The 55,405-nt window shown below is 47.3% G+C and overlaps 1 protein-coding gene and 1 long non-coding RNA gene across 5 annotated transcripts; both read left to right on the forward strand.

Moving 5' to 3' along the window:
- The first annotated feature begins 3,006 nt into the window (after positions 1-3,006).
- LOC112672845 (uncharacterized) lies at positions 3,007-13,401 on the forward strand. 2 transcript variants are annotated; one of them, XR_003144544.3, is made up of 4 exons: positions 3,007-3,240; positions 8,290-8,455; positions 9,050-10,420; positions 12,390-13,401. It is a non-coding gene; the product is annotated as an uncharacterized LOC112672845 (long non-coding RNA). The 2 variants fall into 2 exon arrangements; XR_004818691.2 differs by having other exon boundaries at positions 9,050-9,527.
- Positions 13,402-18,004: 4,603 nt separating this feature from the next.
- ST6GALNAC1 (ST6 N-acetylgalactosaminide alpha-2,6-sialyltransferase 1) lies at positions 18,005-43,578 on the forward strand. Of its 3 annotated transcripts, none has more exons than XM_025468109.3 (11): positions 18,005-18,160; positions 20,123-20,297; positions 39,268-39,940; positions 40,652-40,820; positions 40,968-41,139; positions 41,362-41,500; positions 41,751-41,854; positions 42,041-42,130; positions 42,222-42,321; positions 42,594-42,735; positions 42,873-43,578. In XM_025468109.3, the coding sequence occupies exons 2-11, from the start codon at positions 20,167-20,169 to the stop codon at positions 43,055-43,057; spliced, it is 1,905 nt and encodes a 634-aa protein (XP_025323894.3). In that variant the 5' UTR covers positions 18,005-18,160; positions 20,123-20,166; the 3' UTR covers positions 43,058-43,578. The 3 variants fall into 3 exon arrangements, with proteins under 3 accessions (XP_025323894.3, XP_035576621.2, XP_025323893.3); XM_035720728.2 differs by having other exon boundaries at positions 18,012-18,160; positions 19,874-20,297; XM_025468108.3 differs by having other exon boundaries at positions 18,013-18,160; positions 19,874-20,297; positions 42,594-43,009.
- Positions 43,579-55,405: the final 11,827 nt, after the last annotated feature.

Consider the following 55,405-nt stretch of genomic DNA (forward strand, 5'->3'; position numbering starts at 1 on the left):
AGCTGGGTGCCTGTAGCTGAACTGCCTCTGCCCTGAGAAGCCTTGGGTGGCTGGGATGAAGAAAGAACCACACAGTGCAGGGTACTGTACTGCAGAGAACTGCTCTGTCCAGCGGTGCCGCACAACCTGGCATGGTCACTGGAGCATGGACCCCTCTGGAGCCAACCAGGTGACCCATTTGAGAACCTCCTCTATACCCTACAGTCTTTTGGAGCAGCCCAAAAAGATATACAATAGAGCCACCTAGTGCTTCTGACTCCCCCTGCAATGGCCCTGGCAACCCTGCAGCCCTTAAGGTAAATGTGGAGGAGGACTCTCACGGGGGCAGTGAGCACACCAATATAGATATCAGACACTAAAGATGGGGTCAAACAGAGGAAATCATTTCTATAAATGCTGGAATTACTGTTTTTCACTTACACACTGTATGGGTCAGAGTTCATGCTGGTAATAGAAACTAGCTCTGGCAAATTTAAGAGGAAGGGGAATATGCTAAAAGGAAATTGGGAGCTCAAGTCCCACAAGGGCTAGAGGACCTGAACTGGGCCTGGGGCACAGTGATGCTTCCGGTACCCAAACTTTACAGTTAGCCTAACTCTTGGGCCAAGACCTCCTGGCTGGCTGCCCCAGGACCTCTGTTGTCTTCAGACACCTCTTCAAGCACCTTCCACGTTCTCTTTTCTCTTTGGGCTCAGCCCTCAGGGCAACTTGGAAATGCAAGGTAAATGGAAGTCTTAGGTAACTGCCCTGGTCTGCTATCCTTGCAGCCTGCCCTACAAGGTTGCCTACAGAGCAACCAGCCAACAGCACTCTTTCACCAGCTCTTTCTCTTGCCCTGTGTCAGTGTCTCATTCTATTTCCTCATGCCTGCTTCCTAGGGACACTTCCCAAATAAACCGCCTGCACCCAAGTCTCTCCTCAGGCTCTGCTTTCTGGGGAGCACAAACTGAGACACACACCCGGATACTAAAGGTACATAAACAGGGGCTGGACATAACCCCATTCTTGATAAGGTAGTGCTTCTCAGAGGAAGGGAGAGGATTGGAATTAGGAAGGTGAACAAAGAGAATTTCTACTTAAACTGTAAGGTTTGTACCTATAAAATACATGGAAGCGGCTCAGAAGAGTCTCCCCAAAGTGTTCCACTTTGGCATGTGGAATATTTTGAGCTAAAGGCAGTCAATCAAGACCTGCAAACTCAAGAGAAACTTTTTTTATTTATTTTTTTTTAATTTTTATTTATTTTTTATTTACGATAGTCACAGAGAGAGAGAGAGAGAGAGGCAGAGACACAGGCAGAGGGAGAAGCAGGCTCCATGCACCGGGAGCCCGACGTGGGATTCGATCCCGGGTCTCCAGGATCGCGCCCTGGGCCACAGGCAGGCGCCAAACCGCTGCGCCACCCAGGGATCCCGAGAAACTTTTTTTTTAAAAAAAGATTTTATTTATTTATTTGACTGAGAGAGCACAAGTAGGCAGTGCGGCAGGCAGAGAGAGGGGGAAGAGGGCTCCCCCATGGAGCAGAGAGCTGGATGTGAGATTTGATCCCAGGACCCTGAGATCATGACCTGAGCCTGACTGAGCCACCTAGGCATCCCAAGAAACCTTTGATCGTATCTTTACTACCTAGAAGAATTTAAACCAGAGATCTATCTCAGCATGAGAGTTTTTACAAAAATAAGTTTGATCTGAGTGACCCATCTATATGGCAGGGCAAGTATGTAATTACCAATTACCTGCTCTTCTTATTTCCTGTGAATCATCCTCCCCATCCTCCTTGAAGCCCAGGCTTTCATCCCATTCCATAGCTCAGGATTGCACGTGTACCTCATTTTATGCTTCTGTCTTTGAAACTCTCATGTATGTGGGATTCTCATACATATGAAATTAAATTTGATTTCCTCCTTTAAAAAAAAAAACTTACTTAAATTTAATTAATTAATATATAATGTATTATTGGTTTCAGAAGTAGAGTTCAGTGATTCATTAGTCTTTTATAATACCAGTGCTCATTAAATCATGTTCACCACTCAGTTATCCCATCCCCCCACCTCCCTCCCCTCCAGCGACCCTCAGTTTGTTTCCTACACTTAAGAGTCTTTTATGGGGATCCCTGGGTGGCTCAGCAGTTTGGCACCTGTCTTCAGCCCAGGGCGTGATCCTGGAGTCCCGGGATTGAGTCCCACATCGGGCTCCCTGCATGGAGCCTGCTTCTCCCTCTGGCTGTGTCTCTGCCTCTCTCTGTGTATCTCTGATGAATAAATAAATAAAATCTTTAAAAAAAGAGTCTTTTATAGTTTGTCTCCCTCTCTGATTTCGTCTTGCTTTATTTTCTCCTCTAATTTTCTCCTATTAACCTGTGTCATGTCAATTTCATCCTAGACCAACCAGAAGAACCTATAAAGGGTAAAGGAAAAGTTTTCTTCCCCAATAATATGTAGCTGAAGCAAAAAATGACAAAATAGGAACATTTTAATTTAAAAAAATTTTTAAGAGATACATAAAAAGATTTTATGTATTGGGGCACTGGGATGGCTCAGTGGTTGAGCATCTGCCTTTGGCTCAGGTCATGATCCCAGAGTTCTAGGCACAGGGAGCCTGCTTCCCCCTCTGCCTATGTCTTTGCCTCTCTCTGTGTGTCTCTCATGAATAAGTAAAGAAAATCCTTTTAAAAATTAAGATTTTATGTATTTATTTGAGAAAGAACAGAGCCAGAGAGAGCATGAGTGGAGGGGAAAGGCAGAGGGAGAAGCAGACTCCCTACTGAGCAGGGAGCTCAGATGCAGGCCTTGATCCCTGCCTTGATCCGGATCTTGATCCCAGGATCCTGAAATCCTGACCTGAGCTGAAGGAAGATGCTTAACTGTCTAAGCCATCCAGGTGACTCATATAGGGACTTTTTAAAATGCTGGGTGTTACCACCTTATTCTCATTAAGATAGCTATTATACAAAAACAAACAAACAAACAGGAAACAACTCCTATTATGCAGCAGGTTTATTGGGAGCACTTAGGAACACCACTGCTTAAAGAAGAAGCAAAGGAAGCAGAAACTGGCAGGAAGAGAAGCTGAGCTTCCACATCGTTGCAGGGAGGCCTCAGCCCATCCCATAGGAAGTTCCAAAGCTGGACTGGCCTTCAGAGTGGTCCGGAGTGCAGGAGAAAGAACCAGCTCTTTGAAATTCCTCTTGGACCAGTCACTGAATACAAGTTGCTCCTGGGGAAGTAGCTGTAACCTTTGGTAAGGTAGTCCCTTTGGTGGGAGGAAATGTCCAGAAAATGATTTAGCAGCTAAACCCACAGCAGCTGTGGGGGGGAATGGCCCAGTCCTGAAAGGGAATCTGAGGAGCACCACAGCAATGCACTACGCTCTTACCAGGTTTCACAGGGTGCAGTTTGGGGGAGGCCTAGCTGGGCTCTACACCTGCCTGGTTCCCCAGGGCAAAACATGTCTAGAACAAATGCATCTTCCTGTGGCTTTTTGTCTGTCTCTTATGATCTGTCTTTCTTCCCTTATCAAAGATTCCCACTCAGGAGGGGGAGTGGGGAGAAAGGATAGTGAGAAGAAGAAAAACCCATCCTGCTACAGGCAAATAGTAAAAATCCATTCTATGGCAAAAAGATGATCAAAATTGAAGAATCCAGTTTCACTGTGCAAACATGAGTAGAATTTAAATGCTTCTACTTATGTCCAAACGATTACTTGAGACTTGAGTATAACACTTAAAGCTTCTGTCCGGGTGCATGTGATTTTTCACATGTTCTTTGTATCATACTTGTTAGCAAGAAGTTAATCTGCTTCTAACGTTGTTCAAGATTTCTTCTGCTTTTTTTTGTTTCATCTTGGTTTCTGAAAAAGTGGATAGCAAAAGATTATATAGTCTAGGGAGGAGCAAACTGTGTAGCTTAAGAGAAGAATATCCTGAGGGTCTACTTCTTAAGAACAACTTATGAACCTCAGTCCCAACTTTGAATTGAGACTTCACCATTTTCACTTTTCCAGAGTTTTCGTTGGTGAATTACTTAGATAAGGATGCCACAGGCATGTCAACCTCACTACTCAATGGGGGCACAGGTGGCAAAGTTAGTCTGTGTATTATAAAAATTATATAATTTTCTTTAGGGATGCGTGGGTGGCTCAGTGGTCCCACTTCATGGCCCCACGGGGAGCCTGCCTCTCCCCCTGCCTATGTCTATACCTCTCTGTGTATCTCTCATGAATGAATGAATGAATGAATGAATGAATGAATGAATCTTTTAAAAATAATAATAATTTTCTTTAAACAATTGAGTTTTTCATTCTACTTTTGTGTTTAACTAGTTTCTTTGTAGAAAATTCAGGCACATGATCAAGTGAGACCAGGGATGTGAATTGAAGGAGAGACAGGTAGATGACATCATGAGTTGAATGGCTTCAAATTAATTTTATATGACTGCAATCTGGATTTGAAGTCCAGTCAAATTAGATTTCTTTCCAATCAGCAGGGAAGTGCAGGCCACTCACCAGCAGGATCAAAATAGACACCAGACCACCAGGCGAGGACCAGAGAGAGACTCTGAACTGTGTTTCCTAAAGCCTTGACTGGTCGGAGAAAAGGGATAGTCATCTGAAGTAATGGAATCTAAATTGCAGTCTTTGGGCATAATTGATTTAAAGATTTTTATACGGAAAATTTCAAATATGCACAAACGTAGAGGAAATCAGGAAATAAAACCCTATGTGCCCCTCACTCAGCTTCAACGATTACCCACCCACCCTTTGCCAATCTTATTTCATCTCCACCCCTCACCCCTGGCCAGCCTTCTAAAGACAAGCGCAGACACTGTGTCGTTTCTTGCATAAATACATTAATATGCATCTTTAATAAAAACTATGAAAAAACCATCTTTATGTGCCATTGTCACCCTTAATAAAGTTAATAATTCCTTAATATTATCTAATCTCTGATTACCTGGTTTGTTCAAATCAGAATGGAAACAAGTGCCACACATTGCAATTTTATTTATGTACTTATTTTTATGGCATTGATTTGATAGAGAAACCAGGGTTTCAGGCTCTGTCATCTGCTGGCTCAGGCCCCCTTCACTCCCACCTCAGGGTTTTAAAGCTCATGGATGAGCACTAAAATGTCGGGTTGCCAGTTCTCCTGTTCTGCCAGCACTTACTAACTTGAGGTCTATAAAGAACTTCCCGTTATTGGTTTTAGGGTTTCCTTAAAACACAGTTTGGATAGGAAAGGGAATCTTTCATGTTGACTCCTGAGACCTTGATTTTTCCTTGTTTTTTTTTTTTTTTTTTTTTTTTTTTTTTAATCATGTTAGATTGGGCAGCCCAGGTGGCTCAGCGTCCCAGGATCGAGTCCCACGTTGAGCTCCCTGCATGGAGCCTGCTTCTCCCTCTGCCTGTGTCTCTGCCTATCTCTCTCTCTCTTTCTCTCCGTGTCTCTTATGAATAAATAATTTTTTTAAAAAAATCATGTTAGATGTACGGGATAGTTACCAGACTTGTGCAAACAGCTCTCACAGACCGTTCCTCCAGGTTTCCCAATTGCTAGCACATGATCACATTTACCCAATCGTTTCCTCTTTCAAAATGTTTTAACCATGTGAGAGTGAATTGCCACACGATGCTCCTCTTCCCCCAAACACCAGAGTGTCTGTTCCCTAAGAACAAGGATGTATCCTTGCATGGCCATGAACAATGATCAATATCAGAAAATCAGCAGATACAGGTCTATTGTTTATGACTTATTCATACTTTGCCAGTTGTCCCAACAAAGTGTTTTATTAAAAAAAAAAAAAAAATCCTATTCCAGGATCCAACCCAGGATTAAGCATTGCATTTGGTTCTCTTGCCTCCCCTGAGCTGGAATGGCTCCCCAGTGTCTTTGTTGGTGGTAGCACTTGACATTCTGAAGAGTACAGGCCAGTTCATTAGGAGATTCTGTGATTCATCTTTGATAGCTTCCTTGCTTTTTGCCATAACAAGATGTTCCAAATCCATCTATACATTTCCTGGTCTGGAGCCTCATTGGTTTCTTTCAATGGAAAATGGGATTTAGAGATAAGGACTGAACCCCAGTGACAGCTGGTGGTGGAGGTCAGATCGCAGCTGGGGCTGTGGGCGGGCAGGCAGGTGGGCAGCACCCTGGGCCCAAGGCTGGCTGTCCAGCCGTCCCCCCACCCCCGACCGGGGACCCCAAATCTGGGGGGATAGTGGTTTCAGGCTGGCTTTCATGAACCAGTTTTTCTGACTCAGAGAATCAGGAGGACATGTGGCCCTCGTCCATTGGAGTGGCTTTGGGTGTAATTCCTGAATTGTTTACCTACTCATTTTTTATGACATCCTTTCTTATCTTCTGGTTTGGAAGACTCACTTGATTTTTATTATCTAACATTATTGACTTACTGTAGTCATTAGAAATGCAAACACAGAAGCCTGGGCACCAGGAGGCCGTCAAGGAAGTGTCCGACTACTGGATGAACAAAAGGGAGCTGAGCAAAACTGAACTCTGGTTATAATCAAACAATAAACACACAATGTCACTGAGGACCTGCTTTGTCCTGGTCATGCAGCCTGCAGCCTGTCTGCTTATCCCCGGAAGCAGTTGTCCTTGGCACGGTCCTTCCCTCTATGGTCAGGAGGCTCATGACTCACAGAGAATAACTACTTTACTATCCGCAATCCTCCCTCTTGTTCCTGTGAATTCCCTAAGAGAGCAAACTCCTTAAGTGCTATGCAAACCCTTGTCTTGGATTCCTCAGAAGCTGCTGTCCCCAGGGTCACGGAGATCAGGATGTCTGGAGTAAAAGGCCTCCCCTCCGGGTTCTAGGGAACCTGCACATTTGGTTTCTCAGTTTTCCAAATGAAAGGGTAGCAGGAAGCGTTCTAGGCTGAGAAAAGGGCCTCAAGACAGAATTGCTAGTATCAGAGGGAAGATCACCAGAGGATGGGGAGACTCTGGTCCTGACAACCATCTAAGTGCGGTTTCATGGAGTCTCAGCTGGCCGGGGAAGCAATGGGAAGCAATTCTCTCATCTGCACCTGCAGCTCAGGCTTCCGGAGGCAGCTCCCTCTCTGTGCCTCAGCAGGCCCAGAGAAGGCCCAGGCACCGAGGCTGGAACTCAGGCCGGCTCTGCTGCAAGCTCCACTCGCTTATCTGGCTCAGAGCTTGGTCGCCTCTCCCCAGTCCATACTGGGTCCACACTGGGCTGCTGGGAGGATGAGAAGACCCACAGTGGGGGCGGCTCCTCTTTTTGTTTTGGCAATGCTTGGCCTCCAAGCTCCTCCCCTGGTGTGGAGAACAAGAAGCAGAAGTGGAAATAGTTGGGGTGGGAGGGAGGGGGAGAGATATTTTCATTGAGCTGGCTGTGTGCACCGCGCCCCCCAGGCTTGGCTTAGTTCTATCTACTACTACTGGTGGTGGCATAGAGCGGTCTCCGCATAGATGGCAGGGTTCCCCGTCCCCTCCATCACTGAGGCGCCCTCAGAAGGGACAGCTTAGTCTTCTCTGACCCCACAGCAGCCCACGTCCTCATTGCTAGAGCCCACTATTTGGCCTGGAGGCCACCTGGACAGCCCATGGGTTCCACCCTTTCTCTGACCTCTGGCCGTCTTCTTATAGAAACTCAGGAGGGGCACCTGGGTGTCTCAGGGCTTGAGCCTCTGCCTTTGGCTCTGACAGGTCATGATCCCGGGGTCCTGGGATCGAGATCTGCATGGGGCTCCCTGCAGGGAGCCTGCTTCTCCCTCTGCCTGTGTCTCTGCCTCTCTCTCTCTCTCTCTTTCTGTGTCTCATGAATAAATAAATAAAATATTTTTAAAAATTAATCTTTTTAAAGATTTTTATTTATTTATTCATGAGAGAGAGAGAGAGAGAGAGAGAAAGAGAGAGAGAGAAACAGGTTCCATGCAGGGAGCCTGATGTGGGACTCGATCCCTGGACTCCAGGGTCACACCCTGGGCTGAAGACGGCTAAACTGCTGAGCCACCCGGGCTGCCCTAAAAAATTAATCTTTTTTTTTAATTGTATTTATTTATGATAGTCACAGAGAGAGAGAGAGAGAGAGGCAGAGACACAGGCAGAGGGAGAAGCAGGCTCCATGCACCGGGAGCCCCACGTGGGATTCGATCCCGGGTCTCCAGGATTGCACCCTGGGCCAAAGGCAGGCGCCAAACCGCTGCGCCACCCAGGGATCCCAAAAAATTAGTCTTTATGCCAAAGTGGTCCACCTTGGGGCAGCCTGCCCTAGGCCCCTACATAACTAATGTGAAATTCCCATTTTGCAGGAAATTTTGGACGTGCAACATCAGAACAGGCCCAGAGATCTTTAGTTCAATCTCTTCCCAAGCACTTTTCCTGGACAAGGCTGAGGACTTCTTTGATCACACCTACTCCTGACATCTGAGCGGGAAAACAAGTGTCTTATATTGTTTTGTGCCAGTCCCAAGCCAGGTGAGCTTCCCTCAGACATCTCCCCCTTCCAAACCAGTGTTACAAGTAGACGGGCCCTGGTGGTTCTTACTATGATTACAAGGTGCCCTTTAGGAACAACCTTCAGGAAATTTTGAAAAATAGAGGTTGATGAGTTAACAGTACCTGGAAATTATACCACACACCTGGTGGCACACAGCGAGGTCGCAGGGAGAGAGAGCATGGGTGCGAGCCGTCCTGGGGTTCTTCTTTGATTAGAGTGGAGAGTGGGGACCTGGGGCTTGGGGGGCTTAGGCCTTATTAGTATTTAAAACATAACAGCAGGAATTTAAAGTGTGGGAAGAGAACAGGCAAGCAGCCCAAATGGTCAGTTATTGGAATCGATCGCCATCCTCAGCGCAGGGGAGACAGCTGGCTCTTTATCAAGGGGTGTCGCTGGCAATGTGTTATTTGAGATAGCTTCCTTAGAAGTGGATGCCTCTTTGAAGTGGATGCCTTGGCAAATAGAGCTTAAATAAAGCACTTGGATTACAAAAAAGAGAGAGGGAAAAAAAGCCTGCCGGGGCTTACACTACATATGTTATCTTCTATTTGTTTTGTTTTGTTTTGATTCAGCTCATTTGCCACACATTTACTAAATGCCAACTACGCAATAGCAATTGCACCAGGAGAAGCACATGCAAACGCGTTGGTCCTGGGATCGAGTCCTGAATGGGGCTCCCCGCATGGAGCCTGCTTCTCCCTCTGCCTGTGTCTCTGCCTCTCTCTGCGTGTCTCTCATGAGTGGAATAAAATAAAATCCTAAAAAAAACAAAAAACAAAACAAAAAAACAAGAAAACAACCCAAGAACCAATTGTTTCTGGACGCTTTGGAGGCTCTATCTGACGCAAGAGTTTCATCTAGTATGTGGATGATGACATAGGGCGAGACACTGACCGTCAGACACAGCAGAGCTCCATGAACAACGCGTCCATGAGGATGAGCCCTATTTGGTTTCTCCTGCCTGCAGTGGTTTCTGAACTTGTCTGCTGGGGTACGTTCTGGGGAATGAACAGAGCTGATATGGAACATTCCCCTTCTGCGCTTAAACTGGTGAGCCACTGAATGTCACCGGCACTTGCAGGGCTTGTTGGGAGCTTCGAGAACATCTAGCCAACTAGCTCATGGAACAGATGATGACCCCAAGGCTTAACAAGGCCCTGGGCCACACTGCATAGTGGGGCAGGTGCCTTGATCCTGGCTGCTTCCGAGCTGAGGGACCTCGGGCAAGTTACTGAGTGCTTCACTTTATCTGTAAAATGGGGATTGTAACTGCCAACTTTATTGGATTGTTATGAGGAATAAGATAATATTCTCAATTGCTTAGAACTGTTTGTGCCTTTGTGAACTGTTATTATAACTATTAATGTGTGATTGCTCAAGGTTTTACAGCTAAATAGAGGCTGGGCATATCAAGAGAGACAGGGAAGGCATGAAACACATTCCACGTTGCTGCCAGGAGGATCCTGCTTGCGTGGAACTCACCAACGCCCAGTTATGGCAGAGAGCTGTTGAAAAACAGCTGTCCAGCCCCGAGAAGGGAGAGGAATGCCCCAGGATTAAAGGCCTTGCATTCCCAAAGTTACCCAACATCCTTCTCATTCTCTGATTCAGCAAACTGTTGCCTTTATTGGTGGCAGCTGTGCAATTAGGTGACAAAGGTCTCCATGGCAAAGCATCCGGGTACCACATGAAATTAAACACACATTTTCTGTGCCAGCCAAGACCTTGCAAAAATATAAAAACAAAACAAATTTTCCAGCAGATGTAGAGAACAGATCCAATTAGCTTCTTGTTTCTGAACAGCCAGCTGTCCAGAAATAGGGTGAGTGTTCCAAAGCAGACAAACCAACCACCACCCCCAACAACAAATAGCCAAGAAGCAGTAAGAGCAACGAGAAACCCAGGTGGCGCAAGAAGTCAGATGAGGACGTGGATCTCGACAGGTAAAAATCAGCTCCCAGCCTGCAAGGCAGACAGGCAACTTGCACAGTGAGTCAATGTGCGATTCTATTCATGATTCTATGCCACAGGCATAATAGAAACGATGTAATCACTTTGCTTCTTTTCAGAGACCTGTGTGCTTAGATGTAAAACTCTACTGACAGGCAGTTACATAAGGGATGATGGGAAAGGATCCAGGTGGAAAACCTGAAAAAAACTCTTGTTTTGGTCTGATTTGGGTAATGCCCTCTCTCTTGGCTTGCTTTCTCAGGAGCTGGGCACCTTCACAGCCTTGCCCTACGTCGCAGACTGTTACTTGCACCTTAGGTGACTTCGCTATGCCATTGCCTTCCTTAGCATTTCTTTACTCTCCTCCTAAACAGCTCCCCGGAATTTGTTTCCCAAAGCTCTACTTTACTTCCACCTTGTAGGGAGAAATTTGAAACATCCAAGAGACACTGTCCTAGAGAAAAGACCAGAGAAGTGGAAGGACAACGGGTATATTCCATAATGACGCCCGTTATACAGGAATTCAGGCCTCCTTCAGAACAACACAAAGAAACACCTCTGCTAAATGCCTCGAGTGCTGTGGTCAGCAGACCTGCTTGGCTACTTGGCACAAGCCATCAGAGGAAATCAGTGCCACTCTCAACCTTCTGGGGCTTCCAAAGTCCCCTCCGTGCTTAGAGACAACAGGCCAACCCTGGGGCCCAGGTCTCTCTATTCAGCATCCAGACTGAGCCTTCAGGACGCTGTCCAGCTCCTCCCCGGCCTCCTCCTCGGCCTTCCCATCAAGCTCAGAATAGACGGAAACTCCTCTCCGAGGCTTGCAAGGCCCACATGCTCTGCTTTTCCCGGGGAAGGGCAGATACAAGCAGAAAGATAAGATGCTTAATTCCCCTGGTGAGAATAAGGGTAGCGATTTCTCTCCTCCTCCCCTTTTCTTAGAGCAGTTGCTTTAGAAAACTTGTAAGTTCTTCCTCTGTCCATTTGAAGTGTGTGTGTCTCTTGTGTGTGTGTGTGTGTGTGTGTGTGTGTGTGTGAGTCTCTTTAAAGCTAAAGAACCTCTTGCCAGACCCAGGAATGTCTTTCTCAAAGACTCCCTGGAAGCATCTCTTTGAGACGTGTGGCACCCCCGTCGTCGCCCAGTTTCTGCAGGAGGCCAGGAGCCTCATTTATTTTGCTTTGTTTAAAGCCACTTAGCGAACTCACAAGGTTCCCCCCAACCACCAAGGGAAGTCAGGAGGAACTCCGTGTGACAAATGTGCTGTCTGGCCCTCTTACTAGAGGACTAGCCATAATTTATCTTGTGAACCTGTTTGTAAGGACCTGTACCCGCTTGGCTGGATCAAAAGGCAAGGTTTCTTTCTGTCTTTGTGATCTCTTAGTAGATGGCCTACGAGGCCCACTGAATTCTGACTTAAGGTTATTCCACAGCTTAAGTGTTTTCTTTCTTATCCACCTTTGTGGAGAGGGCTTGAGGTCGGGAGATTTGTGGGGTTTTGTTTTTAATTCATGAGAGAGGCAGAGACACAGGCAGAGGGAGAAGCAGGCTCCCTGCAGGGAGCCCGATGCAGGACTCCATCCTAGGACCCCAGGATCATGACCTGAGCCAAAGGCAGACACTCAACCACTGAACTACCCAGGCGCCCCTGGAGATTTGATTTTCATTTTGTTTTTCCAACATCGCTGCCCCTCCACCCTATGTCCTCCGTTGGCTCAGCTCCAGCCACACAGGCTTTTGTCTTTGTCTGAAAAAGTGCCAAACATCTCCTGACCCTGGCCCTGTGCTCCTGTTCCTGTGGGTCAGCCTGGTGTCTGCCCACACCTGTCCAGTGGCTTGCCTCCTTCCTTCACCGGCTCACTCCCCAGACAGCCTGGCCCTGACCATGGCTCTCAAGCCCCTCATTTCCCTTCCCAGAACCGATCACTGTCTGTTTAATTGATTCTCATCCGTCTCTGCCCTGGCAGGTAGCCTCCGTGAGGCCAGGACTCCATCTGTGTGTCTGCAGCACCGATAGGGCCTGGTGTTGGGGAAGTATCATCAAAACTCAATCTCCTGCTGACCCAGAAAACCTCTCCACCAAGTTGCCTTCTACACAGCAATGATTACCGCTGCAGGTGGCTTCCAGGACGATTTGGCCATTCATTCTCAGCTCTTCCTGTCTAGGTGCTGATGGCCCTCAGGGCTGGATCTGGGCAGGGTAGAGTTTTCCTCTTAAACCGTGTCCTCAGCCTTCTTGCTGCTGCCTTTTATGCGTCCACAGCCAGCATTATTCTGTGCGCCTCACTGGCCGTGTTGGGTGCACTGCCCGGGGAACCTTTCTGTACTCCTGCTGGTCAGCAACCCCCCTCCGCCCCGAGCCTGCAGTGACCCTGTATGTCTTCCATCATGCAGTCACCCAGGAGCCCAGAATACAGTCATCTATCAATAAGTGTGAAATGAACAAATTCACCAGGAAAAACTTTTATCTCGTGTCATGTTTCTTTTCGATAGCACTTGTCACCATGACACTGGTCTACGGTGATACAACCACCTTTCCACTGGCTGAATTTCTCCACAAGGAGAGGACATGGGAAGGGTAGATGCTTTCCCATGTGCTGAGAAGGGTAGGCTACGATCTTAGAAAATGAGGTAGGATTCTTCTCTGATATTAGAGTCTTAAGAGAACAGGAAATACTGTTGTTGCATCCAGAGATTGAAGCGATGTCGTCAAGGAAGTCCATCAGGGTCCGCCTGGCCTTTCTAGCCGCCTCCACAAACACCGACGCAGCCCAGAGGGCTCTTCACAGGCTGCCCGATCCGGATTCAGTGTTCCAAGACAAGCACACCTCTGACCATGACCACCCGAGAGATAGGACATTCTGTATGGAAGAGAGGCTATCTAGCATAATATTCGCTTGCCTAGGGCACCCTTAATCATCGACTCCCTCATCAGACAACAAAGACTCATGAATTAAAAATCTATTTTTTTTAACCAAATGACATTATTTTTGCCTTTCTGTCTCTGTGAGAAACTTCTAAGAAATGAATATGGCAGTTGAGCCTGTTATAAAGGCAAATACTATAGCTTTGTGAACCAGGGCATTCTAGCTGAGAAAGAAAGAAAAGAAAAGGAAAGAAAGAAAGAGAGAAAGATAGGAAGAGAGGAAGAAAGGAAGGAAGGAAGGAAGGAAGGAAGGAAGGAAGGAAGGAAGGAAGGAAGGAAGAAAGGAAGAAAGGAAGAAAGGAAGAAGAAAGAAAAGGGAAGGGAAGGGAAGGATGCAAAGGAGTGTAGAATAATGTCATGTTAAGACTCAGACAAGAGGAGCCCCTGGCCTGGACCCCACATTTTAGAAGCCCTCATGTCATATACATACAAGCACAGACTTGTCAAAGAGCAGGGTACCCTTATGTCACTTGAAGCTGGTGCTCAATGTTGGGACATCATGACCCCAAACTGTCAACATATGCTTTTACAACTTAACATTCATTGCTCAGGCCCCAGACAAAGGCTTTTTCACATCCTTTGCCCTAAATTTTCAAAGTCAAAGGCAACAGTGTCCTGGTGCCATGAAGGGTTCCTGGGTTCTTCAGAGATAAGCACATTTTGGGTAAACAATTAAAAGGGATGGTAGTTCCATGATCCTAGTAGAGACAAGCAAAATAGCAGATGAGCCGGAAGAGAAAACTGGGGAAAGAGACAGCTAAGAAGAGTCACGGGATCCCACTCATTCCTGGGGGTCCAGAAAGCATGCATGCCCACGCAGGAGCAGTCAGAGCAGGAGAGAATTTTCCACACCACAAAGATCCTTCAGCGAAGGGCAGGAGCCTGACTGGCTCAAGGGACTGAAACACATCTGACTAGACACTGGCTGAACAATAAGCCACTCGGACCCAAGAATTCAGACTTAAAAATAAAATCACACTGGCTGTGAGCATGATCTGGTTGCAAAGCAACAAGTGACAAGTCAGAGGCTGCAGGGGTGGCAAGTTTATTATTCTACCCTTCTAGGTTCTTTGGCTGGTTTAATAATTAAATTGACAAGAGACAGATTAACAGGAGGAGAGAGGTTAAATAACATGCCTCCCTCCTGTATACATAGGAAAGACCCAGGAAAACAGTAGCTCCCCTAAATGGCCAAAACCATCACTTTAAATACTGTCAAGTTCTTTCTAGCTGGCCTAAGAATCAAGATGACGTCAGACAGATTCACAGAAGAAAATCCGATTTAATAGCATCTGTGCAGGGAACCCACACAGACATAGAAATTCCAAAAACAGTCAGGTGCATCGAGGTCTCTATGTCATCCTGAACTAAGGATGGAGGCAGTAAGGGCCTGGGACTCCAAAAGGGAAGGAATACACTTCACAGGAAGATGAAAACCAGGAAAAGTTTGCTGGGCCGCTGGGAAACAATGGGACAGAGAGGACTTGGCTCCAGCAGGCCCTGCTAGCTTCCTTCGTGCCTCCCTATTCATATCCAAAAGAGGTTATCCACGGTGACAGCTCTGTTCCTGGAGCAGGTCCTCTGCCTAAGTTCTTTTTAGGCAGTTGGAAGGAGGAGAGTAAAAAGCTTTTCCTGAATCTGATTGCCTTTTGTTTGGTTTTTGTTTTGTTTTTTTGCCTTTTTTTTTTTTTTTTTCAAGTAGGCTACATGTTGACCATGGAGCTCAAGGCAGGGCTTGAACTCACAACGCTGAGATCAAGACTTGAGCTGACATCAAGAGTTGGACATGCAACTGGTGGAGCCACATAGGTCTCCATTTTTTATTGTTTTTAATTCAGAATAGTCTTCATGCCCAAGTAGCCTGTCTTGGGATCCCTGGCCCTACGCTAGCTAAAGAGGAAGGGCATTGCTGTGCTCCGTTGTGGGAGGTGATCAGGAAAAGCACCAGAACAAGGATGAGATTGTCCTGCAGATTTAAGTCCATGCCATCTTCCTTGACAAGAGTATCTAGAGCATTCAGTATCCTCCTCTTCCTGGTACAGGGAGGGAGACACCCCTGCAAATGGAGATTTCCCTTATAACGGGAATGTGTCTTACAAAAGGGAAACTTATACTTGGTCTTCAGAGCTTCTTTCTCTAGCGCTTGCAGTTTCTTAAAAATAACCAGCTTAAAATAATCAATGGGGCCAGCCCGGGGGGCTCAGCGGTTTAGCGCCGCCTTCAACCCAAGGCGTGATCCTGGAGACTCCGGATCGAGTCCCATGTCGGGCTCCCTGCATGGAGCCTGCTTCTCCCTCTGCCTGTGTCTCTGCCTCTCTCTCTTTCTCTCTTTCTCTCTGTGTCTCTCATGAACAAATGAAAATCTTAAAAAATAATAATAATCAATGTGCCAAAGAGGCATATTTTGGGGTGGTATATTTTGCTCCCCTTTAATGGAATAAGTTTTTTTGTTTGTTTGTTTTGACTGTAATGAAAATGTTTTAAAATCAGATCACTGGGACACCTGGGGGCTCAGCGGTTGAGCGTCTGCCTTTGGCCCAGGTTGTGATTCTGGGGTCCCAGGATCAAGTCCCACATCGGGCTCCCTGCAGGGAGCTTGCTTCTCCCTCTGCTTATGTCTCTTCCTCTCCCTGTCTCTCTCTGTGTCTCATGAATAAATAAATAAAATATTTTTTAAAATAGAATAAAATCAGATCACTAAGGGGGGCCTGACTGGCTCAATCAGTGGAGTGTGTGACTTGATCTTGGGGTTGTGAGTTCGAGCCCCACATTGGGTGTATTTTTAAAAATAAAAATAAAATAAAATATTTTTAAAAATTTTTAAAAAGGGGATGCCTGGGTGGCTCAGCAGTTAAGCATCTGCCTTCAGCTCAGGGTGTGATCCTGGAGTCCCAGGATCGAGTCCCACATTGGGCTCCCTGCATGGAGCCTGCTTCTCCCTCTGTCTGTGTCTCTGCCTCTCTCTCTCTCTCTCTCTTTCTGTGTGTGTCTCTCATGAATAAATAAATACAATATTTTTTAAAAATTAAAAAATAAAACTAAAAAATAAAATTAGATGATTGTGATGGTTGCACCATTCTGTAAATAGGCTCAAATCCATTGAATTGTACACTTAAATGGATGAACTAAACAGTATAATATAAATTATATCTCAATCAGGCTGTTTTTAAAAAAGTTAGGGGTGGGCCTGGTACAGAAAGTAGAGAAGGCAGGACCTATAACAGGGTATTGAATGCTGCTACCCACCATCCCTAACAAGCTGACCTCTTTCCATTTAATCCAGTATTCCCCTAAATCACCCAGAGTCTCTTCCAGTGGAGGGGATCCAACGGCTGGCAGTTTTCAACAATTGCAATCCTGAAATGATTCCAAGGTACACTCACTCTATAATTTTTTTAAAAGATTTTATTTATGTGACACAGAAAGAGAGGGGTGGGGCACAAGCAAGGGGAGGGCAAAGGGAAAGGGAACCTGCTGCAGGGCTCGATCCCAGGACCTGGGGATCATGACCTAAGCCAAAGGCAGACACTTCACAGACTGAGCCACCCAGGTACCCCAAGATATACTCACTCTAGAAACACACTGTTGTGTGTCAGTGGAAAAGGGTGCATGTCTAGGAGACATGCCTCCAGCTTAGCTGATTCTAACCTTCCATGGTCTTTGAACTATTTTACAATTCTGTAAATTGTAACTGAGTTGATAGCCAGCAGAGCCTGTCCTGTCTGTCCTCACTGGAAAAACCAGTTTTGCCCCTGCGTGCAATTCATTGTTAGCCGATTTTACTCTATATTAATCTGTGCCTCTTCACTTTCTCTTTTGAATCAATGATTACATCTGCCCAGTTCTCTCATGAGTAGAATAAAACCTTTAACACATATTCAAGTTTCATATCCATATGACAGTCGCAACCTTACCTTTGACCAAAAAGTATCTTTTAACAACTTTATCTGCATAGAAGGTCTCATGCAGGGATCCCTGGGTGGCGCAGCGGTTTAGCGCCTGCCTTTGGCCCAGGGCGTGATCCTGGAGACCCAGGATCGAATCCCACGTCGGGCTCCCGGTGCATGGAGCCTGCTTCTCCCTCTGCCTGTGTCTCTGCCTCTCTCTCTCTCTCTCCCCCCCCCCCTCTCTCTGTGACTATCATAAATAAAAAAAATTAAAAAAAAAAAAAAAAAAAAAAAAAGAAGGTCTCATGCAGCCTGCTGGCTAAAGTATAAAGACAAAATCAAAAGCTTTAAAAAGAAGAGGAAAGGGACACCTGGGTGGCTCAATGGTTGAGCCTTCAGCTCAGGTCGTGATCCCAGGGTCCAGGATGGAGTCCCGCATCGGGCTCCCCTTATGGAGTGTGCCTCTCCTTCTGCTAATGTCTCTACCTCTCTCTGTGTCTCTCATGAATAAATAAATAAAATAAAAGTAAAAACAAAAAGGAGAGGAAAGTCGAGCTTACTGAACATGAAACAATGGTGATGGTTGGAAACGCATTTGGAAAGTCTGTTTCCAGTAGAACAGGTGTTTCTCTGGATCTCGCACAGTACACAGGCCAGTGCTGCAGCAGCATTGGCTGGAAGCTATAAACCAGGAAGCTAGAACTCTGGATTATCCACCCCCCACCCCCTCTGTGGGCTTTCCATACTCCAAGTTCAACCCACCCTGGAGGTGGTGAGTGGCACAGACTGTGTTCTGCAGCCCAGCTCACACCCAGGAGCCCACCTAGATCTCCATGCACTGTGGTAGTCAGAACACTGAGAACCTTTCCCCAAAGCGGGGGGCGAGATGAAAGAGACACTCCTTGCAGGTGAACCCGTGCTGAGGGTAAGAAAATGCACCTCCCCTCCCCACCGCCTACCGCCACCCCATGTGCGTCATTTGCCTAGCATTGCAAACAGGCACCGGGGTGTAGGGTAATTGTTCATGGCAGGCGCACAGGGGAACTCAGGTTGGTTATGGGTCAGTTAAGGCAGAGGGTTATGACCTGGGTCTACTCAGAAAATATTTATAGAGTCATTGTATGAGAGCTTATAGGTTAGGTGTGTTCAGAGAGAGAGAGATAAAGAGAGAGGAATTAAATCGGTACTGAGAGGGACTTTTCTCCTTGCTCCCAGCCCATCCCCTGAAATAGTGCCACCAGTTCAGTGTATGGTACGGGGCAAAGGAAGGCCGTGAGGCGTCTATAGTACTCTCAGCCACTCAGAAGTATGTCTTACCTTTTTCATCCTGCCTGGGGATGGTGGCTTAAGCATTTATTGGTGCGTGCCCTGGGTGAAGGCCAAGGAACGTTGGGTACAGAATGGGAGGCTGTGCATTCCTCTGAATATACCCTGCCATGGGCGAGCAACAAACCCAGGTCCCCTGAGCTTCAGAGCTTATTCCTCCAAGCCGCATCTCCCACCATTTCACCTGCTGGAAAACACCTGTGTATGTAGTTCAATATCCTGGAAGCAACACTTTAAATATTAATAACCCACCGTACTTTATGAAGAGCTGCTTCTCTGAATTTTCGAAGTTTTCTACAACTGCTACTATTCCTCGGAGTTATACATTTCCCCTAAGAATGATGCCTTGTGTACTTCCTATCAAAGCAGAGTTAATGATTTCTCAGAGGTGCTGCTGGGCAGCAGGTAGGAAGGCAACCTGTAGGTGGGCTGCTTGGGGTCTCCAAGTTGATGGTTCACTCTGTGATCTAGGGCAAGCTGCTTGCTGAAAAAGGCAATTTCCCCAGCCATAAAATAGGGTTGATAACAGCATCCAGCGCCTCGAGTAGCTGCGAGGGCCTGGGTGCAGGTGGACTGCTCACAGAGCTGGCTCAGAGTAGCTGCGCAGTACTGTCATGGTCCTGACTCCAGAAGAGAAGCAGGGAAGGTTGAGCCAAATGACTGTAAATCAGTGGTTCTCTGCTTGGCCGAATGTTGGAAATCACCTGGGGAACTCAAAGGATTCTCCTGCTGGAAAAATAGCCACTCCCAGAGATCCTGTCTTCATTGGCTTCAATGCAGTCTGGGCACCAGGATACAGGAAAGCTTCCTACATGATTCTAATGCGCACCCAGGACTGAGCACCACCACTCTGAACGCTTTGGAAATGGGATGTTCTCGGAGCTCTAGTTTATGGTTGCATGGTGTTCTTTTAGGAAAGATTGCTAAAGGGGCACCCAGGTGGCTCAGTTAGTTCAGTGTCTGCCTTTGGCTCAGGTCACCATCCCAGTGTCCTCGGATCGAGCCCCATGTCAGGCTCCCTGCCCAGCGAGGAGAGTCTGCTTCTCTTCCCTCTGTCCCTGCCCCTTCTTGTGCTCTCTCTGTCTCTGTCTGTCAAATAAATAAATATAATCTTAAAAAAAAAAAAAAAGAGGAAACATTGCTAGAGGATCTCAAAGCTAAACAGATTCCTCGTAATTTTCTTATAAAGGTCAGGTTGCGCATGGAGATCAGCACGAGGCTCTTCCAGCCTGTTCACTTGCCCGGGGTCCCCAAGGGTTTGGAACCTGATAAAAGTGAGGTTCCATATAACGTGTGCATGTTTCTCATAAAGTTCTATATGCAGAAGTTGGCTTCAAAGACAAAGAAAAGGAAAGAAAACTTGTTTGAACAAAAGGAATTTCCTTCCTTCAAGCCACGCCAGCCTATAAGCCTTCAGAAAGCAGGGAAGGGAGCTCCTCCTTTCCCTGGCAGATCCTGATAGACTCAGTGTTTACCAGAGTGGCTCCTTGTTAAGACAAGTGGTGAGCACTCCCCGGCCAAGGTATCTCAGCACTTAAACTACCTGTGGCCCATATCCAAGCTCCAGGATATGCAGAACTCTCCTGCAGCGCCTGACCCACCACCATGAAGATCCGCCTGTGTAGACTCAGTCATCTGGACCAAACTACACAATGGTTCCTGCTTTCGGCTGTGTTGACCTTCTTTGTCTTCATCCTGCCCTCCTTTGTTAAGGAGCCCAATACCAAACCTTTCAGGTAAGGTTCTGACCCTTTCCAAATACCTCATAATTTATTAGAAGAACTTTAAAAAGACTCTAGCCCAGGGAAGCCTGGGGAACTCCAAGACACCGCTGTGTGTCCACCTGGGGTGCCAGGAGTCAGGCACATTGTCAACAACCACCGGCAAGGATGATCCAAGGGGACACCTAAGGGACAGCAGGTGGCAGGGGTGGGAAAACCAAGGTGTCCAAATGCCTGGCGGCTTGTCAAGGGGAAATGCAGGCAGGAGTTTGCAAACTGTGGGTCTGGGTCCCTGGAAGGCACAGAAAGAAGATGGACCCCCCCAGTCCCATCCCACCCCTGGGGGACTGTAAGTAATGGTAACAACTTTAGGGATAGTTCGCACGTGTGCCATTGGATGTGTCCAAAAGCAAAAGATTTACCCCGTGGATTCCATTCATTTCAGAATCACACTCTCCCTGAGGAGTTTGTCAGAAAATGGGAGGCCTCTCACTCAGCTTAATTCCCCCAAGCTCATCCCTCAAAAGGACCTCATAGACCAGTTTTCTTATAAAATCAACACATCTCTAGGAGTGGAGAGTCCCTTCCTTTCCAGACTCAGTTTTTGTTTTGTTTTTTTTGTTTGTTTGTTTGTTTTTGAATGATTTTATATTCCACTGCTCTTAAAATTGGAAGGTAATACATGCTCTCAGAAAGTGTAGAAAAACACAAGCAAGAAGTGAGGGTCTTCTTCATCACACCCCCATGTCCACCCACTCTCGAGGGGTGACCACGCTTGATTCTTTGGTGTACAGAGAATTATCACCTAATTGTAGCCAACACTTCTCTTCTAAATGCCTTATGTGTTAACTAATCCTGATGCTTGTGAGTATACAGAGAGACACCGAGAGCTGAAGTGAATTGGCCAAAGTCACCCTGCTAGGAAGTCACGGGGACAGGATTTTTTTTTTTTTTTTTAATTCATGAGACATACAAAGAGGCAGAGACTCAGGCACAGGGAGAAGCAGGCTCCATGCAGGGAGCCCGATGTGGGACTCGATCCCAGGACCCCGGGGTCACGCCCTGAGCCGAAGGTAGAAGCCCAACCGCTGAGCCACCCAGGTGTCCTGGGGCCAGATTCTGGTCCTAGTATTTTGCTTCCCTAGCCTGTGCTTTTTACCTTAGGCTACACAAGCCCTTACCACAGATGGATAAATGGAAGGGTAGGTCAATAGGTGGACACATAGGTGGATAGGCAGGTATCACACTCTACACCTTGTTCCACAGGCTGGCTTTTTAAATCAACAGTGTACCTTGGACACCCTTCCATGTTGACGTGTACAAACCTACTCCCATCTTACTCGTGGCGCTGGGTACGGATATGAGTTTACTCATCCAGTCTCTGTGGGTTGACCGTTGGGTTGCCACTGGTTCTTCACACACCTTTGTACATTTACATAGGTATGTCTGTAGGTAGGTTTCTAGAAGTGGAATTGCCAAGGCAATGGGTACACTCACATCAAATGTCAACAGATGCCACCAGATCATCCTCTGAGAAGGCTACCGCAACCCGTGTGCGTGTTCACTCCCTCACCCCCACCCCGGGGCCACACCAGAAATCATTAATGTTTTTAAAGTTTAAGCATCTGAGAGGTTCAAATGTGTCTCTCTTTTGAATCTGCATTTCTCAGGCCTCTGTGAATTCAAGGATCCTCTTAGGCTTATTGACCATATTGACTGTATTTTTTCTAACTGAACCAGCCAGGTGCTCCGATCATTCATATTTTTCTGGGAATGAATGACCTGTGTATATCACTTGCTCCCCTAAAAAATTAAATTATTTATCTTTTTCTCTCCTTTTTTTAAGATTTTATGTATTTATTTGAGAGAGAGAGAGAGAGAGAGAGAACAGGAGGAGGGGCAGAGGGAGAGGGAGAAGCAGGCTCTCCACTGAGCAGAGAGCCTGACCGGGGCTCCATCCCAAGACCTTGGGATCATGACCTGAGCCGAAGTCAGACCCTTCACCGACTGAGTCACCCAGGAGCTACTGTTTATTTTTTTCTTAATTGCAGGAGTTTTTTGTACCTGAGGGATATTAACATTTTTCTTTTTTTTTTTTTAAGATTTTATTTATTTATTCATGAGAGACACAGAGAGAGGCAGAGACACAGGCAGAGGGAGAAGCAGGCTCCATGCAGAGAGCTCGATGCAGGACTCGATCTCAGGACTCCAGGATCATGCCCTGGGCTGAAGGTGGTGCTAAACCGCTGAGCCACCCAGGCTGCCCTATTAACGCTTTTCTATCGCACATGTGACAATACTTCAAATGTTCTCTTTGGGCTGATATTTGTTTTTATTGCCTTGTTTATGCTGTCTTGTGTCACACAAGTAATTTTTATGTAGATGAAGTCTTCTTTTCCTTTATGGCCACTGGACTTTGTGCAACTTGGGGGAAAGCCTGTCCCACCTCAAAATTATATAAATTTCGGGGCACCTGGGTGGCTCAGTCGGTGAAGCGTTTGCCTTTGGCTCATGTTATGATCCTGGGGTCCTGGGATGGAGAGCTCCTAGTTGGGCTCCCTGCTCAGTGGGAACCTGCTCCTCCCTCTCCCTCTGCCGCTCCCCCTGCTTGTGCTCTCCCTCTGTCAAATAAATTAACAAAATCTTTTTTTTATAGTTTTTTTTAAAGATTTATTTATTTATTCAGAGAGAGAGAGAAAGAAAGGCAGAGACACAGGCAGAGGGAGAAGCAGGCTCCATGCGAAGCCCCACGTGGGACTCGATCCCGGGTCTCCAGGATCACACCCCAGGCTGCAGGAGGCGCCAAACTGCTGCGCCACCGGGGCTGCCCAACAAAATCTTTTTAAAAATTCTATAAATCACTTTCTATATTGTCTACTATTATTTTTGTGCTTTTGTTCTTCAAGCTTACATAGTTCTCCCATCTGCAGTTTATTTTTGTGTCCGGCATAAATCTGGGTTTGGGTACGCTGGAACTCTTTTGATCACAAGTGACAAAACCCAACTCAATCTAGCTTAAATAGGAGACCAGGGAGGGTGGGAAGGTCAGAGTATGACAGCATCCCTGGAGAGACACGGGCGGGGTGGGAGAGGGCTGCGGGAGAGTCACTCACGGTGACCTGGGTGCCTCGTCTCCTTCCCCAGCTGATGTCATATGTCCCGGGGTTAAGGAGAGAGGTAAGTAGACTGGTGCCTGTTTGTGATCTAGAGATTTCTGAAGGCGGAAGGTGGTTGGAATTGTCCATGGCGTTATGTATCCGGGAAAAAACCAGAGCCCACCTGCCCTGACCCCAGGGCCTTCAAAGTCAAGGAGGCTGTGGAGGGTAGCTCGGCATTCCTGTGGTGCCATGGAGGGACCAGAGCCACCCACTTACCTACTGGGGCCAAGTAATGGGACATCCACTCCAGAGAAGTGTTTGGGACACTGAATACTGTTGGCGCACTCATGCGGGGATCCCCAGTGCCAAGAAAATTGCTGCCCCAGGGAAACCACATTTATTGACCCTCCTGAGAGTACCTGTCAGGAGACAAACACACTGGCCTTCAGGGGGAGCAGGGACGCTGCGTCCCCCTACTCCTCCCAGACAGGTGGTCACTTAAGTAATAATACCCAAGAGTGGGACACTTGGGGGGCTCAGTGGTTGAGCACCTGCCTTTGGCTCAGGGCCTGATTCCAGGGCCCTGGGATCGAGTCCCACATTGGGATCCCAGCAGGGAGCCTGCCTCTCCTTCTGCTTGTGTCTCTGCCTCTCTCTCTGTATCTCTCGTGAATAAATAAATAAAATCTTTAAAAAAATATCCGAGAGCTAGGTCTTCAAAGGGAAGGGAAAGTCTTCTCTGTGGCTGACCCAGATTCTTGCCGCCCCTGCCTCCGGCCTCCTCCACACCACCACCACCCCCTTCTTGCCCTATCTCCCAAGCCTTGGGGCTTGGCTCTGACCCAGCTGGGGGTGTAGGGGGGAAGAGCTCTGAACCAACAGGACAACTAGAGCTCTAAAAAATGGGTGAGACTGAATTTGGGGGTTGAGGGTTGTTTTGTTTTGTTAATCTTTCCTATAATTCTTTTTTTAGACTGAGTTTCAATCATGAAAGGTGATTATACTATAAAGTTATAGAACTGCCCAAGGCATTAGAGGTGAGAGAAAAGGTCACACGCTGAGACTTCTCAGTAAACTGTCTCGGTAACTAAGCTGCAAACCGAGTAACAGAGAGTAAGCACCCTAAGAGCAGAGGTCCCTGGAGGGAAGGACGTGGGTCCTTTGAAAGCTTCAATGGGAAGATGGGTCTCGAGGCAGGTAGGACTCCGATAAAGGTGTGGAAAGAATAGTACAAGCAAGGAGGCCACCCCGCCTAAGTGTCCCCTTGGCTGAGCCGTGGACAAACACGCCTTGTAGAGACGAGGGGCTCGCTCCAGGGAGCAGAGGAAGGGCATTTCAGGAGGGTGGGGCCGAGGGTGGATGCAAGAGGTTTTGAAGCAGGGAGGTGACTTCTCAAAAGTGGGATTGTGCAATGGTTCAGTCTGTCCAAAGGGAACAGGACAGATTGGATGGAGGGATGAGTTACCACTTTTGGCCTGACCTATGGTGGCAACCAAGGGATGCACCTGACAAGTGGATTATCCTGCTGCAGAGGGAGGGACTGTGGCCAACCCGGTGCCCTCACAGGTGGCTTTAGCCTTTGAAATGTAAGATGAAGAGGACCTGGGGCGGGAGGGAAGGGAGAAGTGGAAAATCAGGAGACATTTTGATGAAGGAGAGAGATGCGGAGGAGAGAGCAGGGTGCAGTGAGAGACTGTGGGGGGCGCGGCGGGGGTGGGCAAAGGGTGACAGGTCAGAGATCAAAGGGGTTTGTAAAACGCCAACTCCACGTAGTATCGGTGGTTTCTGAAGGTCATTGGTACCGAGGTGTTTGCATGTTTTATGACACAGGATTATCGTTTCAGAGCTGGAGATTTCCCAAAACGCTAACCTACGCTCAGGAGCTTTCTGTGCGCTACTTCTGATCTTCATAGCTGTTGCCCAACTTCAGTATTTTTATTCTTTTACAAAAATGAGGGATATGAGGTTCTGAATGTTAAGCTTAGGGGTGCCTGGCTGGCTCAGCAGGTGGAGCGTGCGACTCTTGATCCCGGGGTTCGAGCCCCACGTAGGGTGTGGACAGTACTTTAAAAAAAAATACCATCTGGGCAGCCCGGGTGGCTCACCGCCTTCAGCCCAGGGTGTGATCCTCAAGACCCGGGATCGAGTCCCACATCGGGCTTCCTGTATGGAGCCTGCTTCTCCCTCTGCCTGTGTCTCTGCCTCTCTCTCTCTCTGTGTCTCTCATGAATAAATAAATAAAATCTTAAAAAAAAAAAAATCTTAGGGACGCCTGGGTGGCTCAGCGGTTGAGCGTCTGCCTTTGGCTCAGGGCGTGATCCTACGGTCCAAGATCGAGTCCCATATCAGGCTCCTTGTGGGGCACCTGCTTCTCCCTCTGGCCTGTGTCTCTGCCTCTCTCTCTCTCTCTCTCTCTCTCTCTCTCTGTGACTCTCATGAATAAATATATAAAATCTTTTTTAAAAAATCTTTTAAAAAAATGCTAAGCCTAAATCCACCCAGCCAGGAAGTAACAAACCAAGATTTGAACACAGAGGATTTAGGCTCCGAAATCCATGATTCTCGACTTCCTGTTGACTCTCAAGTCTAATGGAGCAGAGAGATGTACACAAAACCAGAGAGGGTGTGTGACAACCACAGTTAAGTCAAATGTGACAGGCCCTATGGGAGCAAAGTTACAAGAGTCATTTCCACCCTGGGGTGGGGGTGGGGGGATGAGGAGAAGGCTGTGGGGATGGTGGCATCTGCAGAGAGCCAGAAGGCCGTGTGACATTTCAGCATGCAGGATCAGGATCGTTGCACACTAAAGAAGCAGCGGGAGCGGTGCAAGCTTGGGAACCGGCGGGACGTGTACAGGCATGAGAGGCTGATTACTAGTGTAACACAAGCTGATAGGGGGGCTCCACATGCCAGGCACTGGTCTCCAAAACCCTTGAGCATCATATCACAAAAACCTTGACCACATATCAAGGCTTTGGGAGTAGATACTATTATTAACAACAGCCTCTTTTCCAGATAAGAGAGGTTAGGCAACTTATCCAAGGTCAGCCTTGTCATTTAAGTTCAAACCCAGGCCAAGCTAGCTCCAGAGTCCACCCTCCCAGCCATGACCTGCACTGGCATCACAGCACCCCTCCCTCCCCGGCACCCACACCCCCACCTTCCTCTATCACACCTATCATAACACGTTGTCACGAACACAGTTTATTTCCTGCCAGACTATGAATTTCGCATGGGAAAGGCCTGTCTTATTTGTCTCTCTTTCCTCAGTAATTTGAACAGGTCCTGGACATCAGGCAGGCATAACAGCGTTTTTTAAATGCTTGTTGATGAAAGAATAAATGCAAGACCCTCGGTAACGTACCAACAGTTTAAACTTTATTCTAGGGCTGTGGAAAAACCTCAGCGTAAGGGAGGAACATGATGACATTCGTGCATTGAGCAGGCTCCTCTGCTACAGATTATAGGGTAGGCGGTGGGGGGAAGGTGGTCTCAGCGGGGGCTGGGTTAGAGGCTGTTGCAATGGTTTGGGGTAGAGCCAGGAGCCCTGGGCGGGGAAGCTCTGGTGACAGGACGTTAGAAAGAAAGGACTGAAAATAAGTTGGATCGCCTGGATTTGGCAACAAATAGGATGGATTGTATGATTTCAAACCAAGGTTATTGGACTACTTCTCATATCTTCTTCATTTGGTGCCGGTCTCTGAGGTGCTCCCGGATATGGAAATACAATCTAAGACCGTGCCTCCACTGGCTTGGCTTTCGTGGTCTGGAATGAATTTGCCTTGGAAGATTCTATGCCTTGGGTCGGCTTCAGAGCTGACCAATAAGAGTCAGCTGTAAAATCAAGGCTATGGATTTTCTTTTTTTATCTTACTTGATTTTAGTCTAAGAATATAACTTTATTTTCTATCACCCCTTGATTTCTGATCCTGGATCCCCCCACCATTCACCGAGCTGCAGGGAAACTTAATCTCGGGGCAGCCCTGGTGGCGCAGCGGTTTAGTGCCTCCTGAAGACCGGGGTGTGATCCTGGAGACCCCAGATCGAGTCCCACGTCAGGCTCCCTGCATGGAGCCTGCTTCTCCCTCTGCCTGTGTCTCTGCCTCTCTCTCTCTCTCTGTGTCTCTCATGAGTAAATAAATAAAAATCTTAAAAAAAAAAAAAAAGAAACTTAATCTCAGCCATTCTTGCTCCTCTGCACCCTTCCTAGGATGGTGTCAAGGGCTCCCCGATACGTGATGCGGTGTCAGGGCCTGGGTGGGGGCAGCTGATTCTTAGCCATCGTGGTGCCATCGAGACATCCTTCGTCGTCTCTGCCTCTTGGCTCTTTCATGTGCACCTGCTTAGGTGTGAGAACTTTCAGCCGCTGTCTTCCTGGGATCAGCATGCTGTCATTTCCCTTCGGGGTCATATTAGACTCTAGGAACACTACAAGGCAGTAGGGTGCAGGAGCCCTCCAACCTCAGGATCCACAGACCCCTCTCTTCTCTCCCTCCTCCTTTCCCTCCCCCTCATCCACAGGAATCTTTCTAGGGAGGGGGCGATGGTGGGAGGAAACAGAGAAGTCCTTCCCCGAGACATCTATTTCACCAAATCTCCTCCCCCCCCCCCCTTAGGGCTCAGGCATGGGGGGGAAAAGCAGAGGTCTTGCAGGACATCCTTTACTTCCAGCTCTTATTGGCCACATGTGTCCACGGAGGCAATGAACATGGGGCTCTTCACAGCTGCGGAGGGTGAGAAGTGGACGCCAATGGGAAAGGGAGAAAGTACAAGGAGGGAAACAAATAACATTCCGAAACAGCACACACATTTGTAAGTGTAACAGGCGTAGGAAGGGGGTCTGGATGTGCGTGCCCTGAAGGCGCCACCGGCAGATTCTTTGGGAGGATATAATCCACGGACTGATATCTTTTTCTGCTTAAATCCATTTTCTGCTTTTATAAAAGGACGAATACTTCAGAAAAATTTGTTTGTGAAGAAAGATTCGGGAACAAAAGACCCATTTAGGCACCACCTCCATAGTGAAGTGCCCCCCCTCCAGCAGAACCGTGTCCCTAGGGTGTATCCACACACTCTCTCCCACACGTATGACTAATAGCATCGGACCTAACACTTTATAGCATCTATTTATGTTCATGTCTGTTCCCCTGTTCGCTCTGGAGCTTCTTAAGATGAGTGACAATAGCTCTCTTATCCTTAACAGAGAGTTCTCAATGCCTGGCATCTAATCACCACTCAGTAATATCTGTGGACTAAATGTTGCATTAGATTTTCAAATTTTCTTTTCTTTTTTTTTTAAGATTTTATTTATTTATTCATGAGACACAGAGAGAGAGAGAGACAGAGGCAGAGAGACAGAGGCAGAGACACAGGCAGAGGGAGAAGCAGGCTCCATGCAGGGAACCTGATGCGGGACTCGATCCTGGGACTCCGGGATCACGACCTGAGCTGAAGGCAGACGCTCAACCACTGAGCCACCCGGACATCCCAGATTTTCAAACTTTCATAGAATTTTCGACAAGATGTCTCATTTAGTTTTCATGTTTTTCCCATTATTATTAGTTTTTTATTAAGCTGATATGCAAGTGTTTCAGGCAAATAGTATTGCAAAGTTTACATCAACATAGAGAGAGCCCCGTGACTTGTCCCTACTCCAGAATCTTGATTCCCAAGGCAACTGCGTCAACTCTTTCTGCTCTTTCTTTTGGTAATTACCTCCCTATTTCAGAGTTGCATGCCTACCTGCCTCTTCTTGACTTCTTGATTAAGTGGTTTAGTGCTACAAATGAAATAGGCCACTTACCCGTGGCCTTGACACCTGTTGCCCTTTTAGGCTTTCATCTCTGAACACGTGAACCCAAAGGGGAGCGGATGGGGACTCTGACGGTCACTCTGTGTCGTACACATTAGCACTTGACCCAGTTCGACTAGAATACATTTGTACAACATGGCATTTTTCAGGGTGCCTGGGTGGCTCAGTTGGTTAAACATCTGTCTTCAGCTCAGGCCATGATCCCATGATCCTGGGATCAAGCCCCATGTCAGGCTCCCCACTCAGCAGGGAGTCTACTTCTCCCTCCCCCCTGCTCATGCATCTCTCTCTCTCTCTATCTCTATCTCAAATAAATAAATAAAGTCTTAAATAAGTAAATCTTACAAAAACGGCATTTTTCCAAATACCTTTTATACTCTAGCTTGTGAAGTCCTCACAACAGTATTATGAGACTGATATTAAGATTCCCATTGAGGGACGCCTGGGTGGCTCAGCGGTTGAGCATCTGCCTTTGGCTCAGGGTGTGATCCCAGGGTCCTGAGATCCAGTCCCATATCGGGCTCCTTGTGGGGAGCCTGCTTCTCCCTCTGCCTGTGTCTCTGCCTCTCTTTATGTGTGAAAGAAAGAAAGAAAGAAAGAAAGAAAGAAAGAAAGAAAGAAAGAAGAAAGAAAGAAAGAAAGAAAGAAAGAAAGAAAGAAAGAAAGAAGAAAGAAAGAAAGAAAGAAAGAAGAAAGAAAGAAAGAAAGAAAGAAAGAAAGAAAGAAAGAAAGAAAGAAAGAAAGAAAGAAAGAAAGAAAGAAAGGGAAGGAAGAAAGAAAAAGATTCACACTGAATGGGGCGGCCTGGGTGGATCTGTCGGTTAAGCACCTGCCTTCAGCTGGGGTCATGATCTTGGGGTCCCTGCATCGAGCCCCGCTCAGTGGGCTCCCTGCTCAGTGGGGAGCCTGCTTCTCCCTCTCCTCCTGGGTTCATGCTTTCTGTTATTAATCTCTATCTCTCTCTCAAATAAATAACTAAAATTTAAAAAGAGAGAGAGGGAGAGAGATTCCCATTTAATGGATGAGAACAGGGGCTTTCCGTGTTCTGTGACTTGCCCAAGGTCGCGCAGCTGGCTAGTTAGGGCTGAGCTGGAACTCAGGCAGTTACTTTACGCCCCCGTGTGCTCCGCCGCCCATTTGCCAAGTGCCAAGAAGTTAGGCTTTGGCCAGACTCAAGTTGAACCCTTGAGGACAGCCAGAGCCCAAGAGGTTAGGTCCTGGGTGGGTGACAGCTATGACGCTGTGGGCCACCTCGCTCCAAGAGCACTGCTCTGTGCCATCAGAAGCAGAAGCGGTAAAAGCCAGACCCTGAAGTTATTAAATGCCATCAGGGTTGTGGGGTTTGGCAGTTTCTCGGGGAGCCTTCCTGCACCAACGGAGGACAGGGTAGCTGCCCACTCGACTGCTTTGCTCTTCTCCTTTCTCTCTTGGGCAGAGAGATGGGGAGGGGGAAGAACCTTTCCCCCAAGGTCTCTATCTCAAAAGTGCTGGCCTAAAAGCGTCACCTGAACTTGGGCTAACCCCTGAAATAAACCTTACTTGCAGATCTGATTATCTCCAAAAGAGATAAGCCGGGTTCCAGTTACAGGTCATAAAAACTGACTTTGGGGATCCCTGGGTGGCGCAGCGGTTTGGCGCCTGCCTTTGGCCCAGGGCGCGATCCTGGAGACCCGGGATCGAATCCCACGTCGGGCTCCCAGTGCATGGAACCTGCTTCTCCCTCTGCCTATGTCTCTGCCTCTCTCTCTCTCTCTCTCTCTCTCTGTGACTATCATCAATAAATAAATAAAATCTTTAAAAAAAAAAAAACTGACTTTGCTTTAAACAACCTTGATTCTTTCCCAGCCACCAGGCCACATGGTCTTATCTTGCATCTGGGATTCTTGGCCTATATACACCTGCCATTGTTCAGTTTAGAACATTTTCTCACCTGGTTACCGAGGTCTTCCCTACTCTCCTTCACTCTCAAGACTTGTGCCCGTAGGTCTCAGGAGAGCTTTTGTGTCTGTACTTGTGTATTATAGGGAGGGAGAGCATCCAGCTTCCCTGGGGCCTGGGTGGCTCAGTCAATTAAGCATCTGCCTTTGGCTTGGGTCCTGGGATGGAACCCCGCATCGGGCTCCTCGCTCAGTAGGAGCCTGCTTCTCCCTCTCCCCCTGCCTGCCGCTCCCCCTGCTTGTCAAATAAATTAAATAAATAAATAAATAAAATCTTAAAAAATAAAATAAACCAGCTTCCCATCTCCTGGGCCACAGTTAGGTGAAGGGGAATCTCAGCATGCTCTGGGTCTCTCTGTTGGGGGGACAGCTCTGGAAATAGGATCCAGCTACTCAAGCATTAGGAGCAGTGGCTTAGATGTGTTTCCTCTTCTGTTCCCATTTTATATTGTCCTTCATTAGGATTTAATTGGCCAGAAACTAAACAAGTAAGAGAATTGGCTTTAATTTGAAGAAAGAACACTTGGAACAACAACAGAATACAGATTTCTGTATTTTTTTTTCCAGCCTACAAAGATAATTAAAGCAAAGCAAGGCAAAGGACAGCTTTTAGTGATTGAAGCAACTTTATGGACATGTCTAAAGTTTCAGGGCAAAGCTCTAAAATGTAAATTATGCAAAAAGTTTCAGGATTTCCTGGGGAAAATAAACTGCAAATTTTAGGGAGGGAGCACAACAGAATGACTGGTTTCCATTTCAGATGAGACCAGAGCCCCTAAAGAGCTATGCAGACCCCAAGGGAGTTTCAGCAGCTCCAGGCTGGTCTAACCACCATGTGGGGTGCTAGAGGTGAGACCCTCCCCGTCATGGAGGGTCTTCAGCAGGGGGTGATGACAGGCAGTGCTGGGGAGCCTAAGGTTTGTTTCCCTTTCAAGGAGAGGTACAATAGAAACTGAGGTGGGGGAACCAGATGTGGAACCCTGAAGAGGCAAGTGATCAGCAAAAATGGTGGGGACTGGGGGAAGGTGGTCCACGTCATGAAGACGTAAGTAGAGGCATGTGTGTGACCAGCCACTTGTCACAGGGCAGGCACACCTAGCCTGAAGCCTCCTCCACTGTCTGTTCCGTTGAACGGCAGAGCCCAGAATTATTTAGGAAATCAAAAGACTTTTTGTTTTTCTTCGGTTTTTACTGAAGAATAATTGATTAAAAAAAATATTGGATATCAGTTTCAGGTGTACAACATAATGATTCAATATGTACATACATTATGAGATGCTCACAATAAGGCCAGTTACCATTTGTCACCATACAAAGCTGTTACAGTATTATTATTTTTTAATATTTATTTGTTTGTTTGTTTATTTATTTATTTATTTATTTATTTATTATTTTTACAATATTATTGACTATAGGAGCACCTGGATGGCTCAGTGGTTGAGCATCTGCCTTCAGCCCAGGGTGTGACCCTGGGGTCCTGGGATCGAGTCCCGCATTGGGCTCCCCACAGGGAGCCTGCTTCTCCCTCTGCCTGTGTCTCTGCCTCTCTATCTGTGTGTCTCATGAATAAATAAAATCTTAAAAAAACCCTACCCGAACAATATTGTTGACTGTATTCCCTAGGCTTGCACTTTACACCCTTGAGTCTTATTTGTTACTGGAAGACTGTGCTTCTTAATCCCTTTTGCCTATTTCATCCATCCCCACCACCACCTCCCCTCTGGCAACCGCCACTCTACTCTCTGTATCTAGGAGTCTCTTTCTGTTGCGTTTCGTTTGTTCATTTGTTTTGTTTTTGAGATTCCACATTTACGTGGCATTATATGATATTTGTCTTTGTCTGGCTTATACCCTCTGTGTCCATCTATGTTGCTGCAAATGGCAAGACCTCATTGTTTTTTATGGCTGAGCAATATTCCATATATACATATCCATATATATGTATCTCTCTCTCTCTCTCTCTCTCTCTCTCTCTCTCTCTCTCTCTCTCTCCAGTCATCTGTCGATGGACACTGGGCTGCTTCCATGTGTTGGCTATCGTAAATAATGCTGCAGTGAGCACAGGAGTGTACATGTCTTTTCAGATTAGTGTTTTCACTTTCTTTGGATAAATATCTAGAAGTGGAATTGCTAGATCATCACAGAGGTTTCTTGAGCTTTTTCCTTGATAAAATAATCTTCTATTCCTACTAGTTTTACTAGTGGCCTTTGATTTTGGGTGTTATCGCTAAATTTCAGTTTGGATGACCTCTCCCACGTGCAAGCCACCTTCAACCCCACCATGTTCTTTCTAGTAGATACAGTTGACCGTGAACAACATGAATTATACCGGGTATGTATGGATTTGTTTTACAGTACTGTACGTGTATCTTCCCTTCCTTAGGATTCTCTGAGTGACATTTTCCTTTCTCTAGATGACTTTATTGTAAGAATATGTGTGTAATACACGTAACATGCAAAATATGTGTTGATTGACTTGCTATTGGTAAGGATTCCGGTCAACAGCAGGCTATTCGTAGTTGAGTTCTGGGGGAGTCAAAAGTTACAGGCAGATTTTTGACTGTGTGTGGGTCAATGACCCTCACCCCCAAACTGTTTAGGCTCAGCTGTGCTATATTCATGGGAAAATACTGCTCTCTTACCAACAGTCATTTCATGGCTTCAAGTATAAATACACTTTGACCCCTCTGCCATGTCTTTGCTTCCAGGTCCCCCTTGGTGTTGTGTAGTTCAGAATTTAGAGGGGAGAAGATGACAGATAATTATTCTTTGGTATCCATTTCATTTATTGAATAGAGCCATGTGATCCCTGCTAAAAATAAATTTATTTTTTGAAGTGCAACATTTTATATTTTTACTTCCCAAATAGATCAGAATTTAATACTGAATTGTTTTTTGCTTGGATGTGATCCGTGAATGATTTGCCATCCCTCTGAACCCTTAATAGAGAACAGGTTTCTGTCTTCACCCCAGCCGTGGCCTTGCCCATGGTGTTCAATTTCAGGATCACCTAGGGTCTGGACAAGATGAATGCAGGGCACACAGCATGTGGATGGAAGGAATTTGAGCATTCAGTAAATACCATGCATGAGCATAAGGAAATGCCTACGTAAACACCCACATTCCTAGCAATCATAGTTGTGTTTAATTATAGGGAATTGAAATGCAACTTAATTACATAATTTTGTCAGTACCTGGGTCATTGCTGCAACTCCTTGTAGCACATAAAGGAGTCATCAGTAACCTGCAAGGTACCTTGTATCTCCTGCCTCTGGAAAGGACGGCAGAGAGGAGCTCCTGGTACTCCCTCCTCGGGGCTGGCATGGCCACGAGGCAGAGGGCCAGCTGTCCAGGCTGTACATTTGCTGTGTCTGGTGTAGAAGACCACCCTGCTGCACCCTCTAACCAGCCACAGCCACACAAAGGTGCTGCAGTTTGGAAGGAAAGCTTCTGGAGGCCTCTTGTAGTCTGGGGGTAGGAAATGCAGGTGGAAGTGAGTTCCAAGGTTCACAGCTGAGTGACAAGAGCCGTTTGTTATCAGAGTTGACACTTAGGCCTTTGCTGGGCCTCAAGCATGGAGCCTCAGCACATCGGTGACATTGAAAGGGAGAAGAGTAAGTCTCACAGTAACCAAACCTTTCTACTAGATAAACGCGGCCCAAATCCAGCAAGAACATGTTCTGGACTAACTCAGGTTTTTCACTCTACATGGATGATACTCTTTCAGAATGGATATTTTAGGGGTATCTACCCAGCTTGTGAGCCAACAACTCCCTCTTTCTCTTCAGATTGTCCTCCTACCGTGCACAGGGTGGACCCTAGGACCCATATCACCTACCATGTGGCCAGGGACAGAGAAGGGACACAAGTGGGCTAGAATCTCTCCCATAAAAATTAAAAATTGGCAACAAAGAGAGTCAGCAGTTGCTGGAGTAGGTGTTACAGGGTGGCCATCCTCACCGCCACGTGGGCTGAGGAACAGAAAGCAGAAAGCAGGCTAGAGGAACAGAGGTAGGCTGTGTCCTTTCCAAGCCTAAGAGAGAGACTCCAGGTTCCAGACCCTTCTAGAGGCTCAACTACATCTTGCTCTTGGGCTCTTCAAGACATTTTCTATCCTTTTGATAAATCTCCCCATCTTTTTTTTTTTTTTTCTTTAGTTACAAATGGAAAACAGGAGCACCTGGGTGGCTTAGTGGTTGAGCATCTGCCTTTGGCTCAGGTCTTGATCCCCCACATCGGGGGTCCCCGAAGGGAGCCTGCTTCTCCTTCTGCCTGTGTCTCTGCCTCTCTCTCTGTATCTCTCATGAATAAATAAATAAAATCTTAAAAGAAAAAGAAAAAGAAAACAAAAAAAGAAATAAAGGTTTAAAGTCTTGATGGCAAAAAAATAAATAAATAAATAAATAAAGTCTTGATGGCTATTAGTTTTTCCAGGTTGTCCCTGGAAAAGGGACAGCCTTGTCTCAGGGCCTTTCTCTCCTTTCTGGTCTGGGATATCTCTCATTCAAATTACTTCCTTGAGCTGCATAACAAAGGCAGAGGCATTGGCTACATGAAGCCTGTTAAAAGTGTGAGTGTTCCAAGGTGGAAGGACCCCACTGCTGACCTTTCCCTACCAGCCTCTAGAGAAGTTAGGTCCTCTCTCTCTTTGTTTTTTAAAGATTTTATTTATTTATTCATGAGACACAGAGCAAGAGAGAGGCAGAGACACAGCAGAGGGAGAAGCAGGCTCCATGCAGGGAGCCCGATGTGGGACTCATCCTGGGACTCCAGGATCACACCCTGGGCCGAAGGCAGGCGCTAAACCGCTGAGCCACCCAGGGATCCCTCTCTCTCACTTTCAAGGTCATAACAGAGACTGTCCTTCTTGAAGGACCTGGATAAGTGTGCTCCCCTGGGGCCTTGGGAGCAGGAAATAGGGAATCCACCAAGAAGGGCTGGCCACAGTGCAGGACGGAGGCCCTGAAAGAGGAAGGATTAAGGGAGGTAGTCTGCCTAGGACATGTACTACCCTGGGCCAGCCCTGTATTTTTCTGGTAATGAAAGTCTCCTCTGTCTTACACTTTTATTTATTTATTTTTAAGGGTCATTTATAGAGTTGAGGACTTCTTTTTTTTTTTTTTTTTTTAAGATTTTATTTATTTATTCATGAGAGACACAAAAAGAGAGAGGCAGAGACACAGGCAGAGGGAGAAGCAGGCTCCCTGAACCCCTGGATCACGCCCTGGACCGAAGGCAAACACTCAGCTGCCAAGCCCCCCAGGCGCCCCTGTCTTCCACTTTTCATAACAGTGACTACAGTGTACTCTGCAGGCTCAAGGTCTGTGCCTTATTCAAATCTGTATCCCTGGAACCTATAAACCTACATGGCACATAAACATCCAGCCAACATCTGTTGGATGAGATGTTCTTCCCCAAGGACATATTTCAGATTCTATTCCTCGTTTGTTTAAATCCATTTCTTGGCGGGCTCGGAAAGCCTTTCGAAAGCACCGACGTGATGCAGCATTGTGGGAGGCTTCGTGGGAAGGGCTGCTTAGATGCATTTTTGCCCTCTCCAAGTCTACGATTCAGGGAGGAACTCGACATTACTGCTAAATGAATGTAATCCCCAAACACGCCCAATTCGATGACACGTAGGGTTTTAGTATTCACGTTGTCCCAGGAACCAGAGCTTGGGTCAGGATACCTCCCATGGCTTCTTTCTCCTCACCCATTTCCCGGCACGTCTCCGGGTGACAACCTGACATTTGTCTGTGATTGTTCCCCTTTGGATCCTGGGCTCCACGGGGGGAGGAATGTGTCTGGCTGCACTCCTCACCAGGCCCCAGTGCTCAGTAAATACTTGCTGCATAAAAGAACACATTAGTGGCTGCAGAGTTGAGAGGCAGGTAGAAGTCAAAGCCGCAACCGGAGAAGTAGGAGACAAGACTCAGGAGACCCCCCCACCCAACTTACACAGAACAGACCAAGAATGACTGGGAACAGAGCTCCACGGCAGGGGTGAGAAGTGGGGAACTCATCTGGTTGAGCACGAATTTTGTGCCAGATGCTAAACACATGTTGTCAGGCTCACAGCCGACTTCTCTCAGGAGCAAAAGGCAGCAGCCCATTTTACAGATAAGCAAACCCAGGGTCGGGACGCCTGGGTGACTCAGCAGTTGAACGTCTGCCTTGGGCCCAGGGCGTGATCCTGGAGTCCCAGGATCAAATCCCACATCAGGCTCCCTGCATGGAGCCTGCATCTCCCTCTGCCTGTGGCTCTGCCTCTCTCTCTCTCTCTCTCTTTCTCTCTCTCTCTCTCTCTCTGTGTCTCACGAATAAATAAATAAAATCTTTAAAATAAAAAAAAAAAAAAAGGAGGGAAGGAAGTAAGAAAAGCCAGGGTCACGTGGGTTGTGATTTCTCCCAGTCACATCAGCTAGTAACTGGAAGTGCCAGAGATTCTCACTCAGGTCTCTCTGGCTGCACATTTCATGTTCTCTCTCCTCTCTCTGTGGTCTCAGTAAGTCTGTGGTATGTGGCTTGGAAGAAGAGTGGTAGAAGCAGACAAAACAGAGCTGCTTGGGTCAAGAGTGATCAAGGTGAGCCAGGGAGGCCTAGTGCGCCAGGTAAAGAAGCAGGAGTTAAGCACACCTGGAAATCCATGAGGGTGAAGGCTAGGTCCCCAGAGAGGGTGACTCTTTTTCCCAAGGCGCCCAGGAATCCCCCCAAAACCTGTGTAGCACAGAGACCCATCCCCACCTCCCACAAAGTCCAGTTAGAGAAACCTGCAGAGCAGAGGACCCACACTTTCCTCAGCAGAACACCTGGTGCTAATTTGCATAAATTAAGGAGCTTTTGGCAGGCTCCCACAAGAGGAAGAAATAAAAGGAAAGTAAATCTAATCCTTGGAGCCAAAAACCCCGAGTGCCAGAAGCCAGACCAGGCACCCTACATTGATCTTCTCAGACCACTAGAAACAAAGCACGGCCAGGATGGAATTCAACTACACTCACCCACCCCCTTGCTTTGGCACCAGCCCCCCATCTCCCACCTGAAATTCCTCAGTAGCTCCTCCTGGACAAGAGGACAAATGATAAAGTCCAAACTCCTCAATCTGACCTACAAAGCAGATAATAATCGGGTTCTGCCTATCGGTTTGGGACCATCCCCTGCCCAGACAGAGCCCCTTCCCCCAGGCCCACTGAGCCCACACGCTCCCCAGGGCGAGACCTGGTCTGTATCGTCATCACACAACTGTGTGTGTGAACCAGAGTTCCTGTTGCCCATGCTGCGAGACCAATCTCGCATCCGGGATGTCTAGCATCTAATAGGAGATACGGGCTCTTGAATACTTGCTGAGGATGTATATTTTTCCTAACGATGCTAGCAAGCAAGTTTGCTTTTAGGTAAGGTTTGAAATATATATTTCAGGTAGATCTTTCCACCAAGGTAGGCAGGTAGTTATTTTTCGTAATTTTTTTAAAGATTTTATTTATTTATTTATTTATTTATTTATTTATTTATTTGAGAGAGAAAGAGCACAGAGGGAGAGGGAGAAGCAGACTCCCCACCAAGCAGAGAGCCCAACTTCAGGCTTGATCCCGAGGACTCTGAGATCACAACCCGAACCAAAGGCAGATGCCTAACTGACTGAGCCACCCGGACACCTCAGGCATCTAAAGTCTTGACATGCATGAGATGCATGTATCTTTCCTCGCTCACGAGGTTACCTACCCTTCATTAAGGGAAGGAAGGAAGGAAGGAAGGAAGGAAGGTCGGTCAACAGTATCCTACAGATATTAGATGACAGGGCCAGAGTCAGAGAGTCATTGCTGGAGCAAGTGCAGAGACAGCCCTATGCAGGGAGAACGTGGTGGCTTTGCTCTTGACACCTGGTTGTGGAAGGAGGGTTGGGGTGAAAGCAGGGTACCACCTCCATGATACTACCACGGTCTCTCTATGGGTCAAAAGGAAGTGTCCAGACCCACTGCCAATGGGTGCAGCTTAATTTGGGGTATGGACAGTGACACTCCTTCCCTTCATGTCTTACGGAAACTGGTCTGAAGTCTACCCAAGGCACAAGAATAAATACTAATTATTCCAACCTGTTGATCCGATCCTCAGCCTTAACCCAAATTTATGTCTATCCCTAGGCATCAGCACATACGCAATGAGGAGAGGTCCCCAGAGTCACTCCATGAGGTGACAGGGCAGGCCCCCACAGCGGGAGACAGGACAATGGCCCCGGCGGTGGCATCAGCGCAAGAGAAGAGCGTGTGGGCCCCCCAGGCCCTGGCCACAGCCTACGCTGCCCAGGAGGACACCAGAGCAGAGGCCCTCGAGGCCACCTCAGCTCAGCCCACCCCCATGAGGGGTCAGGAGAGGAAGGACACCATGCCGGACACGCTGCCCCCGAGGGCTCAGGACAAGGGGGTGGCGTCTGACAGGACAGGGCTCCCATCAGTGATGAGTCAGGACACTAGGACAATCAAAGGAAGGCGGGACCAGAAGGAGGAGCCGACAGCCACCAGGAAGGTGACCCCAGGGCCTCAGAGCAAGGCGCGGACCACCCGGCGAACACCTGTGCCAGAAAGCCAGGCCAAGGCGCTGACCACGACAGGAGCAGGGCCGATGGGGAGGACGAGGAAAGGAGCCACCACAGCGGCTGCCCCGCACAGGGACACAGCCCGGGCCACGCCACCCTCCACCTCTTCCCAGGGCCACACCACCCGGAGAAGCCCGAGTCTGCGGGCTGCCAACTTCAAGTCTGAGCCCCGGTGGGATTTCGAGGAACAGTACAGCTTTGACACGGAGGCCCTGCAGCCGGTGAGTCTGGCCACCGCCTCCCCGCTCCGCAGCCCCTGAGGACAGCCCACCCCGCTGCCCCCACCTTCCAGGCTCCGCCCTACCCTACCCTGCTTGCACCCCAACCTTCTCTCCTTAAGTGGTCAAAGCAGGAGGAAGAGGCAGGTCCCAGATCCTGGCCTGGGCAGCGGGGGAAGGTGTGAGGGTGACGTGCGCTGCCCTGGAGCCCCCAGAAGGCCCGGAAGGTCATGGGGCAGGGGGAGAGACACCTGCGCTGGGGCTGGACGTCCAAACATCCATCCTCTGGCAGGGGGCGGGGGGCACGGCTTGAAAGATGGCAAGGAGGGACAGGGCCACCAGCCAGGACCCCCTGCCCTGATGCACAAGCCCGATTCCTGGGAATGCCTTATCTTCCCTGCACGCACCATGCCCCCACCTTCCCTCCCTGCCCCCCCTAAGAAAAGCAGCCTGGGCCCACGGCCGGGAGAACATGTTCGGTCACACATGGAACATGTACGGTCATACACAGAACCCCGCGCAGGCTCTCCCGCTGGCTTCCTCCCCCACGCACCTGCCAAGGGGCATCCCCAGGGCACCAGGAACCCTGTTCTCTGGGACCCTCGGGGCTCCGGTGGCCAGGACAAGGGCGAGGGAAGGTCAGCAGACCCTCGGGATAGGACGGAAGAGGCCCCCGAGGTGTTCCCCCCGCCTGATCCACCCTCCCGCACGCAGACCTGCCCGGACTCAGTGAAGGTCAAGGCCTCCAAGTCACCCTGGCTCCAGAATCTCTTCCTGGCCAACCTCACCCTCTTCCTGGACTCCAGCCGCTTCAGCCAGAGAGAGTGGGACCGTCTAGAACACTTCGCACCGCCCTTCGGCTTCATGGAGCTCAATCAGTCCCGTGAGTCCTCCCGGGAGCGTGGGCAGCTGGCCTCTGTCCCTGGCCCGCCTCTTCCCTGGGGGCCACCGGCGCGGCGCAGTGGGGGGGACATGAGGGCCACCCCCCCCCCCCCCGCCCGGGCTCTGAGCGGAGCCCCCCTTGTTCCAGTGGTGCAGAAGGTGGTGACCCGCTTCCCTCCGGTGCCCCAGCAGCAGCTGCTCCGGGCCAGCCTCCCCGCCGGGAGCTCCCAGTGCATCACCTGCGCCGTGGTGGGGAACGGGGGCATCCTGAACGACTCGCGCGTGGGCCAGGAGATAGACGGCCACGATCACGTGTTCCGGTGAGCCCCCGCCCAGCTCCCCTGGGACTGCCGCCCGCGGAGACCTCCTCTCCTGAGACATCTCTCAGGGCCAGCTCTGCCCGTGTCTGGACCGTGGAGTTCCCGGGCGCTCCAGGGAGGCTCCCTTTACACCTGCTGCCTCCCCGCCCCCCCCCCCCCCCCCCCCGCGCCTCTCCCTCATGGGTTCTGGACGGTTCTGTGCGGTTCTGTCTTCCCGAGCAGGTTGAGCGGAGCTGTCACTAAGGGCTACGAGCAGGATGTGGGCACCCGGACGTCCTTCTACGGCTTCACCGCCTTCTCCATAACGCAGTCACTGCTCGCCTTGGGCGGTCGGGGCTTCCCGCACGTCCCTCTGGGGAAGGTGAGTGCCCGGCCACCCGCGATTCTCAAGGAGGGACATCGGGCTGAGAGAGGGAGCCTGGTGGCCCGCGACTGCAGTCTGGTCCTGCGAGGGGCCGGAGCTGGGAGGACGGCCGGAGGGGCCTGTGGAGAGCGAGTGAGCAGGCTGGGGTCAGAGCCAGAGCAGCACCCCCACCCCCCCACCCCTCCACCCCAGAGCCCCTGGTCCCGAAGGCGGCACTGCCCGGCCACCTGCTGTCCTTGCTCCTCAGGATGTCCGCTACCTGCATTTCCTGGAAGGCACCCGAGACTACGAGTGGCTGGAAGCGCTGCTTCTGAATCAGACCCTGGTGAAAAGTAGCCTTTCCTGGTTCAGGTACCCACCGCCCCCTCCCTTACCCCAGGCCCAGCCGTGTGTTGAGCGGCTGCGAAGGGCTGGCCAGGTGGGCACAGCCGTAGGTATCGCCTGGGGATGGGGCTCCAGTCATGCCCACGGCCCCGACTTGGCCCACGGTGGAGGGCGTGAGAGACCTGAGCCTGAACGACCCAATGCCGCCCACAGGCGCAGGCCCCAGGAGGCTTTCCGGGATACCTTGCAGTTGGACAGGTACCTGTTGCTACACCCAGACTTTATGCGATACATGAAGAACAGGTGAGAGCAGGGCAGCAGAACGCGTGTGGGAGGGACCGGGCCCCTCTCATCCCTGCAGCCTCCTGACGGCTGGGGGCTGGGGATTTCTCAGGTTTTTGAGGTCAAAGACCCTGAACAATATCCACTGGAGAATATACCGTCCCACCACTGGGGCCCTCCTGCTGCTCACGGCCCTTCATCTCTGTGACCAGGTAAGGCTCTGCTGCAGGAGGAGCACGAGCTCCTGGAGAGACAGCTGTGGGGTATCCCTGGACCTGTCCAGGACAGGACGACAGCCGGGGGGAGCAGGAGAGGAGTGTGAGTGTGGACATACACACGTATACAAGTGCACGTCAGGGAGCCTGCACCCAGACCCCTAGGGGTGGAGCCAGAATAAACCCCCCCACCTCCCAACACACACAGCCCATGAGAAGCCTCGGAGGGAGTAACCTCAGTTCTTGTTTCTCCTCCACCCTTTACGTAGGTGAGCGCCTATGGCTTCATCACCGAGGGCCACGAGCGCTTCTCTGATCACTACTATGATAAGTCCTGGAAACGAACGATCTTTTATACCAACCATGACTTCCCGTTAGAGAGAACACTCTGGAAGCGGCTGCACGATGAAGGTATAATCCGGCTGTACCAGCGTCCCATAATTTCCAAACCAAAGATGTGACTGGAGCCTGGGCCACAGTAGTCCCTTCGGCCATTCCATGGCAGGAGCCACCGTGGGAGTCTTGAGACTCTACCACCATTTTCCCAGGGTTCAGACCAGGCCCCAGGCCCCCCCAGACTCACCAGGGGACACTGGCACCAAGGAGGAGGTGCTTTCAAGATGGCAGATGTCTGATTGAGGCCTTGGAGAAGCTTGGAACGTTGCTGTGGGTTCCCTTCACAGGAAGGAGGACTCTAGTCTTGAGACCAGAGAATTTGAACCAAAGGGAGTGATGACCAGCCAATACCACAAATCTCAGCTGAATATCACCCTTCACTGTCCAAAAGCTACTTGACACTAGGGGGGAAAGCCTGAACCTTTGGAGACATGTAGATTTGGTTTTGAATTCCAAATCTTGTCCTTAGCAGCTGTGAAATCTTGAGAGCATTACTTAATTTCACTACAGATTGTCTAGAGGACCCATCCTTCCAGGGCCTATCTGATTCTAGAAGGATCTCCACCTTTCCGTGTCTTCCAGCTCTTTGACAACTCTCTGAGTTGTAGAAAACTGATGGTAATAAAAATAATTCTTGCCCATGGAGATGCAAATAAATCTTGTACAGTAAAGATGCAAGTAATGATTCCCTTGTGGGCAGTGACCCGTTTTGTACGAACAAGCAAATTCATTTTGACATTCCTGATGGCCTGTATACATGTCCGTACCTTGGGTTCTCCCTTGAACCAGTTTTTACATCTTACTGGTTCCTTCATTAATTAATAAGTTAAATAAAATCCTTGACATGGGTTCATTTTATATTTGTATGAAAGACACCATTTTATCCTTGAAAAAACCATCTGCTGTCATGTCCTGAGGCCATTGTTTAATAATCTGTAGTGTGACTTTTAGGGTACCCACTCTGCAAGGATTTCAAACATTACTGTATGTAAAAACCCTGATGCAACAAGGACCCAGTTTCTGCCCCTTTCATTCTCTATCCTCCCACCAGCCTGTGTTTCCTCAAACCCCACATTGAGAATCTGGGCCACGCGAAAGGCTTCGTAGCTCCTTTTACCACCAGGATTTGGACCCTGAAATCGGGAAGAACTCTAAAGCTCCTAAACTGAATAAAGACCCTGGATGAAGGAGGGTGTGGAAGACAAAAGCTAATTTCATACGAATAGGACAGGATTTGCTTTGCTCAGAAGGGCTGCAGTCCCAGCTCTCGGCAGCAGGTGGTGGCATATTGTCTCTCCCCCACCCACCCCTTTTCTGGACAGCTCAGCTTGTCTTTTTCAGGTTTTCCCAGCTGTTCTTATATATTTATTACTCCGTGTGAACTTTAGTATCCATTTAGGATCTAGAAAAAATGTTTGGGTATTTTAATTGGAATTGCATTCGATTTATAAATTTACTTGGGGAGAATGGACGGATATATTACATTGAGTCCTCTTCTCCAAGAACAAGAGACGGTTCTCATACAGATTTCAAACAAACCTTGTTGAATGCACTGCTCAGTATTTTATCTTCCTGTTGCTGTTGTAAGTGGCTTTTCTCTACATTATATCCTCTCCCTGATAATTGTGAAGGGTGTACTATTCTATCATATCATCTGCACATAGATTATTTACTAATTGTTTATGCCTCTGATTATCTCTTTTCTAAATCTTTTGACTGGTGAGTCTGGAGTGAACTAACACAATAGTTTACTCTACTTTGGATCCAGATAAATGAGGTTCAGCCTTTTTGTTTGGGTAGCCTGAATTTTAATTTGAGAAGGTAGATTTCGGAGGTCCTCTGCTGATAGTATATCATAGAATATGCTATATGGTGTTGATAGAGTAAGGTGGCAAAGATGTGGGAAACAAAGGCAAAAGAAAGATTAAGTTTCCTTTTTACTTACAGCCCATTGACAAGTCCTTAAACAGGTAGAGTGACCTTCCTCTAGGAACTCAGCTGCCTTGACATTAATACTTTGTGAAGAGCAAAAGGCAATCCTAGCCTGACCCCCAGGATCTTGCAAGCCTACTTTAACATATAAAAATGCCTTTGGAAACTTCCTTTATCTCTACCCTCCAAGATCCATGTTGACGATCATGCCCCAAGCATATGACCCACTGATACCATCAGAAGAGTCTCATGACTGAGTTTTTACTAAACAGTAATAAATGACCCTTCCCTAAAAATAGCCCCCTCGGGATCCTGGAAACCCTGTTGTCAAAATACCTGGGAGGTTTATGCTGTCCCTACCCACCACCCCCCCAAACTTGGAAGTATATCATGGGCCCCTCCTCATGACCCCAGTGCAACTCTTTCTGCCCATAGATCCTGTCCCTGTGCTTTAATAAACCCCCCTTTTGCACCAAAGATGTCTCAAGAATTTTCTTGGCCTTGAACCCTCTTCCCTACATCAGCAGGATATAAAATTAACATAGAAATCAACAGCCTCTTGACCAAGAAAAAAAAAAATCCCCTTTCTAGGAATTTACCCTGAAGAAATATCTCCAACAATACAAAAATAAATATGCACAAGGTCGTTCCCAGCAGGTTGTTCAAAATTGCAAAATATTGGGAACTGCTGAGATATTTAAACATAAGAGATGGAAACATGAGGAATGGTACATCCACACAGTGGAGGACTGGGCAGCTGAAATAAAGTGAGGAAGATCTCTGCAAACTGACATGGTGTGGTTTCTAGGGTATATTGTTAAGTTTTTTCAAAAAGTAAAGACAAGGGGTGCCTGGGTGGCTCAGTCAAGCACCTGACTTTTGGTTTTGGCTCAGCTCATGATCTCAGGATCTCAGATCTGGGCTCTGTACTCAGAGTGGAGTCTGCTTGTCCCTCTCCCTCTGCTCCTCCCCTGTTTCTTGACTCTCTAAAATAAGTAAATAAGATCTTTTTAAAAAGCGGGGGTCGGGGGATGCCTGGGTGGCTCAGCGGTTGAGTGTCTGCCTTCGGCTCAGGGCATGATCCTGGAGTCCCAGGATTGAGTCCCAGGATCGAGTCCCACACTGGGCTCCCTGCATGGAGCCTGCTTCTCCCTCTGCCTGTGTCTCTGCCTCTCCCTCTCTCTCTCTCTGTGTCTCATGAATAAATAAATAAAATCCTAAAAACAAAGTAAAGACAAAAGAATATTTACAGCATTATACCTTTTACATAGGAAATAAGAAATAAAATAGGCACATACCTGCTTATTTTTGCAAAAAAGAAACCTGAGGAAAATATACCAGAAACCAGTGAGATTAGTTACCTAAGTGGGCTGTCGGGTAGGAACATTTTTCCTTTACCCTTCAACGGTTCTTCCATTGACATGACATTGACATGACACCAAAAATAGGAGAAAATCTAATTTAATTTCATAAGTATGGGAACCTCACATACATGAGAGGTTCAAAGACAAAAAGGTATATGCATATGATGTAAGAAAGACATTAGAGTTCAAAGCCAACAGCCAAGAAAGAATTCTTGAGATGTCTTAGGTACAAAAAGGTGGTTTTATTAAAGCATGGGGTCAGGACCCGTGGGCAGAAAGAGCTGCACTGGGGTCATGAGGAGTGGCTCATGATATCCTTTCAAATTGGGAGAGGGTTAGGGAGAGCTTAAGTCTCTAACGCGTTTTGGAAGCAAGGTTTCCAAGACCTTGAGGGGACTAGCTGCTGTTGGGGAAAGGTAATTTATTACTGTCTAATAAAACCTTAGACATATCAGTGGGGGGCACCTGGGTGGCTCAGTTGGTTAAGCCACCATCGTGATCCCAAGGTCCTGGAATTGAGCCCCATTGTGGGGCTCTCTGCTCAGCGGAGAGCCTGCTTCTCCTTATCCCTCTGCTGCTCCCCACTGCTTATGCTCTTGCCCATTTAAGAAAAAAAAAAAAAAGATGTATATCAACAGGTCATATGCTTGGGGAATGATTACCAACATATAACTAGAGTTTAGAGATAAAGGAAGTTTCTCAAGGAACTTTTGTATGCTAAAGTAGAATCACAGGATCCTCGAGATCAGACTAGGATTGCCTTTGCCCTTAGCAAAGTATGAACATGGAGGCAGCTGAGTTCCTAGAGAAATGTCACTCTGCCTGTTTCAGGGACTTGTCAATGGGCTGTAGATAGAAAGGACATTTAATAATTTCTCTTCTGCTTTTGTTTCCCACATCAGTTTATATGCCCTTGATATCATTTTGGAGTGGTGTTTTTGAGGTCCGGAGTTGACGGCCAAGGAAGAATTCTTAGGATGTCTTTGGTGCAAAAAAAAAAAAAAAAAAAAAAGGTGATTTTATTAAAGCACAGGAACAGGGGCACCCAGGTGCCTCAGTAGGTTAAGCATCTGCCTTTGACTCAGGATGTGATCCCAGGGTCCTAGAATTGAGTCCTGCATTGGGGTCCCTGCTCAGCTTCTCCCTCTGCCCTTCCCCTTGCTCATGGTCTCTGTCTGTCTCTCAAATAAATGAATCATTTTTTAAAAATAAGAAATAAAAAATAAAGTACAAGGACAGGACTCTTGGGCAGAAAGAACTGCTGCCCCAGGGTGGTGAGGGGTGGCGGGTTATATACTTGGGAGCTGGGGGAGGTAAGGAAAAAGGGAGGCTTCCAAAGAGACTTTCGTATGTTCAAAAAGACACACAGGATCCTGGAGGCCTGGCTATTTTCAAGCTCAGGTTGTTTTTTTCCCTCTAGCAAAGCATCAACATTAAGACAATCGGGAGTTTCCTGGAGATGTTATCCTCTGCCTGCCTCAAGTATGTGTGGATGGCCTACAGGTTATAAGGACGCTTAATTTTTTTTCTTTTGCCTTTGATTCCCACATCACTGTCCTGAGCAAAGGAATGGAATGGAAGCTCCGGCTTCAAAGGGAAGGAAAGCAATTCGTAAGGCGATGAGAAAAGTAGATCTTTCATAACTAGATGTTTGCCCTGCCATAGAGATGGGTCCCTCCAAATTTATATCTGGCAGTAGCTCTTATTCTGGGAAAGAACTGCAATGTAGATTCACCGAGGTAGTTAAGGGAAGACTTTCGATTGAGCCCACAGGTCTTAATTGCCTTCAGTTAGTTCTAAGGAGTCCACAACCAAAGTGGCACATTTTGGAGAGGCTTGTTCTTTTTTTTTTTTTTTTTTTTTTTTTTATTGGAGTTCAATTTGCCAACATATAGCATAATACCCAGTGCTCATCCCATCAAGTGCCCCCCTCAGTGCCCATCACCCAGTCACCCCCACCCCCTGCCCACCTCCCTTTCCACCACCCCTTGTTCTCTCATGTTCTGTCTCCCTTTCTGATGTTTCCCACTCATTTTTTCTCCTTTCCCCTTTATTCCCTTTCACTATTTTTTATATTCCCCAAACGAATGAGACCATATGTTTGTCCTTCTCTGGTTGACTTACTTCACTCAGCATAATACCCTCCAGTTCCATTCACTTCGAAGCAAATGGTGGGTATTTGTCGTTTCTAATGGCTGAGGAATATTCCATTGTATACATAGACCACATCTTCTTTATCTATTCATCTGTCGATGGACACCGAGGCTCCTTCCACAGTTTGGCTATTGTGGACATTGCTGCTAGAAACATCGGGGTGCAGGTGTCCCGTTTCACTGCATCTGTATCTTTGGGGTAAATCCCCAACAGTGCAATTGCTGGGTGGTAAGGCAGGTCTATTTTTAACTCTTTGAGGAAGGAGAGGCTTGTTCTGAGCCCCTTGAGGGTAGAAAGGATGAGAGGGTGTGGGGAGGGAGTGACACTTTTCCAATTGTACCTTTGCATAGCTTTGCCTTTTGTACCATTTAAAAAAAAATCCAACTGGGTAAATTTGAAGATCTAATTGGCTTTATTTAACAACCATGAATTAATGAATTGAGAAGCATCTCATCTAACAAATAGAAAGGAGCTCCCAGGAGCTGTACAAAATAAAAGGCTTTCTTATATGGTCTCATTCATTTGGGGAATATAAATAATAGTGAAAGGGAATAGAAGGGAAAGGAGAAGAAATGGGTAGGAAATATCAGAAAGGGAGACAGAACATGAAGACTCCTAACTCTGGGAAACGAACTAGGGGTGGTGGAAAGGGAGGAGGGCGGGGGGTGGGGGTGAATGGGTGACGGGCACTGAGGGGGGCACTTGACAGGATGAGCACTGGGTGTTATTCTGTATGTTGGCAAATTGAACACCAATAAAAAATAAATTTATTATTAAAAAAAAATAAAAGGCTTTCATAGGCTGAAGATGGTTGGGCGAGGGGCGGTTTCTAACAAGAGTACATTGTTTCAGGAAAAGTCACCTTCCTTTGGGGGAAGGGTGGGGGGTCTAGCCTGCAGATCACCTCCCGAGGGCTGATCAGGTAATTCCAGATTGACTGGTCGAAGGTCATCTTCAAGCGAGAGGCTAAAATTGCAATTACTTTAGATATTAAGTCTTGGTTTGCTGACTTGTGGGTTTAGCACAACTGACTGTGTTTTGAGCCTGTTGTCTCTTTTTTCCTTTAACAGAAACTTAATCCTCACAAAATATTTAAATCAGCAAGGATGGGTGAAAAATCCCACCATGGAATACAAAGATAAACAATTAGAAAAAAAATGGATAATGGGGTAAACTCTTAAAAAAAGAAAATGGAACCTAATTGTATTAAAATGTTATTTATAGGGATCCCTGGGTGGCGCAGCGGTTTGGCGCCTGCCTTTGGCCCAGGGCGCGATCCTGGAGACCCGGGATCGAATCCCACGTCGGGCTCCCGGTGCATGGAGCCTGCTTCTCCCTCTGCCTGTGTCTCTGCCTCTCTCTCTCTCTCTGAGTGACTATCATAAATTAAAAAAAAAAAAAAAAAAATGTTATTTATAATCACACAGCTACAGAGGTGGCGGGGGTGGGAGGGGGGAGCGGCACAGACATAGGACTGTAGTTCAACCATATGTCCTCAGAAGAAAGCAAAAAAACTTGCAAATTAATGCTAAATTCTGGTTGGTGAGTTTGTTTTTCACGGCGCTGTGGTTTAGTAATTCTGAAACCCCTTTCAGTGTATTATGGGATTAAGGAAATAAGTAAACATATTAAGGATGATAGAAACCAATTTTCTCATTATCAGAAAAGAAAGTTCTATATCCAAGATGCAAGGCAACAGCACTTATGTCAGTGCTACGGGTCCGTTGATCTATGCCACCCCAGCAGACCTCTTCTATTCCAGAATAGAAGACTACCCAACAGTTTTGAAGGATTCTCATATCTTGGGGGCGCTTGGGTGGCTCAGTCAGTTAAGCACCCAGCTCTTGATTTTGGCTCAGGTCATGATCTCAGGGTCGTGAGATGGAGGCCCATGTTGGGCTCTGCGCTGAGCGTGGTGGAGCCTGCTTGGGATTCTCTCTCCCTCTTCCTCGGCCCCTCACCCCACCCCCCACACATGTGCTTGTGCTCTCTCTCTCAAAGAAAGAAAGAAGGAATTCTTGAGACATCTTCAATGCAAAAAAAAAAAAAGGTCTTTTTATTAAAGCACGGGGACAGGACCCATGGGCAGAGAGAGCTGCATGGGGGTCGTGAGGAGTGACTGATGATATACTTCTTAGTCAGTGGGGTTAGGAATAGCATAAGACTCTAAGGAATTTGGTACAAGGCTTTAGGACCTTGAGGGGTTAGCTGCTGTTAAGATAAGGTTCATGAGGGGCACCTGAGTGGCTCAGTGGTTGGACATCTGCCTTTGGCTCAGGGCTTGATCCCGGGGTCCTGGGATCGAGTCCTGCATCGGACTCCCTGTAAGGAGCCTGCTTCTCCTTCTGCCTGTGTCTCTGCCTCTCTCTCTGTCTCTCATGAATAAATAAAAACTTAAAAAAGAGAGAGAGATAAGGTTCATGATCCTTCAAATATGTATCAGTAGGTCATAGTTTGGAGAATGATTGCTAACATATATCTTGGCAGCTGGGAGGGAGTAAAGATAAAGGAAGTTTCCTTTAAAATATATATATAGGGGCAGCCCTGGTGGTGCAGCGGTTTAGCACCGCCTGCAGCCCGGGGTGTGATCCTGGAGACTCCTGGAGACTCCGAATCGAGTCCCGTGTCGGGCTCCCTGCATGGAGCCTGCTTCTCCCTCTGCCTGTGTCTCTGCCTCTCTCTCTCTGTGTGACTATCATAAATAAATAAAAAATTTTTTTAAAAAGCTTTTTTTAAAAAAAAAGGAAGTTTCTTTCTTTCCTTTTTTTTTTTTTTTTTTTTGAGATAAAGGAAGTTTCGATGAGATTTTCACCGTTTTTGTTTGTTTGTTTAAGTAAGCTCCACACCCAGCATGGGGCTCAAACTCATGACCCTGAAATCAAGAGTCACATGCTCTACTGACTAAGCCAGCCAGGGGCCCCTCAAAGGGGTTTTTAAAGAAGAACTACAGGATCCTAGAAGTGGGGCTGAGGTGGGGTAATGTCCCGCTAAGGTTGCCTTTTGCCTCCAGCACTGCATTAACAGGTGAGCTCCTGTTGGAAGGTCACTCGGCCAGTCTGAAGTCCTTGTCAATGGGCGGCAAATTGTAAGATGATTTTACTTTCCTACATTTCTTCTCCCTTTGTTTCCTACATCACAAGTATGAGACTATCCAGCACAGTATGTGAGTATATGTACAGATAATTATGAACGTGAGAGTTAATGTAAAAACATTTATATATTCTGTTACAGCTCAAAGTGGGGCTGAGGATTGTTACCACCATTCCCTTCTATATATGGGAAATATTCATTTTCATCCTTTGTTCTTTAAAAATGAAAGGAAAGTTATAAGTATGGAAAGGGGCAAGAATGTAGTGAACAATGAACCTCAAATGTTGCACTGTAATTGGAGGTGGCAGTACGCACTTGTGATATGAGATACAGAGTTATATGCGAGGGGATACGTATATGTGCCAACACACACACTCATTTACTAGCTCTGTCTGCTGTGAGGGCCTAGAAGCGATGACACTCTAGTACCAGTGACCGCATGTAGTGACCAGGTCTTGGATTCCTGAACACTATTTTCTACAAGTAGGAACCAGGGCCTTTTGGAAAAAATGGCTGGTTCCACAGCTGGATAAAGAAGAGACCTGGAACTTCATACTATTCCAGAAAGAAAGGAAGAGCTTAAACTGTGGGGAACATATCACAAGGCCACTGAGGTTTGAAGGAGCTCCCGACTGGCTACGCACAGGACAATCTGAGACTGGAAACAAATAATGATAAGGGATTGTTTTTTTGGTTTTTTTTTTAAGTAAGCTCTATGTCCAACTCAAGCTTGAACTCACAACCCTGACATCGAAAGTCTCAGGCTGCACTGACTGAGCCAGCCAGGCACCCCAAAACAAATAATGATAACAATGAATTTCGACACATTCAATAAAACAGGAATCAATGGTCTATGCTGATATAGATAAACAAATAATGGGGGAGAAAGAAATGCTTTCTCTTACAGTAGAATGCTCCCCGAAGGGGGGCTGGCTGAGCTGAGCAGGTTCAGCTGTGAAGAGTGCATAGCCTTCACCACCCAGAGTCAGCCTTTGGAAGGGGCATCTTCGCTGGTGACTTCGGGCCTCCCGGTGTGGCTATGAGATGGCAGGGCATTCTGAAATGTTTTGGTCATTGCAACGATCGTGATTGAGAAATGAAAAAATGCTTGAAGAATGAGTACGGGGAATAGAGGACCAAGAGCAGAGAGCATGGCAATGCAAGGCAGAAAAGACTTCTTAATCTTGCAGAGGAATCTGAAAAATAATTATGGGCATACTTCATTTAAAAAAAACAAAACAATACTACCCAATAATTGTACATAGGATGAAGAATTTAGAAAATCACCACTGGGGGGCACTTGGGTGGCTCAGTGGGTGAAGCATCTGCCTTCAGCTCAGGTCATGACCCCAGGGTCCTGGGATGGAGTCCCCAGTTGGGCTCCCTGCTCAGTGGGGATCCTGTTTCTCCCTCTCTTTCCTGCTTGTGCTCTGTCTTTTTCTGTCAAATAAATAAATAAAATCTTAAAAAAAAAAAAAAAGAAAGAAAATCACCACTGGACAAACATCATATTTATAGGCTTAAGCAAGAATCATTAATGAATGCTACAACTAATAGATGAAAGTTTGATGAGGAATAAGATATCTACATAGCCTCAAACTCTTTTCCATAAAATACTTACAAATTACAAAGGGAAGGGGCACTTGACTGACTCAGCTGTACAAGCATGGAATTCTTGATCTTAGGGTCATGAGTTTGAGCCCCATGTTGGGTGTAGAGATTACCTAAAGAAACAGAACTTAAAAAAAACTACAGGGGCACCTGGGTGGTGCAGTTGATTGAGCGTCCAACTCTTGGTTTTGGCTCAGGTCATGATATCAGGGTCATGGGATCAAGTCCCATGGCAGGCTCCACACTCATCAGGGAGTCTGCTTGAGATTCTCTCTCTTCCCTCTGCCCCTCCCACTCGTGTTCTCATTCTCTCTAGGATAAATAAATAAATCTCTTTTTTTTTAAGTTACAAAAGGGAAAACTAGCAGGTTTATAAAAGAAACCTGGTAAATGTCACTTTAACCAGGTGATCAAAGGTAATATCCTTTGTAATGGTACAAACCAATACCACGTGCTTCTGATGAGAACACAACATCACTTCTCTGGTAGTCTTGCTAGCACTTCCCTGATATTCAACCAAATCCTAAAGAAACACCAAAAACATTTCAAATCAAAGAATATTCTATAAAATAATCAACCTATCATCTTAGAAAATGTCAGATTAAAAAGAAAGAAAAAGAAAAAGAAAATGCCAGAGTCATGAAGGGCAAAACGGGAAACTGTCCAAGAATAAAGAGCCTAAGAGACTAACAAAAATGACAACTAAATGCTACCTGTTATCTTGGAATAGACCCTGAACCAGATTCTGATTTTATTTTTTAATTTAATTTAATTTGCTATCAAAGACTATTGACACAACTGGCAAAATATGAACAAGGCCTATAGATTAGACGACAGTATTACGTCAATGCTAATTACCTGGTTTTTAAAATAATTGTACAGTAGTTATAGAAGAGACTATTCTTGTCTGTCCTTGGCAAACATACTGTACTTTTTTTGTTTGTTTGTTTGTTTGTTTGTTTTAAGATTTTTAAAAATGTGTTTTATTTGAGAAGGGGAGCAGAGGGAGAGGGAGAAGCAGACTCCTCACTGAGCAGAGAGCCGGACATGGGACTTGATCTCAGGACCATGAGATCATGACCTGAGCCAAAGGCAAACATTTAACTAACTGAGCTACCCAAGCACCCCCAGACTGAAGTATTTAGAAATAAAGTGGGGGCACCCAGGTGGCTCAGCGGCTGAGCGTCTGTCTCTGGCTCAGGGCGTGATCCTGGGGTCCCAGGATCGAGTCCCACATCAGGCTCCCCACATGGAGCCTGCTTCTCCCTCTGCCTGTGTCTCTGCCTCTCTTCTCTCCTTGTCTCTCATGAATAAATAAATAAAATCTTAAAAAAAAAAAAAAAAACTAAATGGAGGGGCTCCTGGGTGGCTCAGTCGGTTAGGCGTCTGCCTTTGGCTCAGGTCATGATCCCAGAGTCCTGGGATCGAGTCCCATGTCGGGCTCCACACTCAGTGGGGAACCTGCTTCTCCCTCAACCTCTGTCCCTATCCCCACCCCTGCTTGTGCTCTCTCGTTATCTCTCTCTCTCTCTTAATTAAAAAAACTAAATGGGACCTTCTAGAATTTTTTTTTAAATGACCATTAGAGAAAATAATTCCATGGATGAGTGAAATAGAAGATTATACACAGTTCAAGAGAAGAATTAGGGGCACCAGTCAGTACAGCACTCGACTCTTAAGCTCCAAGTCATGGGTTCAAGCCCCATGTTGGATGTAGAGCTTACTTAAAAAATTATAATAACATATTTTTTAAAAAGAGAAGAATGAATAAACTGAGAGATAAAGCTAAAGATATTTTCCAGAAGAGATAAACAGAAATACAGAAATGATGAGAGAACAGAAGGCTAGCAGAGGACAAAGCCCACACTGACACCCCACAAACGACCCCCTCCCACAGGTGGGATATGAGAGATGTTCCTCAGGCATCCTGGCTGCCCTAAAGCTAAGGGAAAGGAAAATCATATAGTTAACTTATAGATATTAGATCCTATAGACAGGAGTCTCCCTCAGTTTACAAAATTCTTCGTGATTTGCAAGAAAAAAGCATTCTTATCAAAAACTTAACTTCCAGAAGGAAACTCCCACCTGTCTTAATATTAATGCTTTACTAGAGGGAAAATCACCTTAACCTGACAAAGGCAAGGCCTGCAGTATCTTGTAGGTCCTCTTCAGCACACAAAAATTCTTTTGAAAACCTCCCTTTTCCTTAACCTCCCCCAACTGCCAGGGATATAATCAGTGACTCCTCACAATCCTGGGACAGCAGCTCTTCCTGCCCACGGGGCCTGTCCCCGGGCTTTAATAAAACCCCCGTTTCGCACCAAAGACGTCTCAAAAATTCTTTCTTGGTCGTCAGCTCCGGACCTCACCCTGCTAAACCTCACCTATGTTCCAAAACTACGTCAAGAAACATGAAAATATTAAGTTAAGAGAGGTTGAGAAGATGAGAGGCACCTGGGGGGCTCAGTGGTTGAGTGTTTGCCTTCAGCTCAGGGCATGATCCCTGGGTCTGGGGATCGAGTCCTGCATCGGGG

Source organism: Canis lupus, chromosome 9 (assembly GCF_003254725.2).
Source record: "Canis lupus dingo isolate Sandy chromosome 9, ASM325472v2, whole genome shotgun sequence".
In the NCBI taxonomy this organism is placed as follows: domain Eukaryota; kingdom Metazoa; phylum Chordata; class Mammalia; order Carnivora; family Canidae; genus Canis; species Canis lupus.

What these genes read in the sequence shown, in the direction of transcription:
- ST6GALNAC1 (XM_025468109.3), top strand. Translation starts at nt 20,167, where the DNA reads ATGAAGATCCGCCTGTGTAGACTCAGTCATCTGGACCAAACTACACAA. An exon ending in ACACGGAGGCCCTGCAGCCG is followed by an intron (nt 39,941 to 40,651) that starts GTGAGTCTGGCC and finishes TCCCGCACGCAG; the next exon opens with ACCTGCCCGGACTCAGTGAA. An exon ending in CATGGAGCTCAATCAGTCCC is followed by an intron (nt 40,821 to 40,967) that starts GTGAGTCCTCCC and finishes CCCTTGTTCCAG; the next exon opens with TGGTGCAGAAGGTGGTGACC.